The 72,089-nt window shown below is 34.2% G+C and overlaps 6 protein-coding genes across 6 annotated transcripts; 5 read left to right on the plus strand and 1 right to left on the minus strand.

Moving 5' to 3' along the window:
- The first annotated feature begins 6,957 nt into the window (after positions 1-6,957).
- Positions 6,958-8,986, plus strand: LOC133312035 (xyloglucan endotransglucosylase/hydrolase 2). The gene is made up of 3 exons (XM_061513176.1): positions 6,958-7,239; positions 8,119-8,312; positions 8,541-8,986. The coding sequence occupies exons 1-3, from the start codon at positions 6,958-6,960 to the stop codon at positions 8,908-8,910; spliced, it is 846 nt and encodes a 281-aa protein (XP_061369160.1). The 3' UTR covers positions 8,911-8,986.
- A 9,399-nt stretch (positions 8,987-18,385) lies between these two features.
- Positions 18,386-24,272, plus strand: LOC133312039 (receptor-like kinase TMK4). Its single transcript, XM_061513180.1, has 3 exons — positions 18,386-20,651; positions 21,297-21,820; positions 24,084-24,272. Exons 1-3 carry the CDS (start codon positions 18,386-18,388, stop codon positions 24,270-24,272), a joined length of 2,979 nt encoding a protein of 992 aa, XP_061369164.1.
- Positions 24,273-32,698: 8,426 nt separating this feature from the next.
- On the plus strand, positions 32,699-38,547 carry LOC133312038 (phloretin 4'-O-glucosyltransferase-like). The gene is made up of 2 exons (XM_061513179.1): positions 32,699-34,364; positions 38,530-38,547. Exon 1 carries the CDS (start codon positions 32,755-32,757, stop codon positions 34,192-34,194), a length of 1,440 nt encoding a protein of 479 aa, XP_061369163.1. The 5' UTR covers positions 32,699-32,754; the 3' UTR covers positions 34,195-34,364; positions 38,530-38,547.
- A 4,096-nt stretch (positions 38,548-42,643) lies between these two features.
- LOC133312037 (phloretin 4'-O-glucosyltransferase-like) lies at positions 42,644-44,379 on the plus strand. Its single transcript, XM_061513178.1, has one exon. The coding sequence runs from the start codon at positions 42,719-42,721 to the stop codon at positions 44,156-44,158; it is 1,440 nt and encodes a 479-aa protein (XP_061369162.1). The 5' UTR covers positions 42,644-42,718; the 3' UTR covers positions 44,159-44,379.
- Positions 44,380-54,286: 9,907 nt separating this feature from the next.
- On the plus strand, positions 54,287-57,560 carry LOC133312024 (receptor-like kinase TMK4). The gene is made up of 2 exons (XM_061513157.1): positions 54,287-56,596; positions 56,815-57,560. The coding sequence occupies exons 1-2, from the start codon at positions 54,322-54,324 to the stop codon at positions 57,327-57,329; spliced, it is 2,790 nt and encodes a 929-aa protein (XP_061369141.1). The 5' UTR covers positions 54,287-54,321; the 3' UTR covers positions 57,330-57,560.
- Positions 57,561-63,469: 5,909 nt separating this feature from the next.
- Positions 63,470-71,772, minus strand: LOC133312041 (bifunctional aspartokinase/homoserine dehydrogenase 1, chloroplastic-like). Its single transcript, XM_061513181.1, has 19 exons — positions 71,603-71,772; positions 71,332-71,396; positions 70,853-71,227; positions 70,322-70,324; positions 69,551-69,639; positions 69,161-69,464; positions 68,910-68,962; positions 68,613-68,827; positions 68,391-68,478; positions 68,187-68,300; positions 67,286-67,384; positions 66,931-67,125; positions 66,503-66,585; positions 65,493-65,718; positions 65,010-65,155; positions 64,644-64,779; positions 64,228-64,311; positions 64,049-64,141; positions 63,470-63,723 (listed from the first exon to the last, which is right to left on the minus strand). Exons 1-19 carry the CDS (start codon positions 71,770-71,772, stop codon positions 63,478-63,480), a joined length of 2,784 nt encoding a protein of 927 aa, XP_061369165.1. The 3' UTR covers positions 63,470-63,477.
- Between the last annotated feature and the right edge of the window lie 317 nt (positions 71,773-72,089).

The following is a 72,089-nucleotide window of genomic DNA, read 5'->3' on the forward strand; positions in this document are numbered from 1 at the left end:
GAAGATAGTCCCGAACAAAATGGCAATCTAACTCGATATGCTTGGTACGCTCATGGAACACTGGATTAGAAGCAATATGAATAGCAGACTGACTGTCACAAAACAGTTGCATAGGGGCTGCATGAGGAATATCAAGAGAGCTGAGAAAAGACTTTAACCAAATAAGCTCAGAAGTCGCAGCTGCCATGGCACGGTATTCAGCTTCAGCAGAGGAGCGGGATATTGTGTTTTGCTTCTTGGTTTTCCAAGAAATAGGAGAATGTCCAAGAGTAACAAAATAACCAGTGACTGATTTTCGAGTCAAGGGACAACTAGCCCAATCCGAATCACAATAGGCACGAAGAAGAAGATCACTGTCAGATCGAAGAAGGAGTCCTTGGCCAGGATTGGACTTAATGTACCGAAGAACACGAATAGCCGCATCGTAATGTATCTGCATAGGATGCTGCAAAAACTGAGAAAGTGTGTGAACTGCATAACTAAGTTCTGGTCGTGTAATCGTGAGATATACAAGACGGCCAACAATACGTCTATAACGTTTAGGATCATCAAACGGAGGTCCTTCAGCAAGAGCAAGCTTGTGATTGGGATCCATAGGATAAGCAACCGGTTTACAACTTTGAAGTCCACATTCCTTAAGAATATCCAAAGCAAATTTGCGTTGAGTAAGAAACAAACCGGTCTTGCTTCGAGCAAATTCAATGCCAAGAAAATACTTGAGGGGACCAAGATCTTTGATTTTAAACCAGGTTTGTAAATGAGCTTTGACACGGTCACAGAGAGAAGGATCACTACCTGCCAACAAAATATCATCTACATAGACAAGTATAGCAACATAATGGGAACCAGTCGAGTAAGTGAACAACGTATAATCAGCACGAGACTGAACAAAGCCGAAACTGAGGAGAGAACTACGAAGCTTAGCAAACCAATTTCGTGGGGATTGCTTGAGACCATAAAGTGAACGTTGAAGCTTACAGGCGTGACCAGACTTGGTTTGGGAGAAACCGGGAGGAAAACGCATAAAGACTTCTTCATCCAAATCGCCATGGAGAAAGGCATTTTGAACATCCAGCTGAAAAATGCTCCATTTTCGAGCTACAGCTACAGATAAAAATGTACGCACACTTGTCATTTTAGCCACCGGTGCAAAAGTCTCAGTGTAATCTTCTCCTTCGATCTGATTGTTCCCAGCAATAACCAGACGCGCTTTATAGCGTTCAATGGTTCCATCAGAATTGTACTTGATGCGGTACACCCACTTACATGGAATAGCTTTCTTACCAGAAGGGAGAGGTTGAATTTGCCAAGTATGATTGGCTTCCAATGCATCAATTTCGGCTTGCATGGCTTTCTGCCAATGAGGATATTGCATAGCCTCTTTAAATGATTTGGGTTCCAGGTTACTATCCACGGCGGCAAGAAAAATCTGATGGTGCGAAGAAAATAATGCATTAGAAACATAATGATCAATGGAATATTGAATACCTGAGTCGATTGGAGAAGTGGAGAGACGAGGAAAGGGTGTAGTCATTGTGTTGCATACATAATCCTTTAAATGAGATGGGGGACGTCTGGCACGCTGTTCACGAATATCTGCCACAGATGCAGTGTTGGGTTCTGTCAACGGAACCGGTGAACCAGAGACATCCGTGGATGAAGTAATAGAACCCGGAACTGGGGAGGACGAACTCCCCCTGTCATCAAGCTCCGCTGTGGGAGTATCAATAGTAGTAACAGGTGCCACATCATAATCGGTGAAGACAGCTTGTGGTGACGGTACATGGACAGAAGGTGCAGATGAAGTTGCAGCCAATGGAAAAATAGTTTCATGAAATAAAACATCACGAGAAACAAATATTTCATGAGTGGAGATATCCATGACCTTCCATCCTTTTTTGTTGAAAGGGTAGCCAACAAACACACACTTACGGGAGCGAGGAGCGAACTTGTCATGTGGTTTGGGTAAAACAGTAGTGTAACATAAACTCCCAAAGACCCGTAAGTGATCATACTTTGGTGGAGTGCCATGCAAAACTTCATAGGGACACTGACCACCAAGGAGTGGAGTCGGTGTCCTGTTGATGAGGTGAGCAGCGGTCAAGATGCATTCTCCCCAAAGAGATATAGGTAAGTGACCATCAAAACGCAAAGCACGAGCCACGTTGAGGATGTGACGATGACGACGTTCAACGCGTCCATTTTGCTGTGGGGTGTAAGTGCATGATAATTGATGATGAATACCGTAGGATGAGAGAGCCTCTTGGACTACAGATGACAAAAATTCAGTCCCATTATCACTCTGAATTCGCTTAACAGATGCATCATATTGGGTGCGAACCAAGTGGAGAAACCGAAGTAAACATGTGGAAGTTTCAGTTTTATTGCGCATCAAAAAAATCCAAACATGTCTACTAAAATCATCGACTACAGTTAAAAAATAGCGGGCACCAGTTGTAGATGCCATATGATATGGCCCCCATATATCACAGTGAAGTAAATCAAAAGGATGTAAACAACGTTTATTATTAATAGGAAAAGGACTTCGTGGTTGTTTGGCTTTACAACAAACGTCACAAGGAGCCAAATTGTTTGCATTGGAAATAAAAGGTAACAAAGATAAATAACGGGAAGATGGATGTCCTAGACGACGATGCCATAGTGCTGCAGAATCTGACGTACTGGCAACATGAGCAGAAGCTGATGATGCACACAATATATACACCCCTTCTCGTTCAACACCCGTTCCAATCGTCCTCTTCTGCTTTAGGTCCTGTATCAAACAAACAGAATTAACAAACAATGCCAAGCAAGACTGGCGCAGAAGCTGAGATACAGAAATCAAATTACAAGCCAACGAAGGGACATAAAGAACATTGGAGAGATGAAGAGAAGAGCCCAAATTAATGCTGCCACATTGCGTAGCAATATCATGAACTCCATTCGGCAGTCCCACAGAACAAGGAGAAATAGAATGCACATTGGATAGATAGGAGAGTGTGCCCGTCATGTGTTGGGATGCACCACTGTCGATGATCCAAGATGGGTGTAAAATTTTACCCGTAAGTTTATCAACTGGAGGGGCAGAAGAGACAGCCAAGGACATGAGATGTTGTAGAACTTCTGGTGTAAAATCTGCCATGGAGATGGATGCTGATGACGGCTCAGAAGGAACCGAAGGCAGAGAAGTATGAGCAGCCCAATTTTCATAATTGGATTGTCCACGGAGGATGACCGTGGTGAGAACAGCACCAGGATTGTCGGATGGGTGCAGGTAAAAGGGTGACTTAGAATCAGAAACCTTGAAGGTTTTAGGTGCGGAAGTCATGATGAAAAAAAAAATAAAAAATGAAGGCTTGTTGATCGTCAAGCTTGAGGGGGAGTGTTAAGAGTGTTAGTGTTAATAGTGTAGAAGTCCCACATTGAGTGTGTCTCTTTGTATTCTTCAATTGGTTTGCTATATAATAGCACCAATGTTGTGTAGTTTAATACAACAAGGATTACTATCATTTCCTCTTGTATCTATGATATTTAACATGGTATCTAGAGCCTAACAAGAGGAATCTTAATCCGTTTAACTTAGTTCTATTTTCCATAATTCCAATATGGTTATAGAGAGATATCACCCTCCTTGAGAGATTCCCGTTGCTATTTCTTTTTCGAGTTTTTCTTTGTATGCTCTGTGACTGCAGCTTAGACTGATCTGTCACATCAGAAAAGAATGATCCTTGGGAAGTTGTTGGGTTGACCACCGTTGTCGTTGACCGACCACCGTTGACCGCGTCGTCCACCGTTGACAGCCGTCTCCGGCGACTTTTCCGATGACTTTCTGGCGATCCACCACCATCTCCGACGACCCACCGCCGTCTCCGGCGACTTTTCCGATTCCGCGAAGCTTTGTTTTTCTTTAATCTTCTTTCTTCCAAAGATGGAGTATTTATACGATTCATCATCCATCTTGAGGGGGAGCACTGTCCATGTTGCTGATGGTCATTCCAGCACAATTGTCTTTGCCGATGATAATTCCGGCACAGTTTAGAAGTTCCTCTTGAGGGGAGCACTGTCCATGTTGCTGATGGTCATTCCAGCACAATTGTCTTTGCCGATGATAATTCCGGCACTGTTTAGAAGTTCCTCTTGAGGGGGAGCACTGTCCATGTTGCTGATGGTCATTCCAGCACAATTGCCTTTGCCGATGATAATTGCGGCACTGTTTAGAAGTTCCTCTTGAGGGGGAGCACTGTCCATGTTGCTGATGGTCATTTCAGCACAATTGTCTTTGCCGATGATAATTCCGGCACCCTTTAGAAGTTCCTCTTAAGGGTGAGCATTGTCCATGTTGCTGATGGTCATTCCAGCACAATTGTCTTTGCCGATGATAATTCCGGCACTGTTTAGAAGTTCCTCTTGAGGGGGAGCACCGTCCATGTTGCTGATGGTCATTCCAGCACAATTGTCTTTGCCGATGATCATTCCGGCATCTTCCATGTTGATGTTCATTTCGACGCCATTTTTAGCACATTGTTGATTTTTGGTTTCTCATTTAGGAGATTTATTTTGATGTTATGTTACTTGGTCTTTCTTGTAATAAGCTTGTAGCATAGTCAAGGGGAAACCACGGCTGCTCACCAACTGTTAAATGAAATGTCTGAGAGGGATCTTGATGCTGATGTCCTGGTCAGCTCAGTTGTCTTTGCCGATGATAATTCCGGCACCATCCATGCTCTGATACCATAACAGAAGTTGCTGTCATTCGCAGCTTGATGATATATCAAATTGGGTCTATTATATAGACCAAGATTTACAATTGGTTACATCAGGAAATCAGCTAAACTTAAGGAACAGAAAGCATAAATCAAGCTAATCTATTTACATCAGGAAATCAGCTAAACTTAAGGAACAGAAAGCATAAATCAAGCTAATCTATTTACATCAGGAAATCAGCTAAAACTAAGGAACAGAAAGCATAAATCAAGCTAATCTATTTTAATATACAAGGTAACAAACCGTGATAGTTACAATCAGGATCCTAACAAATTAATGCTACTCTAATACTCACCCCCAAAAGAGGTGGGGATACCCTTGAGTACACTCAAAAAAAAAATAATAATAATAACAATACTTTCTCTTGAAGCAATAATGTACTTTGTGATAATTACAACTGTCTTTGACACTGTAAGGTGATGGATAGTCCTCATTCCAATGCCATGTTTTTGGAGAACTTCCTTATCCAATGTTTGGTCCAGTTATCTGAAAATTATCCCCGAACCTTGAATTATTGAGTCGGTGCAGCAGGAAGCTATATCACGTACATGCACTAGAAATTTTTCTCATTAATAACCTCTCTTAAAAGTATATATATATATATATATATATATATATATATATATATATATATATATATATATATGGAGCAGGTTATATTTACAAACTTTTTTGTTTACAAACTACACTATGTAGGACCGGTCCTACATTAATCACACAGTGTACGACCGGTCCTACATTAGTGTAATTGCAAAAAAAATTTGTAAACGGATCCTGTCCCTATATATCTAGAGTTTCTCTTTTTTCATGTCACATAAAGTTGTATTTCTTATGCCATAGACATAACAAATAGTGGGGCTCACCACTTGTTAAAAAACAAAAAGAATTACACAAATTTTAATGTCTCACGACATAAAAAAAACTATCCCATATCACATAAGAAAATGATTTCGAAGTATATATGCACTATGCTCATGACATATATACGTTTGAATATTGTCTCTCTCTTGTTTTTAATTTTACATTTAAAGTTGTTGTCAGCATTGCAAAAGACAAGTAAAAGCTCAAACTACACAACAACTAGAGACAAAGGAAGCAGAAAGAGTAATCAGCATCACCGAAGGAACCGAAGGAGATAACCATGCCATGCAGTTGGTGGTCTCGTGAGTCGTGACTGATGTCAGAAACTTGAAATTCATTATTTGACAATGGAAATTTATGGTCAGTGACTCAAATATTAACCCTACCACGTGGCATCATCTTAGTGGATTTATAATGAATGATTGGTAGGTAGACCCATGAACAAGTAAAATACCTTGGCAGCTTTATTCTTATTCGGTCCTCTTTCCATATCATATCCAGTTGGCATTCACCACCTAATTTTTTTGTTCCACATCATTCTAAAATGGCGCCTACGCATATGCATCATACTTGGGATGCGTTAATAATGATCTAAAGTAATTATTTTCCCTAAAATCCTAAATTTGTAAAGAAAGATATATTAATTTTTATTATTATAATTTTTTAATTTTTTAATTCAAAATGATATTTTGAGCTTATTGAAGATAATTTTATCTTTGGTGACTGAAGAATTACTTTTCTCTAATTTTTATATTATATTTCTCTTAAAAAAATGATTAAAATTCTATGCATAATCCAAACAATAATTATAAATAGAGTAAATATCTTTTTTGGTCCCTGACAATATCCACGAAATCTTTTTTAGTCCCTGGCAACAAAAAAGGACCAAATTGATTCCTAAAATTATGAAAAAAGAGCCACGTTAGTCCTTATGTCAACTCCTCCGTCACTAACATGGCCCTTTTTTCATATTGTTAGAGACTAATTTGGTCCTTTTTTATTGCCATAGACTAAAAAGAATTTCGTAGATATTGAAAGAAAACAAAAAGAATGTTTACTCTTATAAATAATAACCAATGTGCAAACAAAAAGCTTCCAGCTTTCAAGAGTTGCAAAGCTGGCACCAGCTTTTGGGTCCTACAGAGCCACCCCAGTTATTGATACTTGACGCGTCCCACCACCCCACCATACACAATACCATATTCCCATTCTCACTTCCCTAACCCCTACGTATCTTTATCTTTATCACACAAATATATATATAGACCTCTTTCTTACACATTCCTTCACATCACAACAATTACTTTCCTCTCTATTTCTGTGTTCAATTCAATGGCTTCTATTGGCAATGGTTTTTATGTGCTTATTATGCTGGTTGGGGTGGTCATAAGCTCCCTTGTGGCTACCTGTGCTGCTAGCTTCTACCAAGACTTTGATCTAACATGGGGTGATAACCGTGCTAAGATATTCAATGGAGGTCAGCTTCTATCTCTTTCTCTGGACAAAGTCTCTGGCTCTGGCTTCCAATCCAAGAAAGAGTACCTATTCGGAAGAATTGATATGCAGCTCAAGCTCGTTGCTGGCAACTCTGCTGGCACTGTTACTGCTTATTACGTACGTTTTACTATAACATAACTAAACTCATCCAATTTCATTCCTTTCTTGTATTTCTCACAACTATTCTTCGTTTCTTTTTCAAATGCAACTTTAAGGGAGGTTATATTAACAAATTTTTTTGTTTATAAACTCTTACAAACTACACTATCTTCTCTCGGGAGAACACTAATTACACTATCTTCTCTCGGGAGAAGATAATATAATTTGTAAAAATTTGTAAAAAATATTTATAAACGGATCATTCCCCGCAACTTTAATATGGCTTCTTCATGAAATAACATGCTTTCCCCGTTCTGAAAATACAACCATTATTGCCATATTTTTACACTTTAGGCATCAACCTTTTAAACAGCCACAATATATTCACGAGAACACCAACTGTAGCAAACCCACAAAACAAGTTATGCTATAGCATTTTACTTTGTCCACACAACTATCACTTTATTTATTTTTCATTCCATGGTACTTTCAAACATGCATAGACAAATTAGTGAACATTATTTTTAATTATTTATTTATTTTTATTTTTTTGTGAATTTTACTTGCCCTGGTGACAGGGGTAGCTAACATTGCATAGTCCAAAACATATTTTTAATATCAAGAGCTTTCGTAGCATTAGTTTAATAATGACTAAATATAATAATTAAAAAAAGGGGCTTGTTTTGCGTGGAGCAGTGCCCAATCTCGGTTTAAAATTACTTTTTCCATAAAGGGTATTTTTAATTTAGTTCTGAATTGATCAAAAAACCAAAAGCTTTAATGACTTGAGCTTAAGCATGCACATAATTTCATTTTCTTTTGGTTATCATTCCTTGTAATATTGTGGTGCTGTCAATAACAATATTATTTCCATTCGCATATGATCATGTGGTGCAGTTGTCATCACAAGGCCCAACTCATGATGAGATTGATTTTGAGTTCTTGGGGAACGTTAGCGGTGACCCTTACATTCTCCACACAAACGTCTTTACCCAAGGCAAAGGAAACAGAGAACAACAATTCTACCTCTGGTTCGACCCCACCAGAAACTTCCACACTTACTCTATCATCTGGAAGCCCCAGCACATTATGTAAGTAAAAAAAAAAAAGGAACGATCCGTTTTTTACCAATTATATTAAGTATGACCGATCATATACTCGTATAATCGATCATATTTAACGTAGTCTGTAAGATTTTATAAACAAAAAATTTGTAAATATAACTTTTTTTAGTAAAAAATAATAATTTTTTTTTTGTTTATCTCTATTTTTTTTCTATTGTATTGATATGCAAATTAACAAATTTATTTTAACTGCAGATTCTTGGTTGATAACATCCCCATAAGGGTGTTCAAGAATGCTGAGTCTGTTGGTGTTCCTTTCCCAAAGAACCAACCAATGAGAATCTATTCTAGCCTCTGGAATGCTGATGATTGGGCGACCAGAGGTGGTTTGGTGAAAACTGATTGGTCCAAAGCACCCTTTACAGCATACTACCGCAATTTCAAAGCCACTGAATTCTCCTCCATCTCTTCCAATTCGTTCTCTGATGCTGCATTGCAGAGCAACGAGCTTGATGCTTATGCCAGAAGAAGACTTAGATGGGTTCAGAAGTATTTCATGATCTATAACTACTGCAACGATCCTAAGCGATTCCCACAAGGAATCCCTGCTGAGTGTACGCGCTGAAGGTTCTGATTCTGAGATATATGGATGGTCTTTTGTATTTGTAAAATATATTATGTTATGATTCTTTAATTTTATATCTTCCTCTGTATTTTTCTTTTCTTTAATTTTCTCCTTTATATATATTTATTCAGGATCAAAATAAATCAAATTCTTTGTAGCATTTTATTATCAGCTTCGAGCTATAGCTATGGGGAGTTGAACTCACCCTCCTTTGAGAAGTTGATCATTTTTTAAATAAATTTATCCAATCATAATTCATACAATGAAAAATTATGGTTGATTTTAATTTGCGCTCAAGTCAACCTGCAAATTCAATAGTCTTAGACTCTGTTCGTCCTGCATGTCAATATTCAATAATTCTACAACGAGGACCAATTTCACATATATGATAAGATGAGACCATATTGTTAGAAAATAATATAAATTATTAAAAAAGTCTTAAGCATCTTAAGATTGATTTTGGGTTGAAGTGGTTCTTTAACATGATATTAAGGTCACAAGTTCGATCCACACCGCCCTCTACTTGTGAAATTAAACAAGCATAAGGTAAACAAAAAATTAGGCTTATGTAATAATTCAAGCTTCAAGCTCAAAGGACTCTTGAGTGAAGGAAAAATTAAGTCTATGCAATAATTCAAGTTTCAAGCCCAAAGGACTCTTGAGTAAGAAAACGTGTTAGAGAATAATATAAATCATTAAAAAGATCACTTAACACCTTAAGATTTTGGATTGAAATATTTCTTTAACATGGATAGAGCTCAACCTTCTTTAATTTAAGACCATAGTGTAGGTGTAAGACTAATTCTCTGGCTACTAAAATACTTCCAGTGGGTTCGATCCCAAATAAAATTAAAAAGTAAAGCCCATTTTGAATAATCTGTGACAAAAAGTTATTTGGCAAGAGAAACAAGAGATGATTGGAATGCTACTGGGGCTGCCTCTATTGGCATTTGATCCTTTTGTAGAATTTATATTCATCCTAGTTGGCATGTAGACATTGATCAATCAAATCAAATGTATATATTGATTTGTTGACTCCAATGAGACGCTGTCCACTCAAATGGAAATGAGGTTTGAAACCTTAATTTCACAGCTATACCAAACAAGTTGTTTGAAGTATCATTATCATTAATTAACTACTAGGTTTTGCCGGTGTGAAAGCCGTCCATCTGATATTGTTATCAATTAAGAAACTGGCCCACGGACAGCCCAAAAACAAGATTAATTAATATAGAGTGAGGTTAAAAAACATGGCAATTATTCATAAAAGCAACATGATTTTAATCTGGCCCGAAGAGTTATGAAACAAACTAACAATTAACAAGCAATCATAATCTGAATTTGTTCAAATGTGACAGCTCATTGGAGCATCTCTCATGCTGACAACTGCTCAATTTGATTTGGTAAACATCCCTCCGTGGCATGGCATGTGACTAATCCGTCCTCATTTTTACCCCGATAAATTCAACGTTACAAAGAAAAAGAAAGATTGACACGTCGTTATCATCGCTTCAGTACAGACTGTACTAGATTGTAGCTTTAGTTTTACAGTAACATGTGCATACACATAGCTTAAGAAGGAAAGAATTATTGAATCTTTTGGTGCTTCCTCTCCCATCGTTAATTTTTTCTTCTCTTTTATCTCTGTTATTTTCTTTCTTTTTCAATTTTATCCTCATATTTACATTAAGGAACCACCTAAAAAATGGTGGTCCTGGTTCACAAAAAATAATCTCCTTAAGAAGATATGAGAAGCTACGTAAATGACCTAATATTCTCTTGCCTCGTTGTCATTATTATAAGAATTTGTTGGCAAATTTAAATCTGAATATGTGTTTTATACTTTGATAGTTTAATACTTTGATTAGCTTGTGTAATATTGACTTGTGAATGTAATTTGTTGAATTATGATGTTAAGGACATTTTGAATCTTTAATGATTGGTAGTTTGACTTTTTAAAATTTTTCATATAAGATATATATTTATATTTTTTTAATATATAAAATCGGGTCAATGAAGTGACTCATGGTTGAACTTGAGACCCTTAACCTCGACCGAGTCAATGACCGAATCGAGTTTTTAAATATTGAAAATAATACATTCTAATCAAATTGATTGCAAACCAAACTTAAAAGACCTTGTATAATTAAACTCATCAATCGTATTTTCGAAGCAAATGCTACCTAATTGAAGTTCCAAGTAAAATTATCACAAGTTAAATTTTATTTTTTTTGGTATCCTTAAATTTTACTGACCTAAACCAAAACTCCATGAGCTTTTTATTTTTTTTAAGAAATAAAATAAAATAGACATAACATACCATCTAAAATTTCCTTTTAAAAAAAATTCCCAACCAACCTAATGAGAACTAATTAATCTAGTTAAAGTTCTAGAAAAAATTCTTAAAACTGGGCTTATAATGAAATAAATCTGCATGTTATGCACTAAAGAATTATTAGTTTTTAGAATACCATTTACAATCATGATAAAATTATTCTAATCAAACTAACAACGAACTAAATTTAAAAAAAAAATTCCCAAGTCATATCATTATCCTGATCCTATTTGATTTTTTTATTTTCTTCTTTCTCCTTTTTTTGTCATGTATTGTTTATTTTTCTATCAATTTCATTTTTATCTTTTGTTATCAATGCAAAAAGACCTAAACTAAGGGTCTGTTTGGTGTGATGTATAAGGCATGATAGTATAAGCTTATACTATACGTTATGACATTTTCAGTTGTTTGATGTGACAATCGTATAATATAAGCTTATGGGCTTTATTAATCTTATGCAATAGGAGAAAACTATCTCATGTAATAGAAATAATCATGTGTGAGATCCACCCATTATAGAAAAAGAAAAAATAAAAAAAAAGTAACACGGAAATCGATGTATGTGTAGGAGAGAAAAATTCTCTCCTACAACATAAGAGTATATTTTTCCTAAGCTTATACATCATAATCCCTTAATACATCAAAACGATGTATAACTTAATCCGGCCGAAGAGTGAGGGATAAGACCTGATAAGAGATTAATGTATTAACATCGTTGAGTAATGTAATTCTCAAAAATTAATATATTATTTTAATATTAATCTATTAAAATTAAAATTAAATTTTCAATATATTAATTTTTAAAATATTGAATATTTTTATTTTTATAAAATTAATTTATATTTTGGACACACTGATCAATAAATTTTTATAAAAATTAATATCATATGACATTTTTTTGAAGAATTATATAAATTCTTTATTAAAGGATATTTTTATCATATATAGTATTATACAGTACATTACCAAATACTAGATGATATTATCTTATACAATATATTATTTTATACAATACTGTGTCAAACGCTGGATAGTATTAAAATTCAATCAGATCTTATACAATCAGGCTTTATACTATCAGGTCTTATACTATCAGGCCTTATCCTATACTATGTACCAAACATGCCCTGACTTCTCTTCTACATGTTAAACAAATCCAATAATTCTTAAGCGAGTATCAGCCCAAATAAAAATTAAAACTCAATGTCCAAATCCAACCTGAAACTTGACAAAGCCCAAATCTTCTTTTAAGTTGTTTGTACCAAAGCCTAACATTTTATTTTCTACATTACTAGAACCCCCAAGCCCAATCGATACATCAGGATCAGCATATTGATAAAAAATAAAATAAAAAATATTTAACTCCGTTTAACGTTACCTAATAGAATAAAGACAAAACAACTCAAAAAGAAAAGAAAAGTGAAAAGCAACAAAGAAACAAAAAGAAAAGAGAAAGAATGAAACCTTACGAAGAAAGAAGGGCTGGTTGGTTGGGATAAGAACTTTTGCTGGAAGGAGTGGCTAGGATTGGGTTTTTATTTGCTCAAAGTCTTCTTTAGTGTGGGACAGATACATCTCTAGCAATCCAATAATCTCGTTTGGTACGCGAGATTTTTGAGAAATTAAATTTTTTTAAATTTTTAATTTTCAAATATTATCGTAAACTGGATATAAAAATTATATTTCTGAAAATTGAGATTTTTGGATAAATTTTTTTTTTTCTCTACCAAACGCCTCCCGGTCTAAAGAAAAACTTTAAATTCTTTTCCCTTCCTTTTTTATTTCCCTTTACTTTCTGTGTAGAAGAAAAACCCAGCCCCCCCGCCCTCTCAATTCCCTCACGGTCTAACATTTACTTTTTTACATAGGTATTAATATCTGAATAAATTATCAAACATCTATTTTGTTATTTGTATAAAACTTAAAAACGTTTAAAAAATAAATAATTCTCAAATATTGTTTAGTAACATAAAAAGTTGTGAAGAATAAAATAAAATAAAAGACCCATCAATGTATAGTTTAAAATTAACAAATTAAAAGTGTGATTGAGTTTGTATAAAATATAAAGGATCGGGCAATGTGGGGTAATGAGGGACAAGATGCGTAGGTGCCAAGCATTGGGTAAACAAAGTGATAGGTGTCAAAATGAAATTTGGTTGTGGTCAAGGTCATTGCGTAAGGGTCAAGCTGTCTTGTGCGCTCTTGTGCGCCATTCATTCAAATCATTGCCGTGTTGCTGCGAGCCCCAATTTTTCCACATTGCTCGGTCACCACTAGGTTGGGAGAATATCTTTTGTAATACGGATGAACTGAAAATTTGGTACATCTTTCACTCATATTGTGACACGTGTCTTACTTTATATTAAATCATTTTTTTTTAATTTTAAAATAAATTATTTATTATTGATTTACAAAAATAAAACAAATGTCATAATATGAGTGGAAGATGCACCGAGTTTACGGTGCATCCCTAGCACGAAATAAATTTCCCTAGGTTGGGTCTTACCCTTCTCCCTTTACATTGTCTTTTTCTCTTGCTGCATGTCCGATACCAATTCAATGGCATCATCAACCTCTTCGTGATTAACACAAAAGTCACACTGTTCCTCAGCACTCCACCACTGCCCCTTATAAATTGAAACGCATACAAATTCAAATATTTATCCAGTTTCATTATTTTATTTTTGTAACGCTTAAACTAAAGATACGCTAATAACAATCAAAATAAGTCAATAACAATCAAATTTTTTAGAGCTTTTTTAGGTGAACGGATTATTCGATACGGGCTCTTGTGAAAATTTTATTGATGATTTGATAGGTGAAATTGAAACTTTAAAGCTGATTGATACTAGCGTTACTTGTCTTGTATGCTTATCTAGGTCTTTCATCGTCTTCTACATCTTGCATTACATGTGAAAAGCTTAAGGATGAAATAAAGAGATTGAATGATGATTTCAAACAATTTACATATGCTAGGGAAAACTTAAGTTATACTTGGTAGACAAAGACCTACACATGTTACTTATAGTTTAAGTTATGAAAAACCTAAAATGCATCATTCGTATGTAAAATCCTCACATGCGCATCATGTTCAATATATGTCTAGAAAAGTCTATTTATCAAATGTAGCTATTGTGGAAGAAAATAACATAATGCATACAATTGCAAAGTATAGAAGAAATGTTAAAGGATACAAGTAAATTTGGGTTGTTAAAGGCACTTTGCCCCACTATTTTCTCATGATATTGCTGCCCAAACCTAACTCATATGGACCCAAAAGGACTTGGGTACCAAAACTCAAGTAAATTTGTTTGCCTTGTAGGTATAAGTGTGCTTGAAGGCTAAAAGTACAAAGTGATACCTTGATAGTGGATGTTTCAAACATATGACCAAAGACGTGACTAGATTTTCTTCAATCACCATGAGACAACATGGACATGTCTCCTACGGAGACAATAACCGAGGAAATATATTTGTATAGGTAAAATTGATAATTCTTCTACTACTTTCATTGAAGATGTGCTTTTAGTGGAAGGTTTGAAGCATAATTTGCTAAGTATAGTCAATTATATGAAAAGTAATTTAAAATCACATTTTATTCCATGACATGTCATACTATTAGTTTACTTGACAGTGAAGTATAGCATTTAAAATCACATTTTAGCTTCCGATGCTTGTCTTTCCACCAAGGTTGATTTCTTATGGATTTCTTATGGCCCAAACTGCACGAACAACCAAGTTATGCATCTTTTTTTTCTACTTTCTTCTCTTTCTGTTTTGCTCTTTTGCACAGTCACACCTGAACTGGAGAGAGGTTGGTACGCTGATTCTGATTCATTAGAGTCACTTATGATTTGCGACGTCAAATGAAAGAGTAGCTTATATATGATTTGGATATGATTTGTTTTTCCTTCAACGATTAACGGAGTGAAGACTTTGGCTTAGATAGGCTCGGTTTGCGATGTATTTCTTCTTTTTTTCATTTATAACAAAACAAGCTTGAGTTGGAGCGTCACGTTTTAGCATCAAATAGTGCTGAGCTATAAAGCACCGATACTTCAAAAATCTTGATGTGTCGTGTCCGACACTTCCCGACACTCACCGACACTTCGACACTCCAATACTCGTTGCAAAGACTCAAAAAAGGTTTAAAGGTTACGTTGCGTTGCATTTTGAGTTTCAACTATTAGATTCGTTAGATTATGATTACGAATTTATTGAGTTTAATATAAATATTTGGGATATATTATGTTTCTTTGCAAAATTGATGGGTATTATAAGTTTAGCTTTATTTTTTTGTTAAATTATTGAATACTAAATATAATATACACTACATAAATTAAAAATATTATATAATATCAAAAAGTGTCATAACATGTCGAAATTTAACATTTTTTAGAATTAACGTGTCAGAGTGTCGTATTCCGTATTCCGTGTCAGTGTCGGTGCAACATAGGTGCTGAGATTGAATGTAATGAATAATCAGTAGTTATTTGCATGTGTTAGAAATTTTCTATTGCTGGTTCTGTCACTACATGATAGGATCTACTAGTTAGTTTTCTTATTAATAAAAATTAGGGAGAAGTGTTTGTCATTTTAAATGACATAATTTATGTCATTTTACTCTCACAAAGAGATGAGGCTCACATCTTTATTTATTTTTGTCTACTCTCTCTCCCTTTTATTTATCTTTTTCTCTCACTTAAAATGACACAACTTTACATTCTTTAAAATGATACACACTTTTCCTTAAAAATTATCCTCTTCCTCCTCCATGTTCCTATATATTTAGAGCCGGCAAAACGGGCTCATCCGCTCAATCCGCCAAACAGGATGAAGTAGACTAAGTTTTTCAACCCATTTTCAAAAGTGGGACAGGACGAAATGACTTATTTTTTTTGACAAGTTAATAACAGGGTAAGAGCGGCCCGTCCACTTTATCACCTGTATTTAATGATGGAAAGGTTTAATATCTCTACTTGCGTTAGGATTTGTATGTCCACTTGTTACATCATTAAAATACCTTATGTGTGAAGGCAGGTACAGAAGGCTATATAGCTTTTGCAAGAAAAGCACACCGTGGCCAAATGCGGAAGACAGGAGACCCTTATTTAACACACTGTATCCATACAGGAAGAATATTGGCAGCGTTGGTTCCATCAAGTGGTAAACGAGTATGAACTCCTCTGATTAGTTATTAAAGTTACCAAGTGACTGAATTTGTTATCCAGGAAAACATGAAGTCATTGGCTGACTCCTTTTCCTCCTACAATCTATGACATAAAGATTGTTGGTTTTCAAATTTTTTAGCCACTTGGAATTTTCCTTTTTCCTTAGCAACATAGTCTGGATAATGTATACCGTTCTGGAACAAACGAATGGGTTTACTCTTTTGATTACAATTTGATAAACTTGACGACAATACTAGCCAGGAATATAATTGACAATCTTATATTTATCAGAACGCATAAATTTGTGCTTACACCATATAATTCAACAAACATATGCAGTAGGCCTTCTTTTATAATGTTAAACAATTCTGAAGTAACAAATTAGTGAAACATTAAACTTGACATAGTATTATCAATTGTGTTGATACATATCAATGTCATTTATCTTAATTTGTTCATGACTTTAGCTTTGATAATAGCAAATTCAAACAATTAGTTTAGTAGCATTTATAAACGAAATCACATAAGAATCTCCTAGTCACAAATGGAAGCTTGATCTTTTCTGATTAGCTAAGTCAAGTCAACCCAATATCATGTTATTAAATATCTAAGAAAATTTTCACATAATAATAATAATACAAACGCCAAACCTATAAATTTTTTCTCTTAAATAGAAAAAAGGACAATGGGGAAAAAAAAAGTCTGTTCATACTTCATACTAGCTTTATAAAAAAGTGGAGGCTTTAAAAAAAGTTCAGTTGATGTTGAATTTATATACCCAACTTCACTGCAGAGTGCAGAGGAAGTAACATGGACGTGTTGGAAAAGTCAAAATTGTAGGTAACTTTCCTATGAAGGTGGATTGAAACTTCTAACTCATTTAACTACAAATATGCTCTCTCTATATTCCCTGGCTCTCCCAACTTCACAGCAATAAAAAATTCAGAAAATCCTAAAATCTACCCTTTCTCTTATATTCAGTGTTGCCTTTTATAGAGAATATCTATAACTTATATTTTAGGTAGGGTGATAACAGAATAAGTTTTACTTAATAAGTAATTTATTCCAAAACCATTATAATAATCAAATAGAAAAACGAATTTCCACCGGGAGATTTAGCAGGCATAAGTTTTTTCCAAAAAAAAAAGAAAGTGCATAAGTTAGCCTCTGTTTTGTCGTTTTGCTTTACCTTCCCTGTTGCTTTAAAAAAAAAAAAATACGTCATGTTTTTTGTCATTCAAATTGCTATTTTCGGTGTGTTGCTTTTGTTTGGTGTGTTTTTTTTTTTTTTTTTTTTTTTAACATTTCAATATGTTTATCGCTTTCCAGGTCTAGGATTAATTTTTTCTTTTTTTGAACTACCAATTTTAAATTGATCTAATGATATTCAAAAAGATAATAAGAATAGTAAAACTAAACGGGGATAAGTATAACTCAATATATATATAATCAATTTATTATTATTACTAAAGAAAAAAAAGGAAAAATTATTCTTATGCTATATGAGATAAATTTTTTCTCCTATACATCTTTCGATAATTATAATTGTGTAAATTTTTTTTTTTTTTTTCAGGTGGTGAAGCCTACAAATTTGTCTTTACAACATGAGATAATTTATCTCTTTTAACATGAATTAATAAAACCCTAAAAAAAAAATATTCCTTAAAAAAAAAACAAAAATAAAGAATCATGTTACGTCCCCTCCTCCCTTGCTGATATGATATCCACCTTATATAAGCCCTTCGACAGATGCTGCATGTGACACAATTTCACTCCTCTAGCTAGCACGCATGACAGAATCCCCCACACTATAGCATTTTCACAGTTTCAAATTCAACCACGCGCCCCCGCTATCATGGTGCACCACCGCTTCCTCCTCATAACATATGCCCAATACCATGGGAGTGTCTACTTACACCGTCGCATCACCAAAAAACCAACCATCGACGGTCTCTCCTTCGCCATCTTTATGGCTGACTCCAAATTAAAATCCAAAAGCCTAGTTTCTCTCTCTAAGCTTTTTCTGTGCTTCTCTCTCCTCTCCACTGCCGCCGTAGCCGATGATAGTGCGTTCATGTCGAAGCTGGCGAAAGCCATCGGCCCAAGTGGGTGGTCGGCGACCACCGCATTCTGCAACTGGAGCGGCGTGAAGTGTGATAGTTCGAACCGTGTAATAACCATCAATCTGTCTTCAAAGAAACTCAGTGGAACACTGCCACCCGATCTGAACTCACTCTCTCAACTCACCTACCTCTCGCTTCTGGGCAACGCTCTCTCCGGTTCGTTACCCTCTTTGGCGAACCTCACCATGCTCGTAACCGTTTACCTCGACGGCAACAACTTCACCTCCGTCACTGACGGTTGCTTCCAGGGGCTAACCAACTTGCAGAACATTAGCATGACCAACAACATCAACCTCGCACCCTGGACGTTTCCCACCGAGTTGACTCAGTCATACAACCTCGTCCAACTCGACCTCGGAAACACAAACCTCATGGGTTCCTTGCCGGATGTGTTTGGTTCCTTTGTCACTTTGCAGGGCCTTCGTCTCTCTTACAACTACCTCACCGGTGGTTTGCCAAAGTCCTTTGCAGGATCTGGGATTCAGAATTTGTGGCTCAACAATCAGAGAGATGGGTCTGGGTTTTCTGGTTCAATTGATGTGCTTTCTTCCATGACACGCTTGTCTCAGGTGTGGCTTCATAAGAACCACTTCACGGGTCCAATTCCTGATTTGTCAAATTGTACTAGTTTGTTTGATCTTCAGCTTAGGGACAATCAGTTAACCGGTGTTGTTCCATCTTCTTTGATGGGTCTCTCTAGCTTACAGAGCATTTCTTTGGACAGCAACTTGCTTCAGGGTCCTGTTCCTGTGTTTGGGAAAGGTGTGAAGTTCACTCTTGATGGGATCAATAGCTTTTGTCAATCAAGTCCTGGTGTGCCTTGTGATCCCATTGCCACTACTTTGCTTGATGTTGCTGCGGGTTTTGGGTACCCCCTTCAGTTGGCCAGTGTCTGGAAAGGGAACAATACTTGTCAAGATTGGAGCTTCATTGTGTGTGCTGAGGGAAAAATTATTACGGTGCTTTTAGCAAAGCAGAATTTGGCCGGAACCATTTCAGCTGCATTTGCCAATTTAACTGATTTGAGGAACTTGTTTCTCAATGATAATAATTTGGTCGGTTCAATACCTGGGAGCTTGACAACTTTGCCTCAACTTGAGGTTCTGGATGTGTCTAACAACAACCTATCTGGAGAGATTCCCAATTTCTCAGCTAAGGTGAAGAAGTTCTCTCGTGCCGGTAATGTTTTGCTTGGTCGTCCTGGTGATGGAGGCAGTGGAACTAGTCCACCATCGGATTCTGGTAATGCGCCGGGTGGAAGTCCATCTAAAACAGCAAAAGGTTCTTCCCTGACTCCTGCTTGGATCGCAGGTATAGCCATTATTGCTGTATTTTTCGTTGTGGTGGTGTTGTTTGTGTTTTGCAAGTGTTATGCCAAAAACGGAAGGGTTAATGATGCTGAAAATGGAGAAGGAGACGTTAAAGCTGATGTAATTAGTGTTGTCGATTCCAATGGATATGATGGAGTTCAGAGCGAGACACAAAGCCAGGGCAGCGTTGAGCGTAGTGACCTTCATGCTTTTGAGGGTGGAAATGCTACAATTTCAATCCAAGTTCTTCGGCAAGCAACGAATAATTTCAGTGAAGACAACATTGTGGGTAGGGGAGGATTTGGAGTTGTTTATAAAGGGGAATTGCATGATGGAACTAAAATTGCTGTGAAGAGGATGGAGTCTGGTCCAATTGGAAGTAAAGGAATGAATGAGTTCCAAGCAGAGATTGCAGTTCTCACTAAAGTTAGGCATAGGCATTTGGTTGCTCTTTTAGGATATTGCATGAATGGCAATGAAAGGCTTTTGGTGTACGAGTATATGCCTCAAGGGACATTAACAGAACATCTGTTTGATTGGCGTGAAAATGGCTGTGCTCCTTTGACTTGGAAACAAAGGATCGCAATAGCTTTGGATGTAGCTCGGGGAGTTGAATACTTGCACAGCTTAGCTCAGCAAAGCTTCATTCACAGAGACTTGAAACCCTCAAACATACTATTGGCTGATGACATGAGAGCTAAGGTTGCAGACTTTGGGTTGGTTAAAAATGCACCAGATGGGAAATACTCTGTCGAGACGCGGTTGGCTGGAACATTTGGATATCTTGCACCTGAATATGCAGGTATTGAAAGTCTTTGATTTTAAGCTTCCTTGATTTTTAAAGTTCATACATATTCCCTTATTTGGTTATAACCTACGAAGCATCGACACTTCAAAAACCTTGACGTGTAGTGTCCGACACTTCCCGACACTCTCCAACACTCCGACACTCCAACACGCATTATAGAAATTCAAAAAAATATTCAAAGGTTACGTTATGTTGAGTTTTTAGTTCCAACTATTAGATTCGTTGGATTATGATTACCATTTTATTGAGTTTAATATAAATATTTGGGATATCTTATGTTTTTTTGCAAAATTAATGAATATTATATGTTTAAATTCATTTTTTTTGTTAAATTATTGAATATTAAATATAATATACACTACATAAATCAAAAATATTATTTAATATCAAAACGTGTCCTAACAAGTAACGTGTCGAAATCTAATATTTTTTATAATTAACGTGTTGTATCGTGTTACGTGTCCCGTGTCAGTATCGGTGCGATATAGGTTATAACTATTTGGTTATAACTCTTCACACCTGAATAGCAGTTTTACCTGAGCTATATTATTGGTTCATCGAATGTGATTGGTTGCGCTTACTTTGTACAAGCCTATTCCTTTACTTGTAATTAATTAAGGTAATCTTGTTTCTTGACAGCTACTGGAAGAGTGACAACAAAAGTAGATGTTTATGCATTTGGAGTAGTTTTGATGGAACTGATTACCGGTAGAAGGGCATTGGATAATACTCTACCTAATGAAAGGTCTCACTTAGTTTCATGGTTCCGTGGGGTACGAACTAACATGGAGAACATCCCAAAGGCAATTGATCAAATTCTCAACCCTGATGAGGAAAACATGGAGAGCATATATAAAGTGGCTGAGCTGGCAGGCCATTGCACTGCTCGTAAACCATACCGAAGGCCAGATATGTGGCATGCAGTGCATGTCTTGGTTCCTCTGGTAGAACAATGGAAGCCTACAAGCCATGAAGAAGAAGAAGGTTCTGGCATTGACCTTCACATGAGCCTTCCTCGAGCTCTTCAAAGATGGCAAGCCAATGAAGGAACTTCCACAATGTTTAATGACATGTCCATCTCACAAACCCAATCAAGCATTCCTGCAAAGCCTTCAGGATGGAGAATGTTACGGTATTTTTTTTGGCAATGGTTCTTTTTCATGGTAAATAAAATATGATAATCATGTAAAAGTATATTAATGGAAATAAAAGAAGAGAAAAAAAATAGTAAAATAAATAGTTATATAATTATTACTGTCGATTCACATTTATATGATTACGTGGAAAAATCACAATCATATAAAAGTGAATCAACAATGATAATCTTATAACTATTTATTTTAATATTTTTTTTCCTCTTTTTTTATTACCATTAATTTATTTTTATATAGTTATAATTTCCTCACACGTGACCCTATCATATTTTATTTAAGATAATATAAGAGTATCATGTAATAATTTTCCTTTTAGATACAGTTGGAATTACTGTTCTTGTTTTTTTAGAATATTGTAAAAAAAGATTCTTTTTTAATCCATATGACGATGGGGCCCAATGTGTACCCGATGTGGAAAAGATAAGATTCTTTTCTTCTTAGTTAAATTCGGATTTCATAGCTTAGTGGTGAGAAGTGTTGGTAGTTATAAAGTAGATTATGTGTTCAATTCCTTAACGTATCAAAAAAAGATTGCTTTTAAATTAAAAGAAAAAACATCTTAAATCCTTAAGATTTTATAGATTCTTTCTGTTGGATCCGTGACCAACAAGGAAATAGTGGTGGCCTCTACCTTTGTTTTATGTTGTAAAAACAAAAGAAATATAGCATCCGAGAATTAAAGGACCGAGAGCAGCAGCGACAGAAAATGAAGAGCAGCGGACTCAAGATGAGGCCACAAGACCCTAGAAAGGTTGCTTGTTGTGGCTCTTGCGTACCTTGTGGATAAAATCATCTCTCTCTTTTTTAGTACCACAAAGGGGCTAACGCCCAAAACAAAATATTATAGATAAAGAACATCAAAGTCCATCAAAGGACCCAACTCATCAGGGGCTGCAGACATCAAAACATAATTCTCCTTAAAGGAAAAGGTCAATTTGGCTAACCTATCAGCGCAAGCGTTTCCATCTCTGCCAACATGATGAAAACCAATATGCCAGTCTTTAAAACACCAGCGCTTAATACTATTCACAATTTGAAGTCACGGACCATCATTTAAAGGATTAGAGATGACTTGGATGGCTAAAAGACAATCGCTTTCAACCATCAAGTATTGAGCTTTCCTCTCCCAAGCAATGCACAACCCTATGTACATAGCCCACAGTTCTACAATTAAAGGAGAGCAATTGCCAATCTTGTAATTGAAACCAATGATTCACACCCCATGATTATCTCTAATAAGCACTCCACAGCAAGCTAGTGTCTGATTATCCTTAATAGCAGCATCAATGTTAAGTTTCCACCATCTTAGGGTTGGAGGGGTCCAATATATTCTCAGTCTAATAGGGGTGATGAAATGCACCTAACTTTAATTAGTCATGCTAGCGCTAATGTCTCTAGAGATGGCACAAAAGAGGGGTCATGGATATCACTGTTGCGGCCATCTCTAGAGAAACCAGATAGTGGTAACAAAGATGTCCCTCTAGTCTAGCAGTTAGGGGTGTTCATCAACCGATTCGAACCGATTCAAACTGTGGTGACCAAACCGAAAAATCGATAACCGAATAAATCGAAAACCAAAAATCGAAAAAAAAAATCACAAATTTTAATTGGATTGGATCAATTTTCGGATTGGTTGATAAAATCCAATCCAATCCAAATTGATCCAATATATTAATTCTCCTCTACTTACTTGGGCCTTTCTCTAATCATAGCCCAAAAATTTATAAACCCAAGACACATTAACCCATCAACTAAACCCAAGAAAAAACCTAGTCACATCTCATCAACAAAACAAAATGTTATATGTGTAGAGCTCCATATCTCATTACCCAAAAAAAGAACTAAATTATCGTTCATTGATGCTTTTGTATTTCAAAAAAATACAAATTTACAAAGCCAATATATACAAAAGATGTTATTTGTACAATAATTATGAAACAAATTTTAGGATTTTCAAAAAATCAAAAACCGATCCAATCTAAACTTAAAAAAAATTGGATTGGATCGGATCGGATTTGAAAAAATCCAAACTGAAGAGATTGGATCAAATGATTTTTACTTTCAAAACCGATCCAATTCAAACCGCGAACACCGCTACTAGCAGTTGGTGATGGGGCCATCTTTTTAAAAGGTTTTTACGAAGCTAATCCTTTAGAGGTAGAACAGGGAAATATGAGGGAATGTTGTAAGTAAACCAGTATTTCCATATAGGCAGGGCCTTGCAGCAATCACGCTGGACATGAGAAATGTTTTCCACTTTGATTTCCTGCAGAGGCTCCTGCCTTTGGAAGTGGTGCACTCCATTTGTGCTATCATTCCCCCATCTGGCCAAAGAGATGAAGATGGCCTGGTGTGGAGTAATAATTTTGGCAATAGGAACATGATCAAATTAGCTTATAAAAGACTAATGAATTTTGAAGCTGTGGTTGTTAATCCTTTGTGGAACCTAATCTGGAATTGAAAGGGGCCTCAAAGAATTCACACCTTCTGTTGGATGCTATACCATGTGTAATAATCGAAAAATAATAATAATAATAAAAGTAATAATATATATGTAATATATGAAATAAAATAAAAATAAATAAATGATTATTATTATTATTACAATATAAAGAATAAAATATAAGCAAATACAAATTAAAGTATTAAAAATAATTGAAATAATATATTATAAAATAAAATAAAAAAATGGGAAGAAGAACGTCAAAAATGCTGATGGATGCATGTATATATCACTCTCCAAGTCAAGTAAACTAGCTTAGTTAGGAAGTTATCTAAAGTATATTTTTTTGGATTTTGTTAAAGAAAAAAAAATAAAAAAGAAAATAAATTTGCATCTATATATATGTATACACTTTGAGATTTTGGAAGAAGAAAGAAAACAATCAGGAGGGAGGAGAGCGTATACATTGCAAGAAATAAAAAAAAGAAAAGAAAGGAAAGAAAAAAGGAAAAAAGGTAATATTGGAGTAAGCAACTCATTCTCTCCTTTATTTTTAAAGTTAATTTTTAGATATGTTAGAAAGCTATGTTGTTTCTGTGTTCTTTTTAAAGTTGGTATTTTAAAGTTTATTTCTTTAAAAGTTGCGATTATGCCGTTACTCTGTCAAAATTATTTTATGAATTCTTTCTACTCTTTTACTTTATTTTACTTTATCTTCTATATTTTATGTCGTTACTCTTCCAAAATTATTTTATATTCTTTCTACCCTTTTACTTTATTTTCTATATTTGGCTTTGTAAATTTGATGAATTACTTATATTAGATATGAGAATGATCAAGTTTATAGAAATTAAAGAATTTCTTTGGTACCAAATGAATACTAATGTAATATGTAATCTTTTACTGAATGATTTTGATGTGACTGACCCACAAGGGGATCAGAAAAGTTATAGGGTAAGGGACGCCTTATCATGGCTTGAGCTCCGCCATACAGAACCTTTCACATACAGAACCCACAGAGTTTGGGTGCTTCAGAATTGAGCTTTAGTCATCTCAGTTAAGGATTACACGTTCCTATATATATATATATATATATATATATATATATATATATATATATATATATATATATATATATATATATATAACCCACAAAGGTTTGAGTATGACTGAATGAAGAACCCACAAAGGTTGGGCTTATATTTATTGTTTATGATATTATTTTCATATTATAAATTTTATTCTGTGAGAATGATATTTTTTACTAAAGTGGCTAGATTGGTTATAGTTCGGAAACCCCAATATTACTGAGATTTGTCTCACGTGTGTTTATTTTATGCTAACCTTTCCAGAGTAAACAGGCCAGTATGTATAGCCTTGGAGTAGGATAAAGCACTATGGTTAAAGACTTTGAAGACTATACGAAGCATAGTGGAGCAATTAAAAGAAAAAAATGTTTCTTTTCAGTTTCGATTATGATGTATTTCTGATGTAATAGTAAATATAAATTTTGTATAATTAAATTTTACAAATATTTTGTCATATGACTTATTTCATATCTGTTGCGTTAGAATTTCACTTAAGAATTAATGTAATATCATCTATCCTAGTCAGTTATAGTGGATGTTACACCATAGGCTTATCCTCACAAAAGCCCAGACATCCAAATGATGATGTTATTCCTTTTGTCATAATTGCATAAACAGAGTTGAGAATATTTTCCATGTCCTCCGTGACTGTAGTAAGGCCAAACTGGTATGGAATGCTTGGTTTGCTGGTAACACTACTCCTGATTTTTTCACTCTTCCTGCTGAGGATTAGTTTCAGGAGAATTTTCACCGAAAATGGCCCAATAGTCAATTATTAGATTGGAGGGACATTTTTGTTACCACTTCCTGGTTTCTTTGGAGGTGGCGTAATTTTGAGATTCATGACCCCTAATTTGTTAGACCAGACAATCCCATTATCATTATATTGGCTTATGTAACGACCCAAAATTAAAAAATTAAAACTAATGGAGTCGCCACCAATTTTATTTACTTTGGAAAAATTGGAAAACCTTATATTGCAAACTGGTCTTTAAAATTATAGATCAAAGGTTCGGGAGTCTAATTATGCGCAGGGAAGGGTGGAAAACTTAATCTCACTGCTCCCCTGACACATCCGTTTAAAAAACGGTTACCTTAAATTAATTGTGCGAATTATTAATAGCTTTTAAAAATATTTGTTTTATTCCTTAAAAAATAAACGTAATTATTTAGAAAATGAGAAAACTAAATTATTAATATTTTATTTTAGCTTGACGGAAAGAGTTCCGCTCCGACGTATCCTCTAGTACAGTGAGGAATTCAAAGCTACGTCGTTCTTTAAAATTATTTGTATGATGGTTGATTTTAATTTATTATTTTTTAAAAAAAAGTAGTTTGAAAGGATTTTATTTGTGAATTCATTAAATTTGAAAATTTTGAATTTTCAGGCTGTCGCATCCAAAATGACCAAAATGAAATACGCTTGACCGACAAGCCGTCGCGGCCAAATCATCTCTATGTGATAGAATAATGTTATATATTTTATTATTACAGGGTTAACGATAAAATAAATTTCGGACTACCAAGTTGTCACAGCTAAAATAATTCTGAACATACTCAGGGTTGACAAGCCGTCACGGCTAAATTAGCTGCTAGCTCTCTAAGGTCGATAGAATTGTGAAGATCCAGCTCCTGCCACATATTTTGAAACTCGTTAAAGTATTCAGTGTCAGACATACCTCTTTGGTTTAGGCTTTTCAAACTGTTTTTCAGGACAAAATCTTCAGAGGCATTTTCCAGGTCAGAGTAGTTTTGTTGGACAACATCTCATAAATCCTTTGATGTGTCAAAAAAATAGGTAAGTTTGACTAATTTGTGGTTCCATTGAGTTGGTCAGCCAAGACATCACCAAGGAGTTGCTGATCTTCCAATTTTCACAGTCGGGGGTCACTCTCTTTGGGTTGTTTGACTTTCACAGTAAGGTAGCTTATCTTGCCTTTAGCACGAGTAACCATCTTCATTGATTGAGATCTATGTTGTATCGACACTTCAAAAAACTTGTTGTGCCTTACACTCCATGACACCTCGACACTCCCTGACACACTCTGACACACTCCGACATCTATAATATTTAAAATTTCATTATATATCATGAAAAAATTGATTGATATTTTACCAAACTTATATAATAAAAATTAAAAATGGATATCGGATAATTCTCACTGGAATGTATAAGAGATTTTCAATCTGAAAATATAATAGTAAATATTTACATCTTATATTTCTTTGCAAAATAGATGGGTATTATAAGTTTAGTTTTATTTTTTTAAATTATCGAATATTAAATATAATATACACTACATAAATTAAAAATATTATATAATATCAAAACGTGACTTAATGTGTCAAAATAAAATATTTTTTAGAATTAATGTGTTGTCTCTCGCGTCTGTGCAAGATACGTTGAGACCATGGCAGGTAATTCCTTCCATTCAATCGTTAACTAGTGATTTGTAGTTCCAAACTTTCTCCACATGACAAGGTGTTAGGTACAACAAAGGTGGCTTATGAAGCCATGAACATGCAAGGAGAGAGAGGATTTTTTTTAACTTGAGAAGAAAGTGCTCCGATCGTCGATTTAACCCCTTCAACTAGGGGTGTTCATCAATGGATTCAAATCACGGTGACCGAACTGAAAAACCAATAACCGAATAGATCGAAAATCGAAAAACTTAAAATCGAAAAAAACCCACAAATTTGAATTGGATTGGATCAGTATTTGGATTGGTTGATGAAAATCGATCCAATCTAAATCGATCTAATATATTAATTCTCTTCTATCTACTTGGGTCTTTCCTCAATCATAACCCAAATTTTTTTAAACTCAAGACTCATTAACACATCAACTAAATCCAAGAAAAAACTTAGTCACATCTCATCAGAAAAAATTCATCTGTGTAGAGGTTCATATCTCATAGCAAAAAAAAAAACAATATTACCGTTTACTAATACTTTTATATTTCAAAAAAAATAATTACAAAGCCAATATATACAAAAGAGGTTATTTGCACAATAATTATGACACAAATTTTAGGATTTTCAAAAAACCGAAAACCGATCCAATTCAAACCGAAAAAAATTGGATTGGATCAGATCGGATTTAAAAAAAAAATCAAACCGAATGCAGGATTACATAATCAAATCGAAAAAAATTGAGTCAAATGATTTTTACTTCCAAAATCGATCAAATCCAGACCGCAAGCACCCCTACCTCCAACGACAACAACAGCAGAGAGAGTAGAAGCCGATTTGCTAATATGAAAAATCTTGCTGCAAATGGAGGCATGGATGATGGCGCATAGAGTACACATGCTGAGAGGTGTCGGCGCGTGACGCGTTTTTGACGATGGGACAGGTGTGGTTCGTCTCAAAATTTGATTATCTGATGATTGGTGCCCTCAATTTGGTGATTATTATGATTTCACATATGAAGATTCCAGCAAAAAACTGCAACAAGCTTGGGTGTTTTGGTGAAGTAAGAGTGGGTTTTTTTTTTGTGAGGAATAACTTCAGCCTTGTTGGCTAAATGCAAGATACAAATTTGTTCTTGATATAATTTTTAAAGTATTCATTGAATGGAATAGGTACATTTTATACAAGAGGAGAAAGAAGACATAATCCACAAATTAAGGAGACACGATTCTATGTTTTTTGGGAATCCCTTAAAACATGGAAACATAAAACATGAAATCTTAGAATATGGACACATAAAGCATAGAATCTTAAAATATGGACACATAGATCATGGAGACATAAAACTGACTTTCTATATTATGCTATTGAACACCATATACGCTTAGAACGCGTTTGCTAGGCGACTTATTTCTAAATATCCGAGAAAGGCAAGTAGGGGAAAATTGATATCCGTGCTTGGTAGCCCCAAATCTGATAACTTTCCTGCCGAAAATTGTTTACGAGAAAATGTGAGTGTTTGATAATTTTGGTATGGATTGACAAATATGATATTCATAAAATATGTAGAGTTTTTGTATCAAAAAAAAAAATATATGTAGAGTTTTTCGCTACCCAGAGAACTAAAATTTAAGCGCGAAATTAAAGACAAAACTGACCTTGTATTTGTAGGATTTGAGGATCAAAAGGATAAAGCTTCACATTCTTATTAATATTTCATAATCAACCAAACACAAATTCAGTAAAATAATTTTAATTTTTCCAGTAAAATATAGGTCTATCAAACAGCTTGTTAATAATATTTCAGTAAAATATATTTCTGACTATATTTCAATAATAATTATTTTTCAGATAAAAAAATATTTCTCCTGTACTAAACATCTCGTCCAATCTGATTTATTTTTGCTGTACTTTTAGATGCTAGTCCCATCATTTAAAGGAAAATAATAAAGTTAAAAATGCCAAGGACATATGCGTCAGAGTACTCAATAGCACAACCTCTTGTTTCCCCCCATTAGATTTGGGTTTCCCCCCTTCTTTCAAGACCATTTTCAATATTATTTTACTTCATTCCTAATAATCAGAACAGTTGTTTAGTTAAGAGCATCTAGTCGCTTACCACTTTTTCACCATTAGATCTATAAACCAATCAATGACATCAAAACCGTTTGCAGGATGTATACGTCTCTTTCTTAATTGATTCATTTATTGTTTTGGTTTTTTTAACGAAAAAACTATTCTCGTATTGCTCGAGAAAAGTTTTTCTTATTATATATTAATTGATTTTCGTGTATTTTTTTTTTTGTAATCGTGTATTTTATTTTTTATAAATGAATGAGCTCTACTCATGGAATAAATTTTTGGTATTACTGTTACGCTAAGATTCAGTGCATCTCACCGATGAGAGCATTACATATCATAGGAGAGAAAAATTTGACAGAGAAAAGAAAATTTTAACTAACCTCTAATATTTTTATTGATGGGATGTACTGAATCTTTGATATAACAGTAGCATCAAAAATTTATTCTTACTCGTTATAGTGTCTATTATATGAGAGAACACTTTCATACAACATGAGATTAATAAAGTTTTTTCTTAATACATTTATTATTTCTTTTTTCAGAAAAATCTTTTTTTATAGTGGAAGCATAAAAATTATCTACGTTCATTCTCAAAACGATAACATTGACTATTATAATCTCTAAAATAAATTAAAATTATAAATATACCTTAATTATCATGATAAAATAATATCATTTTAAGCTCACTACAAATAAATTGTCTGGAGTCAGTGCAGAAAAAATTACCCTTTTTTTTTTAAACATGGTTACGATTTATGACCTTGTTATATATATAAAAAAACGAAACGTTATACATTAAACTATTAGGAAGAAAATAGAACAACCAATATATGTATAACTATAAAATGTATTTATGTGAATTTATGTAATTAGTTAAATATAATACTGTTCAAATTGAAAAATAATGAAATAGAGTTCGATTGACTTGGCTGGGGGAAAAAAGAAGTAAATTGACCAAATCAAGGTGGTGAGGATTAGGTCGGTAGAGAATTTTATTTTATTTTTTACGAAACCAGTCCAATTTAACCTCTGATTTAGTATATTTTAAAAAATTATTTAATCAAAATTAATTTATATTGAACTATTTTTGAAGAAAAAAAAAATATTTTATTAATTCGTATTTGATTAGATTGAAAAAAAAACATTCGTTATAGTGAAGTTATAATTGAAGTTAAATTATAATTAACCTAACTACCGAATAAGCCAAGATAGCTTGTGTGAGGGTATGACTTGATTCGCATTACGCCTAATTTAACTCAGACTTATTTTCTAAATAAACTGGGAATACAAGGCTTTTTTGAAATTTTATTTGGATAACGTCGTGTTTTTAGTCGTTCAAAATGCCACTTTAGAGTGCAACTAAATATAAATAATAATAGGGTTTCGATTTTCTTATGTGGTAGGAGAAATTTTTTTTATATTGTAGACACATCGTATGCGGTGCCCACATCTATTAAAAATGAAAAAGCAAACAAAAATATTGCACGAAAATCGAAGAATCACTAGTTGAAGAAAACAACTCTTCTACAACGTAAGAAAATATTTTTTCATAGTAATATATTATTATTATATCAAATTTTTATAGTATTGTTTCGAATTCATATTAGTGTTTAGGCGTGTTATCCTACTTAGGGGTAGGCTTCTTAGCCTATTTAAAAACCAGAGTATAAAGTATGCTTTAAATTAAAAAAACAAATAGGCTTTTATATAGACTTTCAGTTTCAACACAAGCTTTTAGAAAATATATTGAAGAAAGGTTATACTAAATGTTATATTTATAATTTTTTATCGCTTACAACTTTTTATAATTTAGTTTTAAATATTGATTTTTATTAATTTAATAATTATAATTTATTAGAATTTAATAATTATAACTCAATAAACTAATAATTTAATATTGGATTATGAAAAGATTGTAAGTATAATTTCACTCAATACTCATGTTTTATATTTAAAAAATAAGTCGGACGTGTTAAACGTTAATCCTATTCCGATCTAACATATTTTCATCCCTAAATTTGTGTCTAGTTAATTAGATCATTGAATCAAATCAAGCTCATCCTAAACAAGAATCCAAATCTTCTCCAATCTTAGGAAAACTGTATTTATGCCACTCATTTTGAAATGCAGAATACCTCCATCATGAACACCTATCTTAACATAAAGTATACACCTAATCAATTAATCAGAGTTTCTTTGATTTGCTAAAGAAAGAATGACAACACACTAAAAATACTTATACTTTATTTTATTATTAAAATATCATACGTAGTGGATATAAATTAACTGGAAGTACAATATAAATTTCTAAATTTTTATTATCCAGTCACATTAAAAAAAAAAAATACCAGCAACGCCTACTCTTCATTATCCTAGCTCTAATACGTGCAAATTGTTTCCATTTTATATTATTCAATATATAGATATAACAAAAAATTTAGCCCTTTTCATTAATTATTAATTCGTAACACAATGAACAACACAGAAAAGTTATCTAAATAATAATAAAAAATAATAACACCATCATTTGTTTTGTGGTGTATTATTGAATTTGTAGTTTCCTGTATATGGAGTGGATCTTCTCATGTGTAAAAGTTATAATGTGATCATGTTATTTGATCACAATTACTTATTTAAAAATTATATATTTTTCTCTCTCTTATGTCATCATCATTAAGTGATTGTGATCAAATAACATGATAACATCACCACTTTTTCACGTAAAAGAATCCATTCACGAAAATAAGTTACCACCCACAGATTCGTCACCACAGACGTCACTACCTCCCTTGCTGATATAATCTCCGTCTTATATAAGACCAGCCACACATGCTGCATGTCACACTAAATCCCCCACGCTATAGCATTTTTCCCAGTTTCGCAGACAGTTTCAACTTCAACCACGCGCCACCGTTACCATGGTGCAACACCGCTTCCTCCTCATAGCATACCCAATACAAGGGCACATAAACCCTGCCCTCCAGTTTGCCAAGCGACTCATTGGCATGGGTGTACATGTCACTTTCGCTACTAGTGTTTACAATTACCGTCGCATGACCAAAACATCAACCATCAACGGCCTCTCCTTCGCCACCTTCTCCGACGGCTATGACGACGGTTACAACGCCAAAGACGACGCCGATCTGGTGGCGTACATGTCGGAACTGAAGCGCCGCGGGTCAGAGTATCTCAGAAAAATCATATTCTCCAGCGCGTATGAAGGTCACCCTTTCACTTGTTTGGTCTACACACTCCTCCTTTCTTGGGCTGGTGCGGTGGCGCGTGAGTTTCAGCTCCCGGCAGCGTTGCTGTGGATTCAACCAGCCATTGTTTTTGATATCTTCTATTACTACTTCCACGATTACAACGACTACATCAGCCAGAAATCAAAGGACCCCACATGTTTGATAGAATTACCAGGATTGCCATTTTCGCTCACAACTCGTGACCTTCCCTCGTTCATATTGGCTTCAAATATTTACACTTTTGCTCTTCCATCGTTCAAAGAGCAACTCGAAGAGCTTGACCTTCAAACCAACCCAATAGTACTTGTTAACACCTTTGAGGAGTTGGAACCAGAGGCCTTGAGAGCCGTTGATGAGTTCAGAATGATACCAATCGGACCGTTGATTCCCTCTGCCTTCTTGGACGGTAAAGACCCTTCTGATACCTCATTTGGTGGTGACATCGTACATGTGACCTCAAGTGATGATTACCTTGAATGGTTGGATTCAAAGCCTGAGCTGTCTGTTATTTATGTTTCATTTGGTTCACTTGCTGTGTTGCCCAAGAGACAAATGGAGGAAATTGCACGTGCGTTAATAGATTGTGGACGTCCTTTCTTGTGGGTCATTAGAAAAAAGGAAAAGGAAAATGAAAATGAAAATGAAGGAAAGGAATTACAAGAGAAGGAGAAGGAGGAGGAGCTGAGTTGCATGGAGGAATTGGAGAAGATAGGGAAGATAGTGAAATGGTGTTCTCAAGTGGAGGTTTTGTCACATCCTTCTTTGGGTTGTTTTGTGACGCATTGTGGATGGAATTCTACCACGGAAAGTTTGGCTTCAGGTGTTCCTACTGTGGCACTTCCTCAGTGGGCAGACCAACCCACTAATGCGAAGCTAATAGAAGATGTGTGGAAGACAGGGGTGAGGTTGGATGGTGAGGTGAATGAAGAAGGGATAGTTGAAGCTAAGGAAATCAAGAAGAGTTTGGAAGTGGTGATGGGGAGCGGAGAAAGAGGAGAGGAATTGAGAAAGAATGCAAAGAAATGGAAGAGTTTGGCAAGGCAAGCCGTGAAGGACGGAGGCTCTTCAGATAGGAATCTGAGGACTTTTCTGAATGATGTTGCTCACAATTGAGCTGTTGATTTGGACACTTGTCGGCTTAACTTCTCTTCCATGTGGTTGGGTCACTCCATAAAGATTGATTAGTCTGGTTAATGTAGCTCTCGATGTTGTGGGGGATTTGAATAAACAAATTGAATTGTCCATACGGTGCTTAAGAATGTTGATTTGCCTTGGTTAGCTAGGTAAGTAGAAAAACTCAAGAATATGGTGTATTTTAGCATATTCAACTTCAATGAAATTATAAAAGTTATAGACTTAGGTGGTCCAAACCACTTCCGCTCGCACTAACAACATATTTTGGAAATTTTATATGAATTTTGCATGCTCTTTTGGACTTGTGAAGCATTTGTATAATAACTCGCACAAGTAAAATCAGTAATTGAGAATTTTCCAAAATTTTAGCAGATAATAATTAGATCAAAAATATAATTATCAGGGAAATTGGATAACTGAATTAGAAGACATAACAAAATAGTGGCCTGAAAGATAATCAGGGAAATTGGATAACTGAAGCTGACCCCTTAGTGAACATGGCTGTTACTTACTATCAAGACTTGTTTAAAGCTGATGAGGAAAAGGATGGAGAATTCCCTATTCAGAATGCCTTCCCAAACCTTTCTAGTGCTGAAAAGAGGTTTCTTTCCCAGAATCCCAATAAAGAGGAGATTAAAAGGATAGTGTTCAGAATGGGTAAGTTCAAGGCTCCTGAACCAGCTGGGTTGAATGCTTTATTCTTCCAAAGTCAGTGGGATACTATTGGAGACTCTGTCTGTAAGATGGTGGAGGATATTTTTTGTGCTCCAGAGAAGGTGAAAGAAATTAATGGCACCCTGATTTGCTTAATTCCCAAAAAGGATAGCCCTGAAAATATGAAAGATTTTTGGCCTATTAGTCTTTGTAATGTTGTTTATAAAACCATTACAAAGATTATTGTTGAGAGATTGAGGAACCCGATTCCTAAGATTGTTTCTCAATATCAAACCAGCTTCATTAAGGGTAGACAAGGCACTGATAACATAATTATAACTCAAGAGGTCATTCATTCAATAAGATCCAGGAAAGGGAACAAAGGGTGGATGATGATAAAGGTTGACTTGGAAAAAGCTTACGATCGTCTTGATTGGAGTTTTATCTTAGAAACAATGAAGGATATTGGTCTTCCTGAGTCTCTTACTAATCTGTTATACAGTTGCATATCCACTTCCTCGATGAATCTGCTATGGAATGGAGTGGCAACTAAAAGTATTGTTCCTTGGAGAGGCATTAGGCAAGGGGATCATATTTCCCCTTACCTATTTGTTCTATGTATGCAGAGACTTGCCCATCTCATCAATGTGGCAGTTGAGACTAAGGCATGGAGGCCCATTGTACTAAGGAAGAATGCTCCTCCCATTTCTCACTTGTTTTTCGCCGATGACATCATTTTGTGTGCTGAGGCTAACTTAGATCAAGCCCACGTGATAAACCAAGTGCTGAAACTTTTTGCTGGGGCTTTAGGTCAGAAAGTGAGCAAGGAAAAAACAAGAGCGTTCTTCTCAAAGAATGTTTGCTTGGGGAGAGCCAAAGAAATCAGTGATTCGATTGGAATTGGTATCACCTCAGACTTGGGGAAGTATCTTGGAATTCCCCTACACCACAAGAGAGTCACAAAGTGAACCTTCAAGTATGTGTTGGAGAGAGTGCAAGGGAGACTGTCTGCCTGGAATCAAACTTCCTTGTTCTTGGCAGGTCGATCTATCTTGGCCAAATCAGTCTTAGAAGCCCTTCCAGCTTATTCCATGCAGACAGCTATGCTACCTGTTGGAGTTTGTAATGATGTGGAAAAGTTAACTAGGAGTTTCATCTGGGGTTCATCCCAAACTATAAGGAAAACTCACCTAGTGAGTTGGAAAAGAGTTTGTAGGGCTAAAAGAGATGGAGGGTTGGGTTTCAGAGATCAAAAGTTGGTGAATAAAGCTTTCTCCATGAAACTGGGATTTGAGCTCCTATCTAATAAGGAGGACCTCTGGATCAAAGTTCTAAGGAGTAAATACAAGGTTGAAGATTCATTTAGTCCTGTTTTTTTAAAAAAAAAACAACTCTGTTTCCAATAATTGAGAGGGCTCCAGAATCATTGTTGGAGATGGTACTAGTACATCTTTCTTGTTTAATAAATGGGTCCCTAATGTGGGAAGACTTGCTGACCATGTTGTAACCAACATACCTGATGAAACTAGGAACTGGAAGGTGTGGAATGGTGTTAAAGAAGGGACCTGGGATTGGGAAAAGCTGAATTTTCTTCTGCCTAGAGAAATCCTGGATGCTATAGGGATTTTAATTCCCCCATCTAATCCTGTGGGCCAGGATAGAGTGATCTGGAATTCTTCCAGCTCGGGTTTATTCACTATTAAAGCTGCTTATGATTTTCTGGCTAGGCCTTGTTATGAGACCAACTCCAGAAACTGGGATATTGTCTGGAAATGGGAAGGTCCACAAAGGATTAAATTTTTTCTCTAGCTTTTGGATGGAAGTAAACTCCTTACAAATGCAGAGAGAGTTAGGAGACATGTGGCAAACAATGCTGCTTGCCTTAGATGTCGTGAATATGTGGAAGGGGAGGACCATATTTTCAGGAAATGTGCCTGGGTGCGTGAAGTTCGGAATTGCTGGATTGAAACCAGGGAATTGGATTCTCTTATAAGCAATGATTTGGAGGGCTGGATTAATAGGAATCTCAATAGGGACAAAAAGAACAGGTGCTGGAGGCTAAAATTTGCAGTGATATGTTGGCTTGTTTGGAAAGATAGAAACAGTATAGTTTTCAATGGGAAGGGATCTACCCCTAAGGAGATCTACTTTCAGGCTTCGACTTTTGTAAATAATATTACAGTAGCTAATGATATCCTGACAGAATCTGGTCTAGCAGTGGAAAGGTTTGAAGAGATTATGGTTACTTGGAATCCCCCACCTGTTGATTGGTTAAAAATCAATTTTAATGGTTCATACTCAGGTAATGGTTCTAAAGCTTCCTGTGGTGGAGTTTGTAGAGATGGGGCAGGCAATTGGATAATGGGTTTTTCTAAGAAGTTACACCCGAAATCAGCTTTAGTGGTTGAGCTTTGGGGACTCTTAGTATGGCTGGAATGGTCTTGGGAGTGGAGATACAAAAAGATCATTATGGAAGGAGATTCCCAGATGGGGATCCAATTGGTGACAGAGGGATGTGTCAGCTCTCATTCGTGTTACTTCTTGGTGTCCAAAATCAGATTGTTGTTATTGAACAACTGGAGGGTAGAGATTGGCCATGTGTACAGAGAAGGTAATCAGGTGGCAGATTGGTTGGCTGCAAATGACAACTCTGCTGAGAGAGATACCAAGTGGTACGAGAGAACTCCTGCAGGATGTGAGGAATTAGTGACTGAGGATACTAAGGGCACTAGGATGCCCAGATACGTTTATCTGTAGTATTGCTTTCTTTCCTGTGTATACAAAAAAAATATAATTATCAGATATAAATTAGATGCAGAAATTTAATTTTTACAAATAAAGTCACTTTTTAGATTAAAAAAACGCAATTTCAATGAGTTTTGGGATAAATGCAAATTAGGAAAAAATACCCAACATCAATAAATAATGTATGTGAAGGTCAGTTATATGATATTATGATGTTAGAATACATTTTAGAAATCCTAAGTCATTTGACTAGAATGAGTAAGAAAGTAATGTAAAATAGAAAATTACCAAGTAAAGTGGGTGACTTAAGTAACTTAAGAAAAGAAAAATAAGACACTAGAATGACACATGCTCTCCTTTATTCTTCTTCATGTCTGTCGACCACCATGGAAAACGAGGGAAAAACTTGCAGAAAACCTAACTCCTTCATATGAACACCAAATTACTTGGTTCCAAAAGCAAAAGTGTGTCAAATCTCCTCCTCTACAAAACCCTCTATGTAAGGACCATCAAAACGCCATACTAAGTGAGATATTTCACCTTAAGAATTTCAAAAATTTGGAGAAATTGGTGATTTTTGGGTGTTTTGTGTACAACAGACCTTGAAACTTACTTCCTCTAGTATTCCATGATGATCTATGGTAAGTTTCCACCACTCAAAATTAGTTTTCATGGATTTTCAATATTGTTAGGTTATGTGAATAGTAAATTACGAAATTTTCATGGTGGGATTTGTTAAAGGTTGTTTTGCAAGTGGTGTCCTTTGTTAAATATGCTTAGAAATGTTTCTTGTGAGAGGACAACAAGAGAAATCACCACTTTACTCACTTTGGAAAAATGAATATGAACAAAGTGTTGAACAATCATGGTTTAGAAGGATTTTGATCATGTGTTGGTATGTTGTTTGTATTGTAGTGTTGAGCCTTGTGACGTTATGAATGAGGAGCATCCATTGGGGCCAACAATTATTCAAGACTAGGAATCTTGAGTGTGTCATCAAAGAGGTAAGTTATGAGAATGAAGTTTAAGGACATGTTCTAACCAAATGCTTAGTGATTTTGTGTTGAATGATGTCTTAATCACAATTTCACTTGTTACTATAGATTGCTTGTTGTGGTTTGTGTGATTGGGAGCTCTTGGAGTAGAAAAGAACAGCTATCAGAAAGTCTACAACAGGTAAACTTATGTACCTTGGAGTTAATCTCCACGTGTGTTCCACCATGGCCCATTGGGGTAATGGTTGTTTGATAGAGATGCTTCATAGTGATGTGACATGATATAATGTATTTTAAGATGATTGAGTCTATAATGTTGAATGACATGTATGACGATATGTATGAAAAAATGGATGTATAGAGAAGTTCTTGGACGTAGCAAAAGTTCTTGGGGCTTAATGCCTATGAGACATCGCAGAAGTCTCTTGAAAGTATTATATATATGGACCTTTCTTTGACGTTGTAAAAGTCATTGGGGGGGTTAATTCCTATGAAACGTAGCATAAGTTTTATATAAGAATTAGACTAACCTATAAGGCGTAGCAAAAGCCTTATCATGTACAGATAATGACAGAACAATATGATATGATATGATATGATATATGTGTATAATGTAAAAATATTATGTATGCACTTGAAGTGAACTATAGGGTGGAGGAATCCTCTAAGCACCTTTAGTTTACTGAGATTTATATCTCACCCTATGTTGAGGACATCATTTTAGGTATCACCACAGATGGTGAGGGCACTTTACTTGGCAAGAGGCCAAAGACAGCATTACATGTGGACTTCTGTTTTATTTTGATGTAGATATCATGTAAACTATACATTTTGAGCATTCTCATGAGGATGTACATTTTGAGGCCTAGATATAGGCTATATGCATATTACATAATTCCTATGATATGTATTTTGTTTCGAGCACATTGCATATGAATCATGTAATTTGGAAGTGTAATGAGATTTATGTCCAAGAGACTTTGGTGATGTAATTAAGTAATTGGACATTATATGATAGTTATGTATTTTCATGTGTTGATATTTGAATATGTTCATTTTGTAAGATTCATGACATTTAGTTAAAGTGACAAAAATATGGATATTGTGATATCAACAATTGTAAGGAAAGACTAAGTATGTATTTATGAAAGGATTATGATGATGTAAAGATTCATTGATTGATCCTAAGAGTAGTTTAATTAGTAGATAGACTAAAATATGTATTAAATTATATATGTTGCCCAGTAGGTGTTTCATGACATCGGGAAAATGTCCCAAACCCTCCAATTGTAGCCAGGTGCTATAAATTTTATTTCTAACCGATATGATACATGATAGCCATAATCGGATAGTTGATTATCATCATGGATGATTTGTTTTTCCCAAGGACATATGCGTCAAAGTACTCAACAACACAACCTCTTGTTTTTTTCCATTAAATTTGGATTTCCCCCCTTTTAAGGACCATTTTTCAATATATATTTTTTGATATAATAATAAAAATTATACATAATCTAATACAAATTACTCAAATCCTCCATCATTAGACTAATGGCTTCAATATTATTTTTCTTCATTCCTAATACTCGTATCAGTTGTTTGATTAAGAGTAACTAGTCGCTTACCACATTTTTACCATTAGATTTATTAATCAATCAATGACGTCAAGATTTTTTGCATGATGTACACATGTCTCTTTCTTACTTGATTCGTTTATTGTTTTGGTTTTTTCAAAATATTTTTTTTGGTTCATTTATTTTATAATCAATATAGATAAGTTATCTACATTGAACCAAAAACAACTTTAGTTTAAGGCAAAAATGAAGATATTTTTGTAACTATAAATTGTCTAATTATGATTTAGAATTTTTTTTATTAAAGCACTGATTTAGTAAATTTAAAAATAATTTAATCAGAATTATTTTATATTGAACTATTTAAAAAAAATATAAAATTAAAATAATTTTATTAATTCGCATTTTATTAAGTTGAAATAAACATTCGTTATAGTGAGGTTATAATTGAAGTTAAATTATAATTAACCTAACTACCGAATAGGCCAAGATAGCTTGTGTGAGGGTATGACTTGATTCGCATTAGGTCTAATTTAACCTAGGCTTATTTTCTAAATAAATTGGGCAAGGCTTTTTTATAATTTTATTTGGATAAAAACGTTGTGTTTTTAATTAGTCATTCAAAATTCCGTTTCAGAGTGCAACTAAATATAATTAATAATAATATATTATTATTAATTTATTATGGAGAAGGATATTTTGACTCGACTTTTAAATCTTATTCCTTATCTCAGCCATTGATTTTCGTCATTCAACGATTATAGTTTAAGAAGTCATATTAATTAATATTAATTATACTACAATTGACAACCATTGACTTTCGTCCACCAACAGCTGAGATAGGAAATAAGACTTACAAGTCTTACTCTAAAGACAAAAGAACTCTCCCCATTTATTATTATTATATCAAATTTTTATAGTATTGTTTCGAATTCATATTAGTGTTTAGGCTTGTTATCCTATTTAATTAGAGGTAGGCCTCCTAGCCTATTTAAAAACAATTGTATAAACTTCCAAGGGAAGTTCTGCTTTTCAAGAGCTTGTTTGAGTCAAGGATTCAAATCATGTCTTAACAAATTTTTGGAAAATTTTTGGGGATCAGAGGATGTTCCTCTCTCCTCGAATGAAAGATTAGTCTTATTCTTCTTCCGATGGTGAAACTCAATGCACTTGTTGTTTCAATAAGGAGGTAGCCTTCGAGGTCGTACTTCGAGGATCAGGATAAAGTGATCGGATGATGTTGAATAGAGATACCTCCACGTTATTCCAAAAAAAAAAAATGTATAAAGTATGCTTTAAATTATAAAAAAGGTATGCTTTTAAGTAGACTTTCAACTCAGTTCAAACTTTTATAAAATATACATGTAATTAAATAGATGATACTCATGTTTTATATTTGAAAATAAGTCCGACGTGTTAAAGGTTAATCCTATTCTGATCTAACATTTTTCCATCCCTAAATTTGTGTCAAGTTAATTAGATCATTGAATCAAATCAAGAGCATCATAATCAATAATCCAAATCTTCTCCAATCTTAGGAAGACTGCATGTATGCCATTAATTTTGAAACGCAGAATACCTCCATCATGAAAACCAATCTTAACATAATGCATACTGCTAAATCAATCAGAGTTTCTTTGATGTGCTAAAGACAAGAAAGACAACTCAATAAAACAGGTTATACTTTATTTTATGTATATAATATTGTACGAGATAAAAATTATTTCTTACACAAATATAAAATTATATGAGCTCGTATTATTTCTTTATCTCTCTTCTCTTCATGTGTTTCTAAATAGATCTTACATATTTTTATATATGTGTTACGGTGATGGAACCAGATAAATTTTTTAACCCATGTCAAATATCAATTGGTGAAAAAAATCAGCCAGTCTTAGCTATGGAGAAAGTTGTTATTTCCATAGGTCTCTATTAATTACTTAGTTCTATAAATAGAAACCAATCATTTTTTAAAACTAGCCAATCACAAGCGAATTATTAATTCGTAACACAGTGAACAACACAAAATAGTTATGTAAAGTTATTTAGATAACTTTATCTAATGTTCATCGAAACGACATTATTTTGGAACGAAAATCATGGTGTTTTGGTAATTTTAATTTATTTTAGGGTTATAATAGTCTTTATCATTCTAATTTTTTAATTTTTCAACTTCAAAACGACGTCGTTTCGATGAACATTAGACAAAGTTGTCTAAAGTAAGATAGAAACTTTTTTCCCATAAAAAAATCATAACACCGTCATTTGTCTTGTGGTGTATTATTGAATTTTGTAGTTTTCCCTTTGTAACTTGTTAAGTGTAAGCCAACAAAAATTAAAAAAGTCTCGACACATAAAGTTACCCCCGACAGATTCGTCACCACACACGTCACTACCTCCCTTGCTGCTATGATTCTCCACCTTATATAATAAGCCCATCCACACATGCTGCATGTCACACTAAATCCCCCACACTCTAGCATTTTTTCCCAGTTTCGCAGACAGTTTCAACTTCAACCACGCGCCACCGTTACCATGGTGCAACACCGTTTCCTCCTCATAGCATACCCAATACAAGGGCACATAAACCCTGCCCTCCAGTTTGCCAAGCGACTCATTGGCATGGGTGTACATGTCACTTTCGCTACTAGTGTTTACAATTACCGTCGCATGACCAAGAAATCAACCGTCCACGGCCTCTCCTTCGCCACCTTCTCCGACGGCTACGACGACGGTTACAACGCCAACGACGACTCCGACTTGGTGTCGTACATGAAGGAACTGAAGCGTCGCGGGTCAGAGTCTCTCAGAAATATCATATTCTCCAGCGCGCAGGAAGGTCACCCTTTCACTTGTTTGGTCTACACACTCCTCCTTCAATGGGCTGGTGCGGTGGCGCGTGAGTTTCATCTCCCGACAGCGGTGCTGTGGATTCAACCAGCCACTGTTTTTGATATCTACTATTACTACTTCAACGAATTCGGCGACTACATCAGCGATAAATCAAAGGACCCCACATGTTTGATAGAATTACCAGGATTGCCATTTTCTCTCACAACCCGTGACCTTCCCTCGTTCCTATTGGCCTCAAATATGTACACTTTTGCTCTTCCATCGTTCAAAGAGCAACTCGAAGAGCTTGACCTTGTAACCAACCCAACAGTACTTGTAAACACCTTTGAGGAGTTGGAAACGGAGGCCTTGAGAGCCGTTGATAAGTTCAGAATGATACCAATCGGACCGTTGATTCCCTCTGCCTTCTTGGACGGTAAAGACCCTTCTGATACCTCATTTGGTGGTGACATCGTACATGTGGTCTCAAATGATGATTACCTTGAATGGTTGGACTCAAAGCCTGAGCTGTCTGTTATTTATGTTTCATTTGGTTCACTTGCTGTGTTGCCGAAGAGACAAACGGAGGAAATTGCACGTGCGTTAATAGATTGTGGACGTCCTTTCTTGTGGGTCATTAGAAAAAAGGAAAATGAAAATGAAAATGAAAATGAAGGAAAGGAATTACAAGAGAAGGAGAAGGAGGAGGAGCTGAGTTGCATGGAGGAATTGGAGAAGATAGGGAAGATAGTGAAATGGTGTTCTCAAGTGGAGGTTTTGTCACATCCTTCTTTGGGTTGTTTTGTGACGCATTGTGGATGGAATTCTACCTTGGAAAGTTTGGCTACAGGGGTTCCTACTGTGGCATTTCCTCAGTGGACAGACCAAGCTACTAATGCAAAGCTAATAGAAGATGTGTGGAAGACAGGGGTAAGGTTAGATGGTGAGGTGAATGAAGAAGGGATAGTGGAAGCTAAGGAAATCAAGAAGCGTTTGGAAGTGGTGATGGAAAGTGGAGAAAAAGAAGAGGAATTGAGAAAGAATGCAAAGAAATGGAAGAGTTTGGCAAGGGAAGCCGTGAAGGAAGGAGGTTCTTCGGATAAGAATCTAAGGACTTTTCTGGATGATGTTGCTGACAACTAAGTTGTTGATTTGGACTCTTGTGGAGTTGTGTATTAATTTCTCTTACATGTGGTTGGGTCACTCCATAAAGATTGATTAGTTTGGTTAATGTAGCTCTCCGTGTTGTGGGGATTTGAATAAAAAAAAAATTATATTGTGTATAAGGTGCGTAATCATGTTGATTTGCCTTGGTTAGCTAGGGACGTAGAAAAACTCGAGTCTCTGGTGTGTTTTAGCATATTCGACTTATTCAATGAAATGATAAAAAATTATATCAGTATAATTGTAAAGTAATGCGTGTAACTCTTACTCGGAGCTTGTGTTACATATTTTTTTTAAAGTTAAAAGCAAATCTTAAACCGAAGTTAAACAAACAAAAAAAGACTAAAAGTTATTAGATGATTTTTAAGGAGGAAAGATGAAATAATTTATTATTGGGATGAATTATTAAAGTAAAGGATAAAAATTTTATAAATACAAAATTTAGAACAAGAGTGAAACTGTATAATAATTATGAGGACTCTAAAAAATAGTCATATATTTTTTAAAAAAATCTCTTAGGAGGTTTTAACTTTTTTTTTTTCATAAAGAAAATACTCTTTTATAATAAAGTTTTTTATAAAATCATATTTAATTAAGCTTCTATTTTAAGGAAAATAAAAATTAAAAATAAAACATACCAAATAGGTACTTAAAACTACTGCATATATCATAGGTATTTTAGCATCTGTACATTGCACAAGTATTTTAAATTTAGGTGAAATTTTTTAGTATAAACTTTTAAAAAATATTTAAAATTAAAAGGAGTGAATTTATAACTATTTCAAATAAATTCTAAAAATTATATATGGATTGAAAAACAAAATTATAAAAAGTAATAATAGTTAATTAAAAAAGTTAAATTTAAAATCTAAAAGAATATAAGTTAATGATAATGTGTTTTTTTTTTTTCAAGAAAGACTGTACTTGAAAAAATGAAATCGTCGTACATCAAAATCCAACAAAAAAAAAAAAAAGTGTCATGCTTGTCACGAATACGATACCCATGCATTCTTATTGATAGACCAAATTATTGTCTGCAAATGTTTGTGTCCATAGCTGTTCTAACGAAAGTGACTTCGCTTAATAATGCATAAATTCAAGAGAGGAAACCAAAATGAAGAAAAATTGGTAGGATTTTCCATTTTCAGCTATGATATCCGAGTGCACCAACCCAATTGTCTGGTCAAAAACCTTTAGCTGGAAAAAAAAATGTTTATTTAGGTACATGAAAACATATCGACTTACTACCAAAAAATTTTATCACTCTTATAATCAATTTAATCACAGTTGATTTTCATCAATCTAACAATTATAATTTATTTGAAATTAATAACATTTATTGTGTCACACATATTAATTAATTATTAATTCCTAATAAATTATAACTCTTAGAATTGACAGAAATTAACGGTGATTAAAATAATTTTAAGAGTGATAAAAAAATTTTGGTAATAATTAAGTATATCCTACCCTAGGTACATTGCATGATTGCAATTATTGAATATGTTAGTCAGGAACTTTAATGTAAAATATGACAAAAGAAATTGACAAATTTATGAGAAGAAAAGTTGGAATTTCCGATTATAATGTTTTCTCATACTGCCATATAACATCAGGTTCGCTTTTTCTGCAGTTACTGCAAATAAGTTATCTGTTGTAAGCCTAATACGACGTCGTTTTGGGCAAAAATCATGGTGTATTTGTAATTTTAATTTATTTTAGGGTTATAATAGTCTTTATATTTATAATTTTTTAAGATTTCAATACCAAAATAATATCATTTTGAGAATAAATACAGATAATTTATCTGCATTAACTGTACAAACATTTTTCCAAACATCAAATATCAAATAAGTATTTCTCTCCCTAGCTATCTCTCTATGTAACCTGATCTAACCTGCATTTAAAAATTAAAAGACTTGAATAATTGAAAGAGGAAATAGAGTGAATAATGAGATGAAAACTAAGATCAGATATAATCAAAAGGGTTTTATAAGAGTTATGTTGTAGAAAAAGTGATTGTGTAATGTTATAGAGATTCGTTTTGCGTGCTATAGTTTTTTTTTTTGCTTTAAAAAGTGTGGGCCCCACAAAATGTTGTGTGTGTAGGAAAGTTTTTCTGGTCATGTTAAAGGACAAACTAAAACCCCATAATCAAATACTAAAAACTTATAAATATGAAGTAATGTGTGTAGTATTGTTTTAAGGGGAAAAAATATACTAAAATATTACTATTTTATTAAATAATTACGAATAGATTATTGTTTTGAATATATTTATGAATGTGTTGCACTTATTCATGCTCAAATTAAAAAAAAAAATTACGCCAAAAACAAAAAACAAAATTCCACGTCATTCACGCCCACTTTAGGCTAGGTGTGAATACCTTGACCTATATATACCCCAAATTTTTCACTTTTCACTTTCGCTCTTTCTCTCTACTTTCTCTCTAAAATTGTTCTCTGACTTCTCTCTAAAATTGTTCTCTGACTTCTCTCTAGATTTTTTATGGAGATTTTTGTGCAGCGAAGCCTTGTTAGACAAGTAACTATTCATATATGGTTTATTTATTTTTTAAATATAGCAGTAGATATGTTATGTTAGTGACCTAGGAATTTGTACATGTAATATATTATTCTAGTGACCTAGGAATATGTTAGTGACTTAGGAATATGTTAGTGACCTAAGAATATTTTATACATGTAATTTAATACATTTTGTAAATCTTGTTTTAGGCATGTAAATTATTTGAAATGAAATTCATTATACCAATTAATTTATAATTTTGTATAGTACATTATTATGGCTGACTCGTCATCTTTCGAGTCACCTCGGTCTACATTTGATACCGAGGCCGAGCCTTCGGATCCCACGACACAAGTGCTTCCAGGACCATACAGGCGAGAAGTACTTCGGAGGCCCAAACAGCGCATACATGTTTCACAGGCTATGTAGATCGAGGAGAAGGTTCGCCAATAACTTACCTAGTACAGGTGAAGCAATAACATCAGCATCAAAGCTGTCTGTGACCCTGAGAAATATGGTCATTCAAACAATTGTGGTCTCCACCCCATTTAGTAACCGTCCAATTCTTACCCTACGTTGGTTTTATTACCCTAACCCTTCATGCGCATAACATTTCATACTTAACTTTGTAGGCGTGCTCTCAAACTTCTTGATGCTCCTTCATTAGGTTTCGCTTTGCCATCTGCACCTCTCTTTTTTTATTCAAATTCTAACTTAACATAGGACTTATTATCTATTACCCGTAGACCATTAATTGAACCTGAACCTGAACATGAACCCTCCTTATAAGAATCTTATTCTCTTGGATGATCCTAATCAATGTATGTGTAATGTGGAATTCTATTTCAAAGAGGAGGAACATCGTCACCTGCATGTATGAATTTTTTTTTACATAAAGCATACATGTAGATTTATGTATATTTGTCTTGTTTACTAACACGCTTTCAAAATTTTGCGTTAATTGAGTGGATGCGATGTAATGATGTTCCGAGACACGAGACTCCTCCACAGCATTACATTATAGGATTTGAGTTTTGGGCATACCATGTTCCTCATCATTGTCCGAAGCACTAGCATCCTCAGCAAGAAGACAATCTTCGATTGCGATATTTTCATTATCTTTATCATCACCATCGTCATCCATCACCCAGGTAGGGTCATTTTCATCTTCGTCAGAAAGATTAACAACTGAAGCAATATATGATGATGCATATTGTGGAGAATTGAAATTAGCTGACCTCATAGATAAAACAACATCATCTGCTCCAGCAATATCCACGTACAACTCTAATAATTCTTTCCTTGACTGGTTGAAGATTTCTCCCATTACCATATCTACGTCTTTATCATCCACAACTTGCATAGTAATGTATTGTGATTTGCATCATATGCTTGCGGTGACCAGATTGATAGATTGTTTACCTTCAAGAGCTAATTTTTGACGAATTTTCTAATGTAGTTCGCTAACTGTTGAGTTGTGCATGGTACGTGTTGGCCCTTTCTCGCCTAAAAAACTATACCATATCGACCTTTCACTTTTCTCCCATTATAATATAGAACAACACGAACAGAATAAGAATACGAACTCATTCTTAAATATATAAACAAATAATACAAAATAAAGTATGCATAAGCAAATGAGATTGTATCAACGAGTAAGAGTTTATGATGCAGAAGAGTTGTAAAGAATGCGAAGATGGTAGGTGTTTAAACAGAGGAGAAATAAGTCAATCACGCCCCAAATAGGTAAGATAGGGTTGTGAGACACGCCCAAAAGTGGGCTGGATAACCTATGCATTCGCACCTGCATGGGGCGTGACTAATCACGCCTAAGTTGAGCGTGAATGACGTGGAATTCACGCCTTCTTTGGACGTGAATCTTCTTGCTCGATTTGGACGTGAATGGGTGCAACACATTCGTAAATACATTCAAAACAATAATCTATTCATAATTATTTATTAAAATAATAATATTTTAATTTTTTTGCCATTATTCTAATAATATTGTTTTGGAGTTTAATATTTTTGTCTTCTTTTACATTATAATAATGGTGATGCGCATGCAATGTGATGAAGATATATCCTACATGAGAGGGGAAAAAAATTAAAATATTACTATTTTAATAACTAATTACGAATAGATAAAAATTTGAAACTAATTTACAAATTTATATGTACTCAGTTACATCCAAATGAGCGTGGCCACTCGCGCCTAAATTGGGCGTATTAGGGTGCTGTGTTGCGCCCCATGTGGGCACTGCTCATCCGGTGTTGACACGTGGCTCAAAAAAGTCAACAATTTGACTATAAAATTTCAGAAGACCATTACTTTTGACTCGAGTGCCCGAATCAAGTGAATTTTTTTGTTTTCACATAATTTTTCGAAATATACGCAATGACATTTCATTGAAAGTGATTTGGTCACAAATTTTTTGAAAACCTTTTCAAATTCGCAACAATGGTGCCACCACAAGAACATTTGACAACATATGTTATTTAAGTTTTTGACCTATTTGCCCATTTCTAAACAAAATTTAACATGTCTATGTTTGATTGTTGATTGGATGATGTATCCATGTAATCTATTACATGAGCTCAAGTTTACCGTAAGACTTCGGAAGGCCATAACTTTTGGCTCGAGAGTTCAATTCAAATGATTTTTTTTATTTAATATAACTTTTTGAGATCTATGCACTGAAAAATTCCCAGAAGATTATTTAATAGTGTAGGAAAGTAAAATTTTTAATAATATCATTCACAAAAATAAGAAATACCAAACGAGACACAAATAAGTATTTTTTGGGAAATTTTTTTGACCAGGATTTGCAACGATATCTTGAAAAGTTACGGGGAATAAAAAAAACACATGATTCAGACACACAAGTCAAAAGTTATGTCCTTGAAGTTTTAATGTAAAATATCCTGAATTCAAAAAAAATTGTGACCAAATCCCCTTCAATGAAATGACATTGTGTAGATCTCAAAAAGTTACAAGTAATCAACAAAATAATTACAATTTTCATATACCCGATTCAAAAATTATGACATTTCAAAGTTTTATGGTTAAATTATTGATTTTTTTGTGCCACATAACAACATCGGGTCAGCCCCAAATAAAACACATTAGGATGTTAGGTCATGCCTAATTTAGGCAGGACTAGTCACGCCTGGAAAAGATGTGTTCATGCAGGGGCAGTGGCGGATCCAGAAAATTTTATTTATGTGTGCACACTTAGTGGTGGGGTTCGAGGGCAATGAGCCCGGAAAAAAAATTTAATTTTTTTTAAATGTATTATAAAAACAAAAGAATGTGAACAAGAAAAGAAAAGAAAAAATCTCAACTTAACATAAAATAATAATAATCAATGGTCATATAAAGGTGATTCTTCTTTTGTTATTTTTCCATTCTCCGTACTCAAAATTTTGAGACCTATAGTTAAGAATAATAATAATTTCACAATTTCAGTCAATAATAATTTGTTAATGCAAAATAATCTTGCTCCATATTTTTTATTATTTTAGTATAAAATATAATTATTTATATCTAATAAAAATTCCGCTCATTCAAGAAAAATTCACATAACACAATATCTAGATAATTATATGCAAAGATAATATATTTCACTTTTTAATTTTCTGTTTTTTCACTCTGTCTTTAGACCTACCAATCACAGTAATTTCCTTACACTTTCGCACCATGCTAGAGTTAATTTAAGAGCATTCAATAATTTATGTAAAATATATGTTGAGAAAAGTACAAGTAATTAAGAGCTGGATTGCCTATGGTGCATTGAAGAGAATTAACAAACAAGTGTAGTGTATCATAAGTGTGTTATTTACAAATCTTTTAGAGAAAAATATGTATATATCAAATGTAAGGATTTAATTTTGGTACAATAATTACCAGATTTATTATGCATTGTCATCAAATTGCTGTGTTATCAAATATAAAAGTTGGACAATTAATTGAATTATTGTAGAAGTTGTTTATTTTTGTTAACAGATAGTGTGATGACATATGATGGACAAAGGGTACACAACCTCTAAACAAGGATGCAATGTAGTTAATTTTTTTTTCTTCAGAAATTCATGTCTGCAAATGCAGACATTGGTCCCAACGTCGGTCCGCCGATGTAGGGAGTTATGGAAAGATATGGTAGTATAGGATTATCTTTACAGGGCTAGGCTATAAGTTAGGAAGATAGGTTGGTTTTATGTAATTTTCTAGGCTGCTTACGTAGAGAACTTGGAGAAGGGTCTTCAAGTTGGGGGCAATTCTTGCTCATTGTCTTTCCTTACATTGTATATTTTTTCTTTACATTAATTAAATTCCTCTTTCCTGTAAGACAAGAGAACAGAAATGAGAAACCTATCAGGTTGCCTTAGTGGCCAAATCACAGGAGGTCTCGGGGGTCCTTTGGGCCTTTAGGAATTGGGTCTTTATCTCACTTGTAGTACGTCCAGATCAAAAATGTTAGGAGATTTTATGAGCCTCTACTCTTCGCTCAATTAAAGCTTTAATGCTTCTTTTGTATATGCCACAACATAATTATTCATAGTTTACTTATAATAACTTATATTTTTCGGTCCAACTAACTTTTTCTGCCCTATTAAGCAAGTTTTTTTTTTAAGGTTCAAAATGGTGACAAAATATGCAACCACTCCATTCAAGCAACCATTAAAGCTCTCTCCAAATATACGACTCAAAGATTCGAACATTTCCCACTTCATTAATAGAGATAGCTCGTGGAGTCTATTGACCATTAAACCAACTTACTATGGGTTATATTAAGCAAGTTTTTGGTTAGGAACGGTTGATAGATACATTTTTTTGTACAGGCATAGCTCTAGGATTTGTAGTGACGTCATTTAATGCTTCAGCAAGAAAATTGTCAAAGTTTCACTTCATAATCGCAGTGGCGGATCCAGAAAAAAAAAGTTTATGTCTGCACATTTAGGGTGGAGGTTCGAAGGCAGCGCCCTCGAAGATTTTTTTTTTAAAGAAAATTTTAAATGTATTAAAAAATATATAAACAAGAAAATAAAAGAATTATAAAGGTTGGTTAGGTTAGGTTCATGTTAGTTAAAATTCTGATTTAAATATGTGATTTTATGATTTTACGATTTTTTTTAAACAAAACGATTTCAAAATTTCAAGTACTTTTACGATTTTATGATTTTTTTATGTTAGGATTTTATGTTTTATGATTTTTTATCCTCCTTTCGATTTTAGGTAAGATTCTGATTTTAACTACTATGATTGAGTCTATGTTTATTTATTTTTTTCAATCTTCCTAAATCTTTTTTTTTATTTGACCTAAATCACCCACCCTTTAAAAAAAAAAAAAAAAAAAAAAATCAAACTTGTGTCTACAAGTGTAGACACAAGCAAGTATGTGTGTCCGCCACTGTGCAGGGGTGACGTCTTATTTGGACATGAGTGGTCATGCTCATTTTTTACATAACTGAGTACATTCCATAAATTAGTTTTAAAATATTATCTATTTGTAATTAGTTATTAAAATAATAATAATTTAATTTTTTTTTTCCCCTTATATGAGATGACTAAAATAATTACTATTTTTTTATGGGAAAACGTGGTTTCTGTTCGCATTGCACGCATCAAGAACGGAACATTATTGTTCGTATGATTTTTCCCTTCTGAATTTAATACTATTCTTCACTATTTTCTTATTTTTTTATTGTTCTTGAATAGGAACAGCAGCATGAACATTGGGTTCAAAGAGATGCTTTTGTCATCATGTCCAAAGACCCAAAAAGCATAACTAAGCCTAGCCCGAAAAAGTATAAGTTTGAATCTAAAATTTCGAGGTCCAAATTTAAAAAATAAAAATAAAATCTATCCATACCAAGTGGGCTAGGGAATGCAATCGGTTAAAAACTTAAAACCAGGGGTGTCTTTTGGGAATAAAAGAAGCTAATTTTTTTGCAACTTATATGTCGTTGAACTTGTTAGATGTTGCCTATGATATACCTGTCTACTTCATAAAAAAAAAAATTATATTTTCTTTAATGTTTTATTAGAAAACAAATGTTTTATTTGTTTCTTTATACAAGCTAGCATCTATTTTAAAAATGTAGTTCATGTGTTAAAACTTAAAAAAAAAAAAAAAACAAAGTGCGATTAAGGACAATTGGGGCGGATGGGAAGCTTCCGTGTAAAGTGAAAAAGGGTATGATAAAAAAGTCGGGGACAGTGTCAAATGTCAGAGAAAAAAGAAAAAGACTACGGTGTTTGGTAAACTATTATGATTATGATTGCTTTATTAACTTAATTAATTATTGTTACTTGTTGTGCCGCTTCAAATGTGAGAAAAATATTTATGTATTCGGAAAGTAACAATAAATTAGATATGAGTTAAATTTTATCACATTATTGTAAATTTAATATTAATTAGTAGAGAGACCCGGGATAAGCACGGATACTGAAAATTTAAACATTAAAAATATGTTTTGATTATATTTACATGAGTTTTTAAGATATCATATGCGTATTCGAATTTGATGTTTCATATTTTTGAACTTGAATGTAAAAAAAAAAAAAAAAAGTAAATAAAGGAATATAATGATAAAAAAAAAGTAACTTTAGCAAAAGAAAAGAGTAGACATTCATGGTACAAAAAGAAAGTATCAATGCACCGATTTCCTCTGCAAGCTTTTCATAACTAATTGCAAAATTTAGCCATGCTTGAAAATCTGCAGACAGAAGGGGAGCTTTCACAAACTGAAATATCAACAAAATAATAGATCCACAAATTAAATGACATCAATCGAAGATAAAAAGCAAAAACCTATACGGACCCAAAGCAACAGGAACATCCCCAAGTGTGTTTACTTCAGCCATTACGCTCAGTTGTTAGTTTAAATGCTAACTGCAATACGGTGGACCATGGAATAGAACATTGATTAACCTTACCAGTACATTTATAAATTATTAATTATTGTGTTCATAATAGTAATTGTTTTAAGAGTAAGTGTTTATCATTTTAAATGACATAAAATTATGTCATTTTAAGATTGAGATAGACACAAAATAATATTTTTATTTAAAATTTAAATTAAAAAAAAAACACTCACTTTCTCCACCATATTTTCATTATTTGTGTCTATCTCTTTCCTAAAATGACATAACTTATATCATTTAAAATGACAAACATCACATCTTTATTTTAATCGCTAATATAATTATGTTTTTTTTTTTTATTAAAATGGAGATGACACATATAATCATATACTTTAAAAAAAAAGACATATATAATTATCCTGGAACTTAAGTTATGTTTGTAATAAATTTGAATTAAGAATGCGCCGGCGTTGGTCTGTGTCTTAAATCTCAGCTCAAGAGTCAAGAGTCAGAGAGAGACAAGAACATAGCATATAGCATCTACACGCGAAAATAATCTTAGTAAGCTACAGTTGGCATTCGTGGGGACCACACTTGCCTAAACCACGTTTTCAGTTTTTTTTTTTTTTTTACCTAAAAACTCATTCAAATACAGCGGTTTTTGTTCTCTTTGTTCTGCTTTACATAAACTCTTCATCTCCACAACACAAATACTCTCTCTCTCATCTCATCAACCACTCTGTGATTCTGAATGGCTGATCCTGAATTAAAATCCAAAAGCCTAGTTTCTCTCTCTAAGCTTTTTTTGTGCTTCTCTCTCCTCTCCACCGTCGCCGTCGCCGACGATGGTCCGTTCATGTCGAAGCTGGCGAAAGCCATCGGCCCAAGCGGGTGGTCGGCGACGACCGCTTTCTGCAACTGGAGCGGCGTGAAGTGTGACAGTTCGAACCGTGTAACAAGCATCAATCTGGCTTCAAAGAAACTCAGTGGAACACTCCCACCCGATCTGAACTCACTCTCTCAACTCACCTACCTCTCGCTTCAGGGCAACTCTCTCTCCGGTTCCTTACCCTCTTTGGCGAACCTCACCATGCTCGTAACCGTTTACCTCGACGGCAACAACTTCACCTCCGTCACTAACGGTTGCTTCCAGGGGCTAACGAACTTGCAGAACATTAGCATGACCAACAACATCAACCTCGCACCCTGGACGTTTCCCACCGAGTTGACTCAGTCATCCAACCTCCTCCAACTCGACCTCGGTAACACAAACCTCATGAGTTCCTTGCCTGATGTGTTCGGTTCCTTTGTCACTTTGCAGGGTCTTCGTCTCTCTTACAACAACCTCACCGGTGGTTTGCCAAAGTCCTTTGCAGGATCTGGGATTCAGAATTTGTGGCTCAACAATCAGATAGATGGGTCTGGGTTTTCTGGTTCAATTGATGTGCTTTCTTCCATGACACGCTTGTCTCAGGTGTGGCTTCACAAGAACCAGTTCACGGGCCCCATTCCTGATTTGTCAAATTGTACTAGTTTGTTTGATCTTCAGCTTAGGGACAATCAGTTAACCGGTGTTGTTCCATCTTCTTTGATGGGTCTCTCTAGCTTACAGAGCGTTTCTTTGGACAACAACTTGCTTCAGGGTCCTGTTCCTGTGTTTGGGAAAGGTGTGAAGTTCCCTCTTGATGGGATCAATAGCTTTTGTCAATCAAGTCCTGGTGTGCCTTGTGATCCCATTGCCACTACTTTGCTTGATGTTGCTGCGGGTTTTGGGTATCCCCTTCAGTTGGCCAGTGCCTGGAAAGGGAACAACACTTGTCAAGATTGGAGCTTCATTGTGTGTGCTGGGGGAAAGATTATTACGGTGAATTTAGCAAAGCAGAATTTGACTGGAACCATTTCATCTGCATTTGCCAATTTAACTGATTTGAGGAACTTGTTTCTCAATGATAATAATTTGGTTGGTTCAATACCTGGGAGCTTGACAACTTTGCCTCAACTTGAGGTTCTGAATGTGTCTAATAACAACCTATCTGGAGAGATTCCCAATTTCTCAGCTAAGGTGAAGTTCCTTCATGCAGGTAATGTTTTGCTTGGTCATCCTGGAGATGGAGGCAGTGGAACTAGTCCATCATCGGGTTCTGGTAATGCGCCGAGTGGAAGTCCATCTAAAACAGCAAATAGTTCTTCCCTGTCTCCTGCTTGGATCGCAGGTATAGCCATTATTGCTGTATTTTTCGTTGTGGTGGTGTTGTTTGTCTTTTGCAAGTGTTATGCCAAAAACCGGAAGGGGAAATTCGGAAGGGTTAATAATCCTGAAAATGGAAAAGTAGACATTAAAACTGATGTAATGAGTGTTGTCAATTCCAATGGATATGGTGGAGTTCCCAGCGATATACAAAGCCAGGGCAGTGAGCTTAGTGACCTTCATGCTTTTGAGGGTGGAAATGCTACAATTTCAATCCAAGTTCTTCGGCAAGTAACGAGTAATTTCAGCGAAGACAACATTTTGGGTAGGGGAGGATTTGGAGTTGTTTATAAAGGGGAATTGCATGATGGAACTAAAATTGCTGTGAAGAGGATGGAGTCTGGTCCAATTGGAAGTAAAGGAATGAATGAGTTCCAAGCAGAGATTGCAGTTCTCACTAAAGTTAGGCATAGGCATTTGGTTGCTCTTTTAGGATATTGCATGAATGGCAATGAAAGGCTTTTGGTGTACGAGTATATGCCTCAAGGGACATTAACAGAGCATCTGTTTGATTGGCGTGAAAATGGCTGTGCTCCTTTGACTTGGAAACAAAGGATCGCAATAGCTTTGGATGTAGCTCGGGGAGTTGAATACTTGCACAGCTTAGCTCAGCAAAGCTTCATTCACAGAGACTTGAAACCCTCAAACATACTATTGGCTGATGACATGAGAGCAAAGGTTGCAGATTTTGGGTTGGTAAAAAATGCACCGGATGGGAAGTACTCTGTCGAGACGCGGTTGGCTGGAACATTTGGATATCTTGCACCTGAATATGCAGGTATAGAAAGTCTTTGATTATAAGCTTCCTTGATTTTTAAAGTTCTTACTTATTTCCTTATTTGGTTATAACTATTTGGTTACAACTCTTCAAACCTGAATAGCAGTTTTACCTGAAGCTAGATTATTGTTGCATCGAAAATGTGATTGGTTGCGCTTACTTTATACTAGCCTATTCCTTTGCTTGGTTACAACTAAGGTAATCTTGTTTCTTGACAGCTACTGGAAGAGTGACAACAAAAGTAGATGTTTACGCATTTGGAGTAGTTTTGATGGAACTGATTACCGGTAGAAGGGCATTGGATGATACTGTACCTGATGAAAGGTCTCACTTAGTTTCATGGTTCCGTAGGGTACTAATTAACAAGGAGAACATCCCAAAGGCAATTGATCAAATTCTCAACCCTGATGAGGAAACCATGGAGAGCATATATAAAGTGGCTGAGCTGGCAGGCCATTGCACTGCTCGTGAACCATACCAAAGACCAGATATGGGGCATGCAGTGAATGTCTTGGTTCCTCTGGTAGAACAATGGAAGCCTACAAGCCATGAAGAAGAAGAAGGTTCTGGCATTGACCTTCACATGAGCCTTCCTCAAGCTCTTCAAAGATGGCAAGCCAATGAAGGAACTTCCACAATGTTTAATGACATGTCCATCTCTCAAACCCAGTCAAGCATTCCTGCAAAGCCTTCAGGATTTGCAGACTCCTTTGATTCAATGGATTGCCGGTAGCAAAAAAGACAAAAGAGACAACCTTCAATTGCTTCTCAGTTAAGGATGATAAGAATGTTATTAAGCTGTTTTGGTCTAGCGGCATCACCAAATTGTATCACAAATTTAATTTATTTATTTTTAAATGTCAAGATTTTTGTTGTTCTTGCAATCTCCTGTTGTACAAGTCTAATGTTCTTTATTGATATATATATATAAATATAAAAGCTAGCGGATTGATTTTAGTGGATGGTTGGGTTCTTAGATGGGAAGTTGATATTATAGAAATATGTTAATTGTATGATATTTTTTTAACATTTTTCAATCAGAAGAATATTTTTTTTTTGAAATATTTCAATCGGTTTATTGCTTCGCAATGAATCTGATTCGGGACGGGTTCAGGATTAAGACTTTAAATTTCTTTCAAAGGTGGTACTGGAAAGATTCGAACATATGCTCTGTCATCTTCATCTGTTTAGCTTTCATACGCCAACTGAGTTATCACTATTTGATATCAGGAGAATATTTATTGCGTTCATTTGGTTTTTTAATGGGCAGACAGACAATGGTGTTTGTCCCTCCTCTTTTGACGAAGCATTTGTAAGTACAACTGGTTCTAACTCATTACCAATGCCGCGTAAATCAAGGCCAATTAACCAAATGGAGAATTCTAATCTCGTGATGCTGTATCCGTTGTAGCCGTCTATGATGCACGGACACGGGACACGACACGCCGATACGTTAATTCTAAAAAATGTCATATTTCGACACGTTGGGACACGTTTTGATATTAAATAATTTTTTTAATATATATAATATAATTTATATTTAATACATATAAAAGTGTATAATAATTCATATAACTAATCAAATATTTAAATTTCATAACATAAATATAATATAAATAATTTTTCGTACTTTGTTAAATTTTCATGTCAAATTTCGTAACAGAAAAAAAGTAATTTATAAATTATTTATTTTATATTTAGTTAAAGTAATAAAATTAAGATTTAAAAATAAAAAAAATAAAAAAAACAAAAAAAAAATAAAAAAAAACGTGTCCGAGCGTGTCCGAGCGTTAATCGCGTGTCCGAAAAAGTTGACTGCGTGTCGGAAAAACGTGTCGAAACGTGTTGAAGAGTTGACCGCGTGTCCCCAAATGTTGACCGCGTGTCCGAGCGTGTCCATGTCAGACACGTGTCGGACACGTAAATTTTCAAAAAAATCACATGTCCGTGCTATGGAGGTAGCCGTTGTAGTTCTCTTTAGCATCTTTTATATTCTTTGTTTACTTTTTTGTTGTCATCTTTTGTTTTACTATTAATTGTTCCTGTTTTTCTCCTTTCCTTTGAGTCCGGTTTGTGTGGCATAATTGAATATTTAATTTGAATGGAAATTAAAAGAATTTTGAAAATGTAGGTGAGACTTTTTTTCTGCCACTACACGTTTGCGCATGTTACGGTATTTTAAAGCTGGACCTTTATGTTTATCCAAAAAAGAAAGAAAGAAGCTGGACGTTTATAAAATGAGTTTAATAGTTTTTATATTATAAGGGATAAATTTATTTTTTATACATATATAAAAATATTATATGGAGCTTATATTTTTTTTTCTCTCTTCTTCTCTGTAACTTTACATACATCTTACATATTTTTATGCACGAGGAATGTTATATTTATAAAATTTTTATTTATAAACTCTTACAAACTACACTATATTTGACCAGTAATACACCGAGTAGAGTATTACCGTTCAGACATAATATAATTTGTAAGTTTATAAAAAAAATTATAAACATATTTTTTTTCATAATATATATATATATATATATGACAAAATGATTTCTGCAGCTGCTGCTGTACCTACAGCAAGTAAGGATCCGCGTCCGGATCCTAGGATATGGCAACGAATCCTGAATTATTTTTTATTTTTTTAAAAAAGCCATGGAGCTCACTTTTCTGTGTCAGTTGTAGATAACATTATCTACGGCTCCTATAGAAATGTTAAGCCCTATATATATATATATATATATATATATATATATAAGAAATAAATTTATTTCACGAAAAACATTAAACCTTATAAAATATGCTAACTAAATAGGTGACTTTGGTAACAAAGCACATGCTGAGGGCTCCATCTGCAAACTGCACATGACATGATTTGACAACTTAGATTCTAGATGTTCAAACCCTGAACCGCCACATAGGCGCGTACTCGTTCATATCACCACCACCGATTCACCGAACCGATGATAGTTGTTTTTGGTATATTGTTCACCAATGATAGTTTGCTCAAAAATCTTTGCATAAGATAGAAGTATGTCGAAAAATAAATGAATAGTTGTAAAATTTTCTTCTATTATTTTATGTACAATTCACTGGAAGCAAATTATAATTTTTAATTTGTTATTGCAATAACTTTTTATCCATTATATCTGCTCTTCCAGATAAAAAGGAACGAAGAAAATATTATTTTTTAAAAAAATCTTAAAAGAATTTTACCTATATATAATTCATTAATAGTTATTGATTTTACTTCTATTTTAAGTCATCAAAGTCATTAATATTGTGTTGGACCCATTCATAGCTGCTATAACTAGGTTTTTGAGTCTATTTATATTTTTTATATCAAAATAATTATAATAAATATTACGAGGATATGGATATAGTCCTATACCAATGAACCAGGACAAAGTATTGAAATTTAATTTTTTTCCAAATCATATCGCAAACCAAATATCCAAATCAATTTTAACTACTTTGTATTACATGAATGCGAAAAGAAATAATTGTCACCATTTAATTTTATATAATTAAAATTATTTTTGACTATGTTATTTCACGCTACCATATAATAGAATTGAGTATGTATAAGAATCGGGATTTTGAGCTGTCGTCAAAGACAGGGCAACTTGAGTAGTTGGAAATAATTGGCAGTTGGTGATTGAGGTATTATTATTATGGATTCATTTAATCTTATGTTGAAGGAGAGATTTTCTCTCATATTGTGACACATATGTGGTAGGACTTGCCATTTAAAAAAAAAATGAATTTCACGATCTTCGATGAATGTGTAAGAGATAAAATTGGTCTTATGCAACATAAGAGTAGTTTTTTTCCTATTATTATATGAAAGAGTAAATTCATCAATTATTAACTTTAGTTGGTCGCTTGTCTTTGAAGATAAAGATTTGCCGGTTTTACATGAACGTGAACATTAGATTTGCATTTGGAAGGCGATAACCGGCAAGTTAAATATAAAATTGGTCTAATTATAGTTTTAGCTGTTTATTGCGAAGGTTATATTTTACAATTATTTTTAGTATCTTAATAATTAATATACTATTTTAGTATCTTAATAATTTTTTACTTAAATTCAATTCCTGACCTTAATTTTCTCATTATTGTAATAAATAATTTTTATGTTTGTTTTTTAAAATCTTCAAATTCTTATTTTCTACTCAAAATCTTCACAAATTGAACTAATTAAATTGTTATTTTTTTCCCCTTAAACCTCACCGATTGAACCATTTTTTTTTCTTTTCGAAACCTAACTTCACTTTTTGCAAAATCTTTTGAGTTTTTATCAAATTTTACAAATTTTTTAAGTTGTGAACCATTCAAATTATTTTTTATCAAAAATTCGTAATAAACTCCTAATTATTTAAGTATAAAAAATGATAATTCAAGAATTCAAGTATAGGAAAACTAATAAAAAACGTGATTGCAATAATTAAAAAATGAAGTCCACGTATAAGTTATAAACTTAAGAAAAATATTTTTACAGTTAATGCAGATAAGTTATCCGTATTTATTTTTAAAAATACGTCGTTTTAGTATTGAAATTTTAAAATATTATAAATATAAAGACTATTATAACCTAAAATAAATTAAAATTATAAAAGTACCATGATTTTCATCCCAAAATGATGTTATATGAACTTACTGCAAGCAAGTAGCTGCAGAAAAAATGAAGTCATAAACTCATAACAGAAGGACCGAAATTAAAAGAATAAGATGATTTATGCACTAGTTTAACAACCTGTCAACCTCCACATAAATTGAAACGTACTTTATCCAAATCATTAAAAATTAGAATATATTAGAGAAATTAATATTTGTTATATTATAGAAAATAAATTTTATTTTTTCTACATACATAAGATTATATGAGTTTCATAAAAAAAAATATAAACTCTACATAATTATATATATATATATATAAAATAAATTTATTTCATATAACATTAGAAATAATAATCTCATATTTAATACCTCATTCAATATATAATTTTTAAAAATAATATGGGCCACCGACCGTTGGGTTTAAGAATCCTTGTCACTAAATTTGATCTAAAATCTATTGTGGAACATCCAATCAAATTTCCTGTCTCTGAGTTGGCAGAATCTAAAAGGCTTCTTCCTTCTCAGTTGGCAGGTTCTTGCAGGAAAAGTAATAGATAAAGTTTCCTTTTAAAGTAGATTCCATTATTTAAATTAAACCGTAATGTTAAGAGTAAAGTACCGTCTTTTTTACTGCAACCAATTATATTGGATAGGATTGCTGTTAAGCTATTCCTTAAGAAGGAAAATTGTCTCTTACGGGGCGTTTGGTTGAGGAGAAATTTGTTGAATACTAGGGAAATAGAATTGATAGGGAAATGGTAAGAAAGTGAGATAAAGTGAGATAGATAGGAAAATGTAAAAAAAAGTTGTTTGGTGGGGAAAAATTTTACTGGAGAAATTAGGTAACTTTTATAAAATGTATGTTTGGTTGGAGGTAAGATATAGATGGAAAAATAATATGAAATGACAAAAATAACCATAGAAAACCATTCTTTTTGTGCGCTTAGTTAAAGGGTATGCTGGTCTTTTGATTAGTATCAAGTTAAAGCAAATAGGTTGCTTTCTAGGAATACCACACTGGCTGTGGGATAGTTTAGCCGGCTATATGCACAGAGATAGATAGAGAACTTGGTTTGATAGGTTTTTGATTTAGATAGGTAAGTAAGAAACCAAACACAACCAAACATGAATATCTTATATTCCCACTACCCATTTCCCCATCTATCTCAACAGATGCCAGCAACCAAACACCTCCTTAAGGGGAAAGGTTTAATTTAAGGGGTTTGATTTTCTCATGTTAAATGAGAATTCAATTTTCATGTTGTAGAGATAAAATGCATGTGGGACCCATGTGTTAGAAAAAATTATATGTAGGACCCATGTCAGCACGAAAATCGAAGGGTGTGTAGGAAAATTTGAATTCTCATGTTAAATGAGAATTATAAAACCCTTAATTTAATAGATAAAGTTGCACTGTTCAACCTTATCTCTAAGGGGAAAGGTTGGCCTCCATCAAAATGTTCTGTTAATATTTTTTATTTTCTTAAAAATAGCTCCCATTGTTTTTAACTTAATCTAACTCCACTAATACTCTTAATAATTTTGCAAAGTTCTTAATCAAAATTTTCTTTAATATATAATTCTGTTGGGAATTGGTTATCTAGCAAATTCTTTATACTTCTTTTCTTAATACAAAATGTGATACAGGTTACTTTCATTTTTATTATAATATCTCACTATTTAATTTGTATATTGGTATTTTAATAAAATTGAAATTTGATAATTAAGAACCACCTTTTAACAAATGTGGATTCTTATTTTGATAATATTTAAAAATTGAATGTCTATATCTTACTTTTAACTCTTAATATTTAAATTTTATATTTCTTAATACCAAGAATCATACAAGATCCAGAAAAAAAGATACAAGCTACAAGATAACATTTCTATCATAGAAATTCATAGTTTCACTAATACAATAAGGGTCCGTCGCTTCTCATGTGACTGTTGATGAGAAAAGTTGCATTAAATTTTTAACACTAAGATACACGTTCGGATCTTAAGATACACGTGCGGATTCTATAAAAACAAAAAAAACAAAAAAAAAAACCAGGATTCGGACGCGTATCCTGTGTTGCTGCAAGTTTTCCCTTCTGCAGTCACATACTTTCCCCGTACAATAATTACACGATAATTTATTGTTAACTTTTTTGCTGCTTATTATTATAGGATATGTTCATATCACCCCACAAAAAGTTACACGAAGAAGCAAAGGACAGAATTAGATGCTACAGAATTGATGATGCTTTGTAAAATGACATCTATGATGGAGCACCAAGATACGAGGCAAGTAGTAAAATGTCACTGAATATTCCGCCAGCTGTGACTTGGGCACCAGCTCCTGGTCCACGAACTATGAGAGGCTGAATTTTATACCTTCTTGTTGTAAATGCAATAATATTATCTGACCCTGATAGTTGAGCAAATGGATGATCCTTCTTGTATCTTCGTAGCTCTACCACCCCCTTCTCATTAGTCACGTCCACCACTCCCACATATCTCAACACCTTCAAACATAACATACACAAAGAAGAAAACTTCATAATGGAAAAACTGATCAATAAGATATCTATACAAAAGAAACATGAGCAGGGAAACCCACCACTTCTCTAAAACACCTCATCTTTATTACCCCATTTGACTTTTGAATGGAAAAAGTTTATGCTTGTTGTTTTGTGCATGTAGCTAGCCTAAAATTGTCTATCAAAGAAAAGGGAGTTAAAAACGCTTTCTTAATAATTTTGAATATATCATGCGTGGGGAGTTTAATCTTTTTTTTTGGCCATAACTAATAGTTTAATCTAGATTCCAGAATACTGTCTAGATACTCACTTCCCCAGCACTCTCAGCATCTTGTTGTTTCTTTGTTAACTCCTGGTCAAATTTTGGTAATTGTTGCATAAACTCTTGTGCTGATGCACTAACCTGCATGAAATCATCAAAATCTCCATGTTATAAGTGTAATAATACACACTAAAACTCAACTGTAAAATTTAGAATTTAGTTCTTACTCTTAGTGGTTCGGGCACAAGGTTTTCAACAGGAATATCAGAAAGCTCTAGATTTAAGCCAGATTCCCTTGCAAGAATTATCACCTGTAGAACCACAGGAATCTAATGTTATATGCTCACAACCAAAAGAGGATTAAATTAAGCATAAAAAAAGCTATCATGAACCAAAAGAACATTGCAATTATCCAACATGTTCCGATTAGTTCTCATGACATCATTTATGCCTCCCATCCAACATATATATACCAATATAATAGTTATTCATAACTTTCTTTTATACATTAATTACAAAACCTGAGATTCATATTTGCCGAAAACAAATTGTATACAGGCAAAAAAGAGGAAATAATATTAGTTTGATTCAACTTTGTGTTTCCAAAAAAATGTGGCAGATATGTTAAATACTGTACATTTACCTTTCTAGCAACATCAGTTCCAGACAGATCATCCCTCGGATCAGGTTCAGTATAACCTGCTTCCCTTGCTTCAGCAACTACCTCACTAAAAACCCGGCCATCTTTGAAGTTGTTAAAGATGTAACTCAAAGTCCCACTGCAAAATCAGAAGCAATACCGCAGTTTGAAAGCATAAAGATCAAATGAATAAAGCCTATAGATATTGATAATCCTTGAATTGATTTGTTTTAATTTATTTTTCTCTTCAGAGGGAAAAGTGCTTGGTGGTGGACGATAGGACTGAGCAAGACCTCAAAGCCTGACATGTGAAGTAGTCTAATGCACAAAAAGAGACAACTGGAGACAGAAAAGTATTTTTAAACCAACCTGAAGATGCCTTCAATTTGCAAGATTCTATCACCAGTTTCAAGAAGGCCACGTAAAGTGCTGATAATTGGAAGACCAGCTCCAACAGTAGCTTCATACAAGTAATGTGTATATGATTGCCTCTGCAGAGCTCTTAACCTCAAATACTGCATGCAGAGAGTGAAGGTGAGAAAGGAACTGAAAGGATAATAGCCATTGGGGACTATAGAAAGGAAGAATTTTAAGAAATACAAAAATTATAAATAAATATCTTCAAAATTATTGTTCAATCAGAAGACTAAAAGATCCCCAGCCCGATTCCAACTGCAGCTTACTGTTCAAGTTTATGTTACGATAATTTATGGTAGATGTTATTAACTAAGTACAAAGATGAAACATCATTAAAAGTAATCTCAAAACTTAAGGGGATAATTTCATGGGATATGTTAGATAGCAATAAAGCAGTCTATGCCATCAAATGAACAATGTGGTGGATTACTTAACCTGATTAAGTGGTCCTGAATTTGCCTTCTTATTGGGGGTAATTACATGTATTCCTTTGCGCAGCCACTCACTGTAATGGCTTGCAATGACGGAGTCAGCTGTGCAGTCCACTAATGCAGTGTTTGGTATAAAATGACATCCATGCACATGTTGAACAAATTTTTCCAAATCAGCCATTTCTCCTTTTTCCTCTCTAAGTTCTCTCCACTTAACTAAGTCAATGCCCCTGAAATCATAAATTATAGTTCCTCATAATTGAATGACAACCAACTTTATATGATCAATAGAGCAGAGATAGCCAAGGGCATGAGCTAACAAATCCTAGGATACATTCAGTTGATGTAGCTGCATAACCATGCATTGATCAAAGAATTGCTCTTGTCACAGATGAATATAGTGTGTGTTAGAGAGAGTCATCAAGCTAAAAAGGCACCCCTAGCAAGAACCGTGACAACAGAATCATATGTGTGACATACACGTCTTCATTTTTGTGAAACTTGGGTATGCTCAGTTGCTCACAGAGCTTAAGCCTACGTTGTTGATTAAATTAAGAGCTTTGGCGGCAGTAAAGAGGAAAAAATACTATGGCTATGTGACTTGTATGCTATAGTACCTTAAGCTTCTTGGTTAAATCAGTATTCTAATACTTGACTTGGGATAGGATTGTTCCCAAGCTTTGGGTGCTCTACATGAGAGGAAATTTCCTTGTTAGAAGGATTGGAAATCTTTTTCTTTTTTTGCCTTCATTTGTTATTCTTTTTTGTTTATAGTATTATCCTACCTTTCCCTTCTATTTTTTCGTTCCTTCTGAATTGTGATAGTATTATTCATTTTATGTTGAAGGGAAAAAAGGAAGAAGAGGGAGGGGGTAAAATGAGTTCCTTATTCTCACTATAAAGGTTCTCTTAACTAGAGGAAAAAGAAAAACCAATCCAGTATCATTTTAACGTTTAGATGCCTTGCTTACTTAACATTAAAAAAGAGATTCAGCATAAAACAAGTTAACTTACCCATCATTAAGAAGCATCAACTTTGAACCCATGATGCCCATTACACGCAAATCAATGTTAAATTCTTCTTTCAGAATTGCAGCCTGAATAAATGAAAGTTACATGAATTCGGCACTCAAGAAGCCTTCAGGAGTGTTGACATGTTAAAATGCAGCATGAAACCCCAGTCATCTCGGAGGACCATACATAGGACAGCTAACGTTATTTCACGTGTCGTATGCCAGCATAAGAGATCATGTTTTACAATAATAACATATCAATTGAATAAAGCGAATTGTTTATAAATATTACTTCTCCTTCTTAAGGTCTTAATCCATTGTTTTTCATTTATTTTAGTTCTTCATGGCAATTCAATCTAAGGCATGATTTCCTGCAGGAAGAACTGAAAGGATGATAAATACATGCAAATTTATCTACAGAAACTGTACCTGATCCCTTAGCTGGTCAAGTAGTGTGCTCCCAATTAATCCAGGTCCAATAATGCCCATTGCTATGGTGGTTCTTGAGAGATAAAATCTGGAATGGACAGCGCGTAAAGCCTTTATAGAATCCTCTCGCTTAACAACGACGGTAATATTGTATTCAGAACAACCTTGTGCTATGGCAAGGACATTTATGTTGGCCTGTTTTAGTAACAAGTTAAGTCAATGTTACATTCAAATTATTAGTTCAGTTTGATTCATCTACACAAAAGGCATCTCAGTCAAATAAATACATTACTAAAATAAATTCTAACCTCCACAAAAATTGTCATATTACTAAGATAAACCATAATTTCCTGACCTTAGCCAATGCATTGAAAAGGGTAGCACTAACTCCAGGAGTACTTGCCATTTTCTGGCCAACAGCTGCCAAAATGCTACAATTTGGAATGACCGAAACCTGAGAGGTAGCTACATAATTTAGAACGTGATAAAGATAACAAAATATAATTTAAAATGTTCTGCATCTCAACAAAATAAATAAGCACATAATTAAGAAAAGAAATAAGGCTTCCATTTAGCATAACCTGCCACAACTGACTATCTCACGTTTGACACTTCTCAACAATCTAAAAAGGAGATCTAGATCCTTAAGATTTTATAGAATTCTATCATCATCCATGTATCAGCCAACAGTTTCTCTCAACGACTCAGTCTCAATTGTTAATACATCACTGATGTATGCTTCCTTTTTTTCCGTATCATGTTAAGTGTCCTATACTTCGAATATTTATTTTATGCATAGTCTTCCCTTTTCCAAACTAAGGGTTAAAAACACAGAAACACTTGGACAATAAAGAAAAAATATATCAGTGACAAGATAACCCAACTCATTAGTTTTACGGAAAACATTTTCTTATGTTAAAGAAGATAAGTTCTTTCTCCTACACTAATAAAAAAAAGTGGGTCCCTTGAACTTTTTTATTTTATTTTTTATAAATAGTGGGCCTACAGATTTGTCTCTATGACATGAGATAACTGATCTCCTTTAATATGAGATTAATAATACCCTTAGTTTTATACCCTTAAACAAGTTAGAGACATGACAATAGTTCATCCAGTTTTGGAATGTTTCAAATCCACAAATATGATCAATCTTTTAGTCTTGAATCTTGATATCACTTAACAATTGAACAGAAGAAGAATTTGGTTGCAATCAAATTAAAATTAGTAAGTGGTTGCAGTGGAATCGGATTTGGCACCTGAGAAAGACGCTCAGCATCCAAAGCGGTACGAAATCTAGCCTGCAAAGCCTCAGCAACAGCTTTTACTTCCTTCTCAGGCACAGCAAAGCACACAGAATGCTCACTACTAGCCTATACAAACGCAGTTAATTACTATAGCAGTTTCATATACATAACTGTGGAAAACTAGGGGGGGAAAAGTGCGAAAGATGGTGAGTGCACCTGAGAAATCATAATAACATTAGCTCCAACATCTTTTACTGTACCAAAAATAGTGCTGGCTGTACCTGGAACACCAGCCATTCCAGTTCTGTAAAAGCAAACAAGAAGAAAAAACATTAGAGTCTACAACTTTCAGGAGTAATATACAAGTTACAGATTGTAGTTCAAACAGGAAGAAAACAAACTATTTATCATATCAAATGACTGCTATTCATGACTCACCCCTCGACATTTACAAGTGCCAAGTTGTCTATTGTTGTAAAGCCTCTGACATAATTTTTTAATTTGTGCCTATCTTCATCATCAATAATTGAAGGATGGCATATCTTTGTTCCAGAAGCAGACAGGTTGAAAATATTCCTTATTATAACGGGAATGCCATATCGAATAAGAGGAATTATTGTGCGTGGATGTAAGACATTTGCACCAAAATAAGACTGCACAAGATGCAGTTTGAAAGTTAATCTCCTGAATTTTATGGGCACAAGGAGGTTTGACGCTTTCCAGAGTGCAACTTACCATTTCCCACGCCTCTTGATAAGACAATGTCTTCAAAATCACAGCCTCACTAACTGCAGGAGATATTGTTTATACAGAATTAAACCCATGTTAAGGCAGTCAAACAAAGATAAAAGCATCATATCATCAATATATCAAGAGAGAAGAAGTAAATGAAGAGGAAAACATCTGTGTCAGTGATTAAAATTAGTTACAAAATTCAATGTTCATTCACGGTTACACTAGCACATGAAATAAGTAGCAGAACAAACCTTTTCTAGGATCTGCACTATACACACCATCAACATCTGTCCAAATTGTTACCTGACGAGCCTTAAATAGTGCACCCATAATTGCCGCAGAGAAGTCACTTCCATCTCTCTTGAGAGTAGTAGGAATATTTTGAGGTGTTCTTGCAATAAAGCCAGTGGCAATTATTACCTTGGATGGATTCATAGAGTACCATTTCTCAAGTCTTTTCTCAGATTCCAAGAAGTCAGGATCAACTTGATTAGAACGAGTAGGATTTACAATAAGGACTTCCCTTGTATCCATCCATTTGCAGTCAATCCCATTCTGAAGAATGGAAGGGAAGCAGGATGCAATCAGCACAATTCAGATAAACAAAAAAAATGCAGATATTTCTTATTACAACAACAGACCTTCCTAATAACAAAATACAACATCTGTGCAGACCATAACTCCCCGTGTCCCACAACATAGTCAGTAAAGAATTCAGTTGCATAACCAGCTGCAAGATATTAAGTATGTTAGTCCAGAAGATAGTTTAATTCCTTAACTAAGAAATCCCTTTTTAAGTAACAATACAGTTATCTTAATTCTTATCCATGATAAATGATTATTATTTTTTTATAAAATAGATTAAAAAAATTAAAGCATAAATCAATATCCGATTAAATATAACCATTTAGAATCCTCACCCGAAATTTTAATGAAAACAACAATCAAGATTCAAGAGGATGACCATGAGAAAAAGAAAACAAACAGAAACGGCCATGTTAATTGGCATTAGTCAAAGCATCTTCTATAGGTAAAAAGGGATAATTTTAAGCCATGTCACTAAGATTTTCTTTCATTTTTTTCTCTTGGTAACGTTCTTCCACGTCATATGGATGACATGCCTATTATTTGCAGAAAAATAAATCCTGTCAGCACTTCAACTCTAACATAAATGATTTTGTTTCCACAATTCCACTCATAAGGGAAATGAAAATAAAAACAAAAACAACAGTTGCATCATTCATGAAATCTCAACAAAATTACTGAAAAGTTTTTTTATAACCAATTCAACTCAAAAACTTAAGCTGTTAATGATTTATATTATACTCTAACATGCCCCCTCACACGAGAGCACTCAAAAGCTTTAGCTGTTAAGTAGGGTCTCTTTAATGATTTATATTATACTCTAACACGCCCTCTCACACGAGAGCCCACTGGGCTTGAAGGGTGGATAATGCACAGACCCACCTACCTGTGTTAAGAAAATTCCACAAGAGAAAGTGGGGGGCGGTGAGAATCGAACTCAGGACACAAAGCTCTGATACCATGTAAAGAACCAATTCAACCCAAAAACTTAAGCGTGAAGGCCTCTTTAATGATTTATATTATACTCTAACATCATCTAATAGAAAGGAAGTAGTTAAACTCTTTGCAAGGAAAAACAAAAATGCACTTTGTAAGATCACAAAAAACTCCATAAACTCCATATACACAAATTTACACCAAACAGGTAAAACTGCATCAATGTTAACTTAATCAGAAAATATATAGATGGACAACTCAAATATAAATAACCTAGATTAAGATATGATTTCCAAAGAAACAGTTATTCATATAACTGACTAAATGAAGAAAATTAATTAAATAAACACATAGCTCTTTGGTTCTGGGGGGAATAAAAAAACAGAACCAGAAAAAAGAGAGAGAGAGAGTAGTTAGTGTACCTATGTATATGGCTTGAAGCATTGCCCTGAGGTCTCTAATGTCTTGATGCAACTTTGATAAGAAAGTAGCAAGATCATCACCATCAAGTAGGTCACGTGCAGTTGAGCTATGCTTCTGTGAAACAGCATCTAGTGCTGATATGTAAGACTCATCCCGAGTTTGAGCCTTGTGGATAAGATCATACATCATATCCGTCACCTTTGACATGGCAGAGACAACCACCATTTTCCTCTCTGAGTCATCATTAATTATTATCTCTGCAACATTTTTTATTCTCACTGAGCTTCCCACACAGGTTCCACCAAACTTGTGAACAGACCAAGTTTCTCCTTTTGGAAGCTGTTTTTCCTCTACACGGACATCCACTGAAACATCTAAAGAAAAAAAAAACATAAATTAAATTATTATGCATTACACTCACTCACCTCTTCAAAATTACAAGAATGCTTTCTAATATAAAATTAACCAAAACATCAACCTGTTAAAGAATTACGTCTCTTGGTGCTTGGTGACTCTCTCCCACATGGTAAAGTCACACCCTTTCTGAGACAGAAAATACATATTCCTTGTAAATTAAAAGCATAAAATAAAAATTGTAAAAGAAAAAAATGGCTTTGCAAAGGATAAACAAACAAAAAGAAATATACACTTCACGTGTCTTGCATTTGTCTAATGTACCAAACATATAACAACAATGTTGAAGTTACGGTGTTACACTAGTTTTGTTTTGGTGAATAAATTAAGCATACCGAAGGAAATGTGAACGGTGGCGTGAGAGTGGGAAATGAGGGCATAGAGATTGAAGGTTGTTGTTGTTGCAGATGCAGCGTGCAAAAGGTGAAGTGTTTGGAATTGGAAAGGAAATGCAGAAGGAGGATTGAGAGATCACAGAGCAAAACGACATCATAGGGAATGTCATGGCTGTGGCTGTGGAGAATAGACACTGTCTGTGTGTGACGCCTTTTTCAAGTTCACTTATCTCGCTTTTTATAATAAATCATTGGCGAAGGATTTTGTAACACTAACAACCAATTAGGTTACAATTAATTTTAATATCAATTAATTTCAATCTTAGATCGATTATGTTGATTCAACGATTATATTTAGTTTTATTGTTGTATGGTTATAATCTATGTAGCACCGATACTAACACGGGACACGTGACACGACACTCTGACACGTTAATTCTAAAAAATGTTAGATTTCGACACGTTAGGACACGTTTTGATATTAAAT

This window comes from Gastrolobium bilobum, unplaced genomic scaffold (genome assembly GCF_033153095.1).
Source record: "Gastrolobium bilobum isolate Gb01-03AN ecotype WA unplaced genomic scaffold, APGP_CSIRO_Gbil_v1 utg23192, whole genome shotgun sequence".
Lineage (NCBI taxonomy): Eukaryota > Viridiplantae > Streptophyta > Magnoliopsida > Fabales > Fabaceae > Gastrolobium > Gastrolobium bilobum.

Bases quoted from the DNA above. Each gene is read 5' to 3' on its own strand.
- LOC133312038 (XM_061513179.1), top strand. From the start codon at position 32,755: ATGGTGCAACACCGCTTCCTCCTCATAGCATACCCAATACAAGGGCAC.
- LOC133312039 (XM_061513180.1), top strand. From the start codon at position 18,386: ATGGCTGACTCCAAATTAAAATCCAAAAGCCTAGTTTCTCTCTCTAAG. The intron at 20,652-21,296 runs GTATTGAAAGTC...GTTTCTTGACAG, and splicing joins TCTTGCACCTGAATATGCAG to CTACTGGAAGAGTGACAACA. The intron at 21,821-24,083 runs GTAAATAAAATA...GATTTCCTGCAG, and splicing joins GGCAATGGTTCTTTTTCATG to AGGCTCCTGCCTTTGGAAGT.
- LOC133312037 (XM_061513178.1), top strand. From the start codon at position 42,719: ATGGTGCAACACCGTTTCCTCCTCATAGCATACCCAATACAAGGGCAC.
- LOC133312035 (XM_061513176.1), top strand. From the start codon at position 6,958: ATGGCTTCTATTGGCAATGGTTTTTATGTGCTTATTATGCTGGTTGGG. The intron at 7,240-8,118 runs GTACGTTTTACT...CATGTGGTGCAG, and splicing joins GCACTGTTACTGCTTATTAC to TTGTCATCACAAGGCCCAAC. The intron at 8,313-8,540 runs GTAAGTAAAAAA...TTTTAACTGCAG, and splicing joins TGGAAGCCCCAGCACATTAT to ATTCTTGGTTGATAACATCC.
- LOC133312041 (XM_061513181.1), bottom strand. From the start codon at position 71,772: ATGACATTCCCTATGATGTCGTTTTGCTCTGTGATCTCTCAATCCTCC. The intron at 64,312-64,643 runs GTAAATGTACAG...GTGGTTCTACAG, and splicing joins GAACTGATGTTGCTAGAAAG to GTGATAATTCTTGCAAGGGA. The intron at 63,724-64,048 runs GTGAGTATCTAG...TTATGTTTGAAG, and splicing joins ATGCTGAGAGTGCTGGGGAA to GTGTTGAGATATGTGGGAGT.
- LOC133312024 (XM_061513157.1), top strand. From the start codon at position 54,322: ATGGCTGATCCTGAATTAAAATCCAAAAGCCTAGTTTCTCTCTCTAAG. The intron at 56,597-56,814 runs GTATAGAAAGTC...GTTTCTTGACAG, and splicing joins TCTTGCACCTGAATATGCAG to CTACTGGAAGAGTGACAACA.